We start from the raw sequence: 71,422 nt of genomic DNA on the forward strand, positions 1-71,422 counted from the left end.
GCTGGAACTGTGTGCCCTTCATGCCCTGCGGAGGGAAACGGCAGAAGAGCCGCAAAGAGGATCATCTGATGGAGGAGAAGGAAAGGGAGAGGCCCGAGAACCAGGTGAGAGCAGTGTTGGGACAACAAGGGGAGGTCTGTAGGGAGTGGGGGACATGGGTGTTGAGTGCAGGGGGCTAAAAATGTCTGCTGGGCTTAGGTGATCACCAGTGGTTGTGGGATGGATTTGGGCAGCAACAAGTCACAAGGGGAGAATAGAGAGTGTGGTCTGTCCTTTCAGCAAGTGTCAGCATGAAAAACAATGAGAGAGATGGGGAAGAATGAAGGCAAGGTTTTTCCCGAACGTACTAGTCATGGTTGAGCCTTTAGAGTGCGTGCTCTGTGCTGGTACTGTGCTGAGCACTTGACGTGCAGCAACTGATTTCATCCGCAGAGTTTTTCATGGTAGGTGTTATTATTATTATCCCCACTTTACAGATGAGGGTCCTGAGGCTAAAGGAAGTGGAACAACTTGCCTGAGGGTGCCAGCCAGGGGGAAATGGGATGTGGACCTGAGCAGTCTGGCTCCATCATTGGTGCCCATGAGCACAGGGTCACGCTCAGCGGCCAGAGCCTGGAGACACCCATCCTTCTACTCCTTCCCCCTTCATTCCAGAAACACTCCCCAAGAGAGTGGTAAAGACCCCGGGGAGAGGGGCTGGTTGACAGATCAGGAGGAGGTCGGGAGTGTGTGCTAGCATCTTTCCCTGGCTTTCTGGTCCTTGTAAGCTGTGAGTCGGTGTATTTGCTTCTCGCTCCAACTTTAGGGGCAGTGGTTTTCCTTTAACATCTGATGTATCTGAAAAGAGTTGTTGATTTTCAATTTGTTCATCTTTTTTCTTGTTATGAGGATGAGAGTCATGACTTCCAAGCTCCTTACTTGCTGGGCAGGAAACCTGGTTTTATTTTTATGTCGGAGAATGTTCTGGTTTTTAGGAGATACATGCTAAAAAAATTTAGGAATGAGGTGTCATGAGGTTAGAAAATGTCTTTGAAAAAGTTCAGCATGTTGGGGAGGAAGAGATTTTCCTTTACCCTTCTAGCTTTTTCTGGCTAGTCTAAGAATTAAACTTTTTAAAATTTTAATTTTATTGGAGTATAGTTGATTTACAATGTTGTGTTAGTTTCAGAAGTAATAAGACTTAAATTGACATGAGACTGATTAACAGGAGAAAATCACACAAAAGTTTAATAATATGTATACATGGGAGAGACCCCAGGAGAACTGAGTAACTCCCCCAAATGGACAAAACCTTCACCTTAAATACCAACTTCAGCTAAAGATAGAAAAGGATGTTGGGGGTAGGGGTTTGGAACGTAAAAGGGGAGGAAGGCATTTCACATGAAGATGGAAAAGCAAATGTTTGGCAAACAGATGTTTGCTGGGCCCTGCAGAGACAATGGGACACGGGGTGGAGCCTGATGTCTGAGAGTTGCCCCCCCCAAGACCCAGCCCATATTCTTACAGATGTCTCTGGTGATAGTTCTATTCTGAGAACAAGCCCTGTATCTAAATTCTTTAGGTGGTTAGGGGGAAAGTCAAAGTTTCTTCTTGAGTCTTTTGGGCCTAAGAGACATTTTGGAGGGGCAAATTTTGCTCTCCTATGTGCACAGTGTTCATGGCAAGAATGTTAATGATAGTTGAGTTTAGATGGTGAACATTTGGGTGTTCATGGTGCTATTCTTTCAATTTCTCTGTATATTTAAACTTTTACATATCATTTTGAATTTAAAAATCAAAAGGAAAATAGGAATCTAATCATGTGGAGGAGCATGGAAGTGACTATTTCCCTAAGGGAATTGTCAGCCTGGTGAGGTTTGACATCCTTAACTGACAAGGTGAAAGAAACCAGAGGCACACAACGTGGGAATTCTAACTCTGCCAGAAATGATCTGGGCCCCCAAGTTGCTATGATCTAACGGCTGGTAAGAACAGGAAGTGGACTTAATATTGGGTGGAATTATAGACTAGTTTCAAATAACCTGGTTTGTGTAGGGGCCTCAAGTTTTGCACTTGGTTTTCTTGGACCCCATCTAGAATGACCCCAGGCATGTGGCAGAAGCAAATGAAAATCCTCTCTGGAGTAAGCTGCTAGCATTCTAGGTCTCAAATTATTCTTACAGATATATTTTAAACACAATGGACAGCAGGAGTGCAAAAACACGTAGGCACAGATAGAAACAAGTCTCTGTGGATGCAAACCAGCAGAAACGGAGTCACTTTGCCCAGTTTGACAGGCACTTGCCAATAGGTTTTGTTTTAGTCTGTTCAGGCTGCTCTGACAGAATATCATAAACTGGGTGTCTTATAAACAACAGAAATTTATTTCTCATAGTTCTGGAGTTTGGGAAGTCCAAGATCAAGATGCTGACAGATTAGGTGTCTGGTGAATGCTCACTTCCTGATTCTTACACAGAGGTCTTCTTGCAGTGTCCTCACATGGCAGAAGAGAACTCTGGTCTCTTCAGCTCCTTATATGGGCACTAATCCCATTCATGAGGGCTCTATCCTCATGACCCAATCACATCCCAAAGGCCTCACCTCTAAATACCATCACACTGGGGGTTAGGATTTCAACATCTGAATTGGGAAGAGGAGGAACGCAAACATTCAGTCCATAATAAGTTTGTTTTGTTTACTCTGTGAAGGTCTTTTGGCCACTAATATTTTATTTTCTCATTATCATATTCTGCTTCACAGCAAATAGTTTGCATAGTCAAAGAAGGAATTACCTTGATGATTAAAGGCTGTTTAAAAATGCAGATTTGAAGTAGGTAAACATCAGGTACATCTGGGTGGGCCATATTCCAAGTCTGGCAAAATCCACTATTAGACAAATTGTAAAAAAGGCAGAGAAGAAAAAGACATTAGGTAATAAACTTCTAATTGCATATTAATTACATGTTGATCATATGTAATATTTACTATGCCTGGAAAGCACCTCCAAACGATTTATTCTGTAATGACTGAATAATAGTGATTTGGTTAGTGCTTTCATTTGCAAGAGCATATCTCCAATACTAAATAAGATAAGCCTGTTCGAAAATTTTAAGGTATAAGTAATATTTTTTAAATATTATACTTGATTATACTTACCAAAGGAACATTAATTTTTTTTAATAATTTTTTTTGAATTTTAGAATTTTATTTTTTTATACAGCAGGTTCTCATTAGTCATCCATTTTATACGTATTAGCGTATACATGTCAATCCCAATCTCCCAATTCATCCCACCACCGCCCCACCCCCCCCGCCGCTTTCCCCCCTCGGTGTCCATACGTTTGAGGAATGTTAATTTTTTCCCCTTTGTGTTAAATATGGATTTAGTCTTTTACCTAAAAAGGAATTAATGTGATCAAAATGATTAACTCCCGGGACTTCCTAGGAGGTCCAGTGGTTAAGACTCCGCGCTTCCACTGCAGGGGGACGCGGGTTCTATCCGCAGTCGGGGAACTACGATCCCTCATGCCACGCTGCAAAAAAAAAAAAAAAAAAAAAGAAAGAAAGATTAATTCCAGCCATCACTGTTGATTCATACCTAGTATCCAATCAGTCTCTGAAACTTTTGCTTCTGTCCTCCTTTTCATTGCACGGTTGCCGGAGTCAATGCGTTCAGGTGAATTTGGGGCGAGACCAGTAGGAGGCCTCACAAGAGCTACAGCAGGTCCTTTCCTCAGGCTGCCCGGGTGTTCCAGAACCTCTGGGTCTGCATAATGGCTCATGGCTGGTAATTGTGTGTGAGGATGATTCCAGGGCAAGGTACACTTACGTCCTTGTACAGTTGACTTATAATTTGCACCTGACTATACTCAGCTGGCAGAAAAACACGGACACAGTGGGTTAGTACTTCCACATATTTGGGGGGGGGGGGAATTCAGCCCATAATAATTCAACCCCTGTTTTAATTTATATTGGGCTGTATTAACTATTTTATGTGGGATTGAAGGTCCAAGGGCTTCCATTTTGTAAAACCAATTGTGCCAAAGACTTTATCTTTCATTGAATCAGAGCATATTTTTGGGTAATGGGCATTTGACTATGGGGGAATTTATGCAAGGCAACAGTTCTGATGGTTAGGGTGAGGCATATTTTTGTCCTTTCTTTTGTGTTTGATAACTCTCTCCTAAAAGTATAATTGGTACCTTTTTAAGATTTAGTGAAGATCTCCAGGTATAACTGTATTCGTTTCCTAAGTCTGATGCTGATTAAGGCTATGAAGCTTTGCCAATTGGTGCATATCAACAGATGCTAAAGTTAATTCAGAACCTCTCTTGTAGAAGTACAAAAGCCAATTAGCATAATTTAATCTTTTGTTGCATTAATTCTTTTAGTAAATTTTGGATTTCCAATTGGGTAAAACTATGAACCTCTATTTTAGTTTTTTGTCCCCCTCACCATCCAATGTTTTGCTTTTTGAATAGTTGCTGGATACTTCCAGGGTCCTCTCTGTTCTGCTTAACCCCAAATTTGGTTTAAATATCAAGACAGGTTATGCCTCACATGCATTAAAGCACTAGTAACAGGATTACTACTCACATATTGAGGCTTTCTTGGGAGACCAGAGCAGCCTCCCCAAGTAGGTCGGAAAATGGCTTGAGTGAACAGGGAAAGGAAATTGACTTTGGGGCTTTATTGTGCTTAGGAGATGGAGCTGGGGTGAGGGATTTTGCTTCCACTGGGTGGGGCTGGCATGGTTTGAACCTCTGGCTTGCATCAAAGGAGGGAATATATGTACCACATCTTCTTTAAAATGATGTGGTCCATATATACAATGGAATATTACTCAGCCATTAAAAAGAATGAAATAATGCCATTTGCAGCAACGTGGATGGACCTAGAGATTGTCATACTGAGTGAAGTAAGTCAGACAGAGAAAGACAAATACCGTATGATATCACTTACATGTGGAATCTAAAAAAAATGGTACAAATGAACTTACTTACAAAACAGAAACAGACTCATAGACTTAGAGAACTGAACTTATGGTTACCAGGGGGAAAGCGTGGGGGGAGGGATAGGCTGGGAGTTTGGGATGTACACACTGCTATATTTAAAATAGATAACCAACAAGGACCTGCTGTATAGCACAGGAAACTCTGCTCAATATTATGTAACAACCTAAGTGGGAAAAGAATTTGGAAAAGAATAGATACATGTAAAGAAAAAGTTGTAATAAGAGGGAGAAATTGGGAAATGTATTCCACAATGAATGCATAATCCATGTACACAAAATGCTAAATAAAAACTAAGAAAAAACAGAGACATATAAAAAAAGGAGGGGATACTCAGGCTCTCTTATCAGCTTGCCCACACGTAGGGGAGAAGGGGAAGGGGTAGTAGTAGGGCTTAAAATCTCTCAGCAAACATTAAAACCGAAGTAAAACACGTTACTACAGACGTTTCCTTGACAAACTCTGGGGTAGGAGCAATTATGACCTTCACTTTACAGATGAAGAAATGTGGCTTAGATAAATCATATTCTCACAGTGATGAGATTTGAACACACATTTATTTTACGTCAGTCAGTGCTTGTGTCTTTAACTGATATAAGGTAAAGTGGGGAACATTTGCACTAACAACAAGTTGATTTCCAAAGCAAGTGAGCAGAGTGTCCTTATTATGTCTGGATTCCTGTAACTTAATGACAAATGTTGCACCAATTATGTACAGTGTACAATTACCCTTTAAATTTCAGGATGTTACTGCTGGTATATGAATCCTTATTTCAGTTGGACATGAAGTTCACCTTTACATCAGTGCCTTGTACTGCATTAATGAAAATGTTCTGGCCTGAGGACACACATGTCCCTCTCTGCCACCAGCAATGCTGTAGACAGAGGCTGTAGGTTGGTGTGTCTGTAGGCTATGGAACTTCACAGTCTTGTGCCTGACTTGGGGCAACGACTCCCTGAGCACCATTAGTATCACCAGCAGCAGTGCTTCCGGCCTAGATGCCCAGACTGGCACCCATCTGGGTCACAGGCAGACCTCGGGATCCCCAGCCCCAGTGAGAACTGGAATTGAGCTCACGCATGGCTGCAAGAGTAGTTGTCCTAGCTCTCTGGGAATATGGCACATGCCGAGTTATTCCAGCAATGCTTCTCAACAGCAGATGCTAGCAGAACTTTCAGGGATACAAATGGAATGTTCTCTCTTGAGAGAATACAACTAATTGCATAGCCAAGGACCTGACCATCAGCGTGTTGTGGAGACCAGCTCAAGACTCAGGAGCCCCACCCCTTCTGATACTGTGAGGAGCATGAGCTTTGCCTCACCCCAAGACCTCTTCTTTGGAAATGGGATGGAGAGGAGGGGAACAGTGCCACTGGGGAAGTGAACTTTGAAGGGATTGAATATACAGTAGATCCAACCAAGACTGAGCCAAGTCAAAGAGGTTGGCTGAGATGACCACAATGATGAATGCTAAGGTCATCTGAGCGCTCCCTGCATGCTAGATGCTGTTCTGAGCACCTTAGTAGTATCATCTCATTCAATCCTCACAAACTCTTAAGGAAGGAAGTGTTGTTGTCCTCTCCCTTTTACAGAAGGGGAACTTGTGGATCAGAGAGTTTAAGGGACTTGCCCGAGATCCCACAGAACCGGGACTGGAGTTTAGCAAGCCAATTCATTTTGTGGTGGCAGATAAAGATGCTACGTTAGCTAGATGTATCTGAGTGTTTTATCCCAGGGGTTGTTCTGATAAGCCACATTTCTCACAGCAGTAACAATTGGTCTGGAAGAGAGAGCAAAAAAGGGGAGAAAAATTCTTTTTCCCCTTCTCCCACTACCTTTCTCTAAGTCCCAGGACCTGATTCGTTAGGCACCAAGAGGAGTCATGGTGACGCACAATGGCTCCGAACACTGTGGCCACATGCAATGGCAAGATCTGACAGTGGCTGCCACCACCTGAGTTACTCCATGTTCAGGGCTGAATACACTGAATTAGAGGTGCTGGAAGGGCAGGGCAGACATTACCTATGTTTGGGTACCACCTGTGTATCTGTTGCCTGGACACTCAGCTCTCTTCTCTCAGGCTTTTCCTTGACCTGAGCAAAATCTCTCCATTAAAACTTCTCCCATGGGAGGAATTACAAAAAGTGTCCTAACAGTGTTCATTGCATTTCACCAGGTCCACTGGGTAATGTCAGCGATTGTGGTCTCAAGATCCAATTACCCAGTGAAAGCTGCAAGGCAATTCAGTCCCAGGTAGGATTCTCTACACTTCCTTGATCTCTGGATCCAGCCTTGGCAATGACTCTCAAATGACTGCTTTTTGTTAAATACCGATTCACATAAATGGGGTGTTTAATTGTAGAAAATATGGTTGTGAGTGGTCAGACTTCTCACGCCATATTACCCTGTGAGTGTCTGATATAGAACAAGTATATAGTTAACATTAAAGTGCGTGACCCACGTGGATATTGTCTAGAAGTAGGACATGGATTTTTACAGGATGTTTTTTACTAACAGTGAGGACAGGGCTTTGTGTTTCTTACAGTGCTGCTGTTTAAGGCACTAAAATGACTATGATGACGAAATGCGCCTTGCCCCCATATTGGCTGTCCTACTCAGTCTCACATAACAACTGAGGAAATTGAGACGCATATGTGGAAGAGGGATCCAGGTCACACACCCCCTTCCTAGAGTGCAGGGAAGGCTTAGTCATCCAGGTTTCCTCTCACCCACGTAGAACCATGTAAAGGCACTAAGATACTGTTTTCAGTGTTCAAAACGAATAGAAGGATGGGAATCGTTTCCTTGTCTTCCACACGGATCAAGAGGAGGCACACTGAAGGGGTGGAAGGCTGGGGCTCTGAAGCCAAACAAATTGGGTTTACACCCTGGTTCTGCCACGCACTAGCTATATGACCTTGGGCCAATTACATGCCTTTCCCGTACCTCAGTGCCCTGTTCTGGGTAAATGGGCATGACAGTGGCACTCACCAAACCTGTTAAGACATGAAATGAGCCAGTGTATGTTAAGCCCTTTGGAGAAGTGCCTGGCAGGCAGACTTCCTGAGCAGATGTCTGCTGCTGCTGGTGTTGCTATTCTTATCATGAATGTATTCCTGGTAAAATGGGGGGGGGGACTAGGAAGCCTAAGAGGCTGGAGAATGGGTGTCATCACCTCCACTTTCCCTCCTGAATGAGAACCTCTTAAAGCCACAGACAGGTAGAGAGTCTTCCCTGGCTAAGTCTGTGCTCTTGCCTTCAACTCCAGTTACAGGTTGGTTCACTGTTTGTTTGGGGGTTTTGATGTCTTTCTTCTGAGCCCCAGTGCCCTTCCCATGGAGAAAACAGGCTGAATCTGGGTCAGTCTGCCTTGGTGTTTGCACCTGTCTGCGTCTCAAATGTATGCTTCTGAGGAATCTTGTTTTATTTAAATAATTTTACAGAATTGACTTATATTTTTACATTCCTATAGAAAATACAAGTAAGAATTACATTTATAGAGATCAACTAATAATCCATCTCCCCACTCCTTTCTTATATTCCCCCATCTTACACACCTACACCAGAAGAACTGCCATTAGCAGTTTGCTGTAAAATTTTCAGATCCTATTCTTTGCATTTACTTTTATTGATATAGACGACTCTGAAGAAAGACAAATGGGATGATAAGACACATTGTTTTTCGAGTTTCTTTCTTCAACTACCATTTCTTGGAGATCTTTCCAGGTTAGTACGTAGAGGACCCCTTTATCATTTTCAGTAGCTGTAATTTATATCATATTATTGATATACTATAATTTATTTACATAAGGAAATTGAAAAAATTGCCTTTGTCTTCTTAAGTGAGTGTCTCTTTAGAATAACAAGTCATTCAACCAGATATTTTACAAAAAAGTAAGACTGGATACAAGTTAAACACAGAAGATATTATATACTCGAAGAATAAAATATGAAATAACAGAAATGATATGTCCATTTCACACTGGCCACAAAACACATGTGAATATCATTTTTAAAACTAGAGGGAAATATGCTTGAAACATTTTTATGTTTCCTGTTTTGAGACTAAAAATACCATTTCTTGCAGGATAGGAAAACTAATTATTGTCATCCTATCAATTCTTCCTAAAATACATCTATGAATTCAGTGTAAACATAGTCATGAATCTCAACAGGATTTTGCCATGAAATGAGCCGACTGAAGAGACTCTATGTGGAAACAGCCACGATAGTGAGCTGTTTCAAGATATGAAAATCTACCTTATAGATTTAGCAATTAAAACAGGAATCAAAAATTTGTCAATGGAACAGAAAAGAGATTCTCGACACAGACCCATGTATATGACAGAATGAAGGAAATGATAAGGTTGACATTTCAAATCAGACTATGCCCCAAAGCAAGGTCTTATGACCACTGCTGGAAACAAGTGTGTGTGGTGGGGAGGTGGCCGGGGGGCGGGGCAAGAGGCCCCAGGGTCCACTGGATTAAGTGGGTTTCATCATCTCTTTCAGGCCACCTCGGTCGTGCTCTCTTCCTGAAGCGGCCTCTGGCGTCAACCAGTCATGGATGAAGGAGCCTCTGAAGTCAGTCCCAGGACACCCCACCCATCGTCAGAAGGATGGCAGATGAATACCTAAAACCCTCCCTGGCCTCCAAAAACATAATGAGTTTTTTACTCAGTAGGCAACTGGGGAGGCACAGAAATGATGTGGATTTGTCCAAATGGCTGTGGATGCTGACACGAGCGGCACCAGCGTGGAGCTGGCCATTGCCAAAAAGTCATATACCCTACCTGCTTATGCCTACCTGTAATTTTGGAAAATGAAAAAAATTGTAGAGGACTTCCCTGGTGGCGCAGTGGTTGAGAATCCGCCTGCCAATGCAGGGGACGCGGGTTCGAGCCCTGGTCCGGGAAGATCCCACATGCCGTGGAGCAACTAGGCCCGTGAGCCACAACTACTGAGCCTGAGCTTCTAGAGCCTGCAAGCCACAACTGCTGAGCCCACGTGCCACAACTACTGAAGCCCGTGCTCTGCAACAAGAGAAGCCACCGCAATGAGAAGCCCGCGCACCGCAATGAAGAGTAGCCCCTGCTCACTGCAACTAGAGAAAGCCGTGTGCAGCAACGAAGATCCAACACAGCCAATAAATAAATAAATAATTGTAGAATAACAAACTCCTCCCTTGTTTCACCTGTTAAAATAAAAGGTGCCTGTCACTCCTTTTCATTTGATATGTTTTTATGTCAATACAGTTTTTCCTGGGTTACACTGGAGAGGGGATTCTATTCATCCTAACAGTCTATGCAGGGGCTCTCAGACACAGCAGAGATGGTGAGATCACACTGCATGTCAGATTTCTTCCATCTTTAATCTGAAAAAAAAATGGAATAGTTATGTAGTTCTAGGTCACTCAAGGACCCAAGTCTCCTGTCCCCTAGGCGTTTTGGAAAGACATCCACTGCCAAGCAAGCACACTGCTTCTCTGCTGGCCCGGAAACTGCCCTCCCCGCCCCCAAGAGACACTCTACTGCTGGGAGGCACCGGCCACAAAGAGCCCAGGCCCAGGAAACATTCCCCGTTGCGCACTGGCAGGGGCTCCTGCCTCCAGAAGCCCCCCACGCAGCAAGCATCCCTTTCTCGGAGGCAGCAGGTGGAATCCCTTCCCCCGCCTAGAATCCCAAGGTGGCCCGGCCTGGGGCAGCGCCTTCCACTTCCCCAGGCAGCATCCCCCAGCAGCCCGCGGTAAACCAAGCAAACCAGAACAGCACCGCAGACGCTTGGAAAGTCACGCTGTCCTCCCAAGCACAGCCCACGGCAGGAGGCCAGGGCCTGCTCGCCAAACCTCAACACGGGGACTGCAAGCTAGAGCAGCGGTCCCCAACCTTCTTGGCACCAGGGTCCGGTTTCCATGGAAGACAGTTTTCCCACGGATGGGGGTGGAGGGGGTGGTCCAGGCGGTAACGGGAGCGATGGGTAGCAGCAGACAAAGCTTCGCTCACTCGCCCGCCCCTCACCTCCTGCTGCGCGGCCCGGTTCCCAACCGGCCTCCGACCAGCATCGGTCCTCGGCCCGGGGTTTGGGGACCCCTGTGCTACAGTACCCAGCTGCAACAGAAGCCAGTGTCTCCTAACACGACACCAAAATGTCCAGGACACAATGGAAAATCATCCTTCATACAAAGAACCAGGAAATTCACAACCTGAGTGAGAAAAGACAATCAAGTGACACTAACTCCAAAATGAATTAGGTGTCAGAATTATCTGACCATGATTGTAAAGCATCGATCATAAAAATAATTCAGCAAACAATTAAATGTTCACACGGGCTTACTTCTAATAGCCAAAAGCTGGAAACCACCCCCAGGTCCTTCAGCGCGTGACTGGTTCAACAAACTGTGCTACGTCCATACCATGGGATGCTGCCCAGCAATAAAAAGGAACAAATAATTGGTACACAGAAGGACGTGGATAAATCTCCAGTGAACTATGCTGAGTGGGGGAAGAACAAAAAAGCCAGTCTCCAAAGGTCACAGACTATATGATTCCATTTACAAAACATTCTTGAAATGACAAACTTCTAGCAAAGGAGAACAGATTCGTGGTTGCCAGGGCTGAGGGGTCTGGGAATGGGCAGGAGAGGGGTGGATGGGAAGGACAAGGTGTGGGTGAGTCTACAAAGGAGCAGCCGGAGGGCCCCTTGCAGTGATGAACTGTTCTGTACCCAGACTGGATTCATGTCAGTATCCTGGTTGTACCTTGTGCTATAGTTTTGCAAGATGTTACCTACCACTGGGGAAAGGAGGGAGAGGGGAAAGGAGACCTCTCTATTTCTTTCAACTGCCTGCCACTCTACAATCATGTCAAGATTAAAAGTTTAATTTAAAAGAGGGACTCTACTAAGAGATATTCCCCAGCCCCCTCCCAGAAAAACCCCAAACCACCCTTTCTGAGGTCTTTCACTCCACACTGAGGAACCTTGACTTCAGAAACTCTTTCTTGTTAGTATCCACGCTCCACCCTCTCGGTGTCAGCGAGGCCATTCCACAGCCCTGACTGCTCACCCTAATATACAGCTAACAGATTTGGCCGCGCGGCTTGTGGGATTTTGGTTCCCTGACCAGAGATCGAAGCCGGGCCCTCGGCAGTGAGAGCGCAGAGTCCTAACCACTGGACTGCCAGTGAATTCTACGCCTAAGAGTTTTGTTTGTTTGCCAGGGCGGGGGTCTTGCTCTGTTGCCCAGGCTGGAGGGCAGTGGCTGGTCACAGACGCCATGTGGTACTGATCAGCAGGGCAGTTTTGACCTGCTCCATTTCACACCTGGGCCTGTTCACCTCTCCGTAGGAAAGCTGGTGGTCCCCCACTTCCGGGAGGTTCCCAGATTGAAGCTGAACTTAGTGCAGACACGCGATCACAGAGCGCCCTACAGCCCGGAAGTCCAGGGCTCAAGCGGTTCTCCCGCCTCAACCACCGGAGTAGCTGGGACCGCTAGCGTGTGCCACCGCGCCCGGCCAGCTCACAGTTCTAAGCACTGACTACGTGCCAGCAGTGTGATCAAAATGTACGCGCTGCTCTCCCTTTAATCCTCAAAACAATACCAGAAGCCATTTTACCGAAGGGGAAACTGAGGCGCAAAGAGGAAAGTAACTTGTCCCAAGCCACGGAGCCAGTGGACAGAGGGCAGAGCCAAGGTTCGAACCCCTTCGATCCAAGCTGACACTGGCTATTGCAGCAGTGACCTGCCTCCCTGTGGAAACAGGCACTCTTCACTGTTCCCTCTGTGCGCTTGGGGGGAAATCTGGAGGATGGAAGTTCCAGACTAAACTACAAAGTCACTTGCCCGTGTAGGTCTACTCAGGGCAATCAAGAGACTCCGGGCGGGGAAGTACGACACCGTGATGTCCCAGTCGCGGCCACCAAACCGCACATAAAACATCTCTGTCTCACTCACTCACCTATTCCCTCAGTCTCGCAACCTCTGTCTGCATGTATTTTAAAAGACTCACAGCTTCTTGGCAAGCTGTGCGGGTGCAGCTTCTGCACGCTGTTGTGGATCTCCTGGGACGGGATGGTCGGCAGCTGCTCCAACACCAGCAGCGCCAGGACCTGCTCCATGGTGCGCATCTCAAGCCAAAGCCACCCAGCCGTGGCAAAGCTCCAGAAGCCGCCTGAGGGTTTCTGGGGGACCAGCGGCAGAACACATAGAAGCGCAGATGACATGCTTCCAAGCTGGGCCTCGCATGGCTCCAGGCGCAGAAACTACTCTGCTATCACAATGAGGACTACTTTTTGCTCCTGGGAGTTGGGGTCAAACGCAGACCACCTTGGCCCAGAAACCAGCTGCGACAGCTGGCGAAGGCGCCTGGCGCCTCCTCCAGCGATACACAGAATCCGCAGGAGTCGGCGTACCCCTGGGGCCACCCCGTCCATGAGCCCAACTCCAGCCCAGGCGGAGCAGATTCAAGTGCCTTGGCCTCTATAGGCTCGCGACAGTGGGGCGCCTGCCCCAGGTTTCGCTTCCACCAGAGCCTCTGGGAGGCACAATCGCAGGCAGCTCTTTCTTCTCTGTCTTGGACCAACACTAAACTTTGGCGTCCAAAGACACACACACTCACAAACTAGCTCGGGACGAATGTGAGGACTACATCTGCAGAATGACATCATCGCCTCTGGCCTGGACACAACTCACGGCTGACCACCCAGAAGGGAAAATTTGACTCCGGGGGCGGGACCTGCGGACAACCAATTGGAAGACAAGAGGCGGGGCCATTTGGGCTAACCTAAAGACCCAAGAGCCCTCTGGTGGCGGCCGAAAGCAGAGAGGAATGCACCGGGTAGTTTCGTCGAAGCTCGGTTCTTTACGAGAAGAAAATACAAAGGTAGCTAGGCCACTGTGACCCGGGAGCGGAAGATCAGAGTCATTATACCCAGAAAAGTTTATTGAAATGCAAATTCTCGAGTTCATGCGAGATCCAATGAGTACGGGTGTCGGGGTAGAGCGCAGAAATCTGAATTTTTAAGATTCTCGCAAAAACATTCTTCCTAAAAAGAGAGGTTTGAGAATCACTGATACAGTCATAACAGATTTAAGGATGTCCCCAGTCGCTCCGGTTACTCTAGGGCTGACGGGAGAGAAGCCCTCGCTAGGATCTAGAACTGGAGCACGCCCCACCCAGTCCCCGGGAATCTAGAGTCGCTTAAGACCGGAAATGGGATGGCTTCCAAAAGCGGCCTCAGGCCGAGGGGAGACCAAGGAAACTCCCAGCCTCTCCCGCGTCAGCATCCTTAGGGGCCGCGATCTTTAGGCGAGTGGCGTGTAGCCTGCCGGGGGTTGTAGTCCGCAGCGCGGCCGCGCGCCTGCGCCCTGGGCAGCTGCACCCGGTGAGCCTGGGAGAGCCGTGGGCGCTGAGGCGGTGAGTCCCGGAGCGGTCAGAGGGCGTGGCCGTCCCTGGGGCGCGGGCACGGGGAGCGGGGCTCCCTTCCCGCTCGGGCTGCGCTAACCGGCCGCTTCCAGCCCCGATGCGGGTGCGGGCACGGGAAGGAGCGACGGGCGGCGGGCCCCTGTCCGGCCCGGGTCCCCGCCGCCGCTCCCTGCGACCCGGCCGGGCCTTCCCGGGCTTCTCCGGGGCGGGGAGCGCCCCTCCGGGCGGCGGGACATCCTCCCCGGGGAGCACGCTCGGGCCGCACCGCGGCCACCCGATTTTGATCCGGCTTTTAGGCTTGTCCCCCTATCCTTTCCCCGAGTGCCCTCTCTTTACACCCTTCTTCATCCACGGGCCCTGTGGGCCGGCTTCATTCAGGAGGCTTTGAGGAGAAGCCATCAGCCCCGGGGTGGAGTGAAGTTTTCCTCCGGAAGGGCCGACGGGGAGAAAGCCAGAGGGTCAAGTCCCTGGTCGGCGTGGTGGAAGGTTGGGGACCGTCCGCGGAGGGCTGCCCAGCTGTGAGGCTGGAGCGCACTCAAGGCGGGTCCGTAGCCCAAACCAGCACGGTCCCTGGATGCCCTCCAGCGACGGTTAGGTGCCTTGGCGGGGTGGGGTGGGAGGAAATAGAAGCTTCCTAGGAAATGAGCTTTCTGAGCGCTTCCTCTGTGCCAGGCACACTGCTGTTCCTTTCCCTGCGCTGGGATCCGCCTCAGGAACTTCTGTGAAAGAGATGCTGTGATTATCTCGTGTTAGCGACAGAAGCCCTGGGCGTCAGGGCCTCAGAGCTAGCATGTTATCACGAGATGGGTCTGCCGCTGAAGCCCAGGCTGCCATCAAGATAACGGTGCTATGGGGGCAGTGTCCATCTGGGATGACTGGGTGGGATCATGAGCATATTTTTCCTTGTCCCACCACTCCAAGGAAGAGGACAGGTACGTGAGGCGTCCTGGCAAATGCAGACAGAGAGGAACCACAGCACACAGGGCGGTGGGGGGAGCGGGCACCGGTGTTGAGACCTGTGGGGACATGTACGTGACGGCCTCTGTGACCTCAGAAGCTGCACTCAGAGAACATGTGGATGTTTGGGACGTGAGCAGTGCAGGAGTCTGTAGATTCCAACCTCCTCCCCACTTCCCTCTGGCATTTACTGTGTCACTTGGGACAAAGTTATGCAGTCCTTCTCAGCCTCAGCTCAGTCCCCTCGTCTGTATTCAGGGCACAGTACCAGAGCCCACCTCCTAACGTTGGGTGAAGGCTAAATGAACCAATACATGTGGGAGGCTTAGAACAGTAGCTGGCACGAGGCGTGATGAATGTGACAGATGTTCTTGGTTATTAATGTAGACCCGATTTCTGCTGGCCTGCCCTGTTGCCATGTGTTTTGCTCATGAGAAAGTCACTTAGAATGCTGTTTCAGGATGAGGGTCACGGTGATGTTGCCTGAACTACGCAGAACCTCCAGTGGAGAGGAATGAGGGACTGATTGGTGGTTTGCTGTCTTTGCAAGGCATGGCCCTAGCTAAGATGCCCATGGTTGAAGGTGACTAAAGGTTACTCAAAGGTAGATGGACTTTCATGGTTCTTCACCATTGTAAGCATTGCTCCTCCATTTCTTCTGTGGCCCAGCTATATTCAGAAACACAAGACATTTGAAATTAGGCTGGGAGTGGGTTTAAAGGCCACTAAATCTGTAGGGGTTCATTGGGTCCATGGAATTCTAGAGCAGAGCTGTCCAATAGAACTTTCTGCAAAGATGTCCCTTTTTTAAAATTTTTATTGGGGTATAGTCGATTAACCATGTTGTGTTAGTTTCATGTGTACAGCAAAGTGAATCTGTTATACATATACATATATCCACTCTTTCTTTAGATTCTTTTCCCACATAGGTCATTACAGAGTACTGAGTAGAGTTCTCTGTGCTGTACTCAGTATTAGTTATCTATTTTATATATAGTAGTGTGTATGTGTCAATCCCAATCTTCCAGTTTATCCCTCCCCCACCCCTTACCCCCCGGTAGCCATAAGTTTATTTTCTACATCTGTAACTATATTTCTGTTTTGTCCATAAGTTCATTTGTAACCTTTTTTTAGATTCCACATATAAGCGATATCATATATTTGTGTTTGTCTGACTTACTTCACTAAGTATGACAACCTCTAGGTCCATCAGTGTTGCTGCAAATGGCATTATTTCATCCTTTTTTTAATAGCTGAGTAATATTCCATTGTATATATGTACCACACAAAGATGTCTCTTGAGCACTTGAAATGTGGCTAGTATGAATGAGAAATTGAATTTTTAGTTTTAATTAATTTAAACTTCCACATGGGACTATTTTGTTTTTACTGAGGTGTAGTTAATTTACAATGTTGTATCAGTTTCAAATATACAGCAAAGTGGTTCAGATATATATGTATTTGGTCGGCCAAAAAGTTTGTTCGGTTTTAAGTGAAAATAAAAGACATATTTTTCATTTTCACGAGAAACCTTATGGAACAACGTATTCACTAACCAAACGAACTTTTTGGCCAACCCAATATGTACATATATGTATGTGTGTATATATATATATATATATATATATATATATACACACACACACACATACACATATGTGTATATATATATATATATATATATATATATGTTCTTTTTCAGATTCTTTTTCCATTATAGGTTATTATAAGATATTGAGTATAGTTCCCTGTGCTGTACAGTAGGTCCTTGTTGTTTACTTATTTTATGTATAGTAGTGTATATCTGTTAATCCCAAACTCCTAATTTATCTCTCCCCCGACCCACATGGGACTATTGAATACCGTATTGGATAGCACAGTTCTAGAGAATCCGTGGATGGTCTTGAAGATTTTGTAAACTTTTTGAAATTGAATGCAGAATTTGCTGTGATATGTATCTTTCTAGAAATTGTCCATGACTTTCATCAGATTCTCAAAACCGCCCAAAAGATTATGATCTGCTTCTTTAGGGCTTTGGAGAAAAGTAAGCAAGTTAAGGGAGGTAAGTCTGCCCTATGGTAACCACTGCTGTTTCTCCTTTCTCATTTTGTCCCATCCTCAGCTTGTAGGTGGCTCTGCCCGGAGGATAACACAAAGAAAGAAATTGGAATCTGCCGCTTCGGGACCCAGATAAATTGTACAGTGCTGGAAGGTGGCGATGGCTGTGGCCCTGGGTTGTGCAATCCAGGCCTCCTTGAATCAGGGCTCGGTGTTTCAAGAGTATGATACCGACTGTGAGGTCTTCCGCCAGCGCTTCCGGCAGTTCCAGTACAAAGAAGCAGCTGGGCCTCATGAAGCTTTCAACAAACTCTGGGAGCTCTGCTGTCAATGGCTGAAGCCAAAGATGCGTTCTAAGGAGCAAATCTTGGAGCTGCTGGTGTTGGAGCAATTCCTAACGATTCTGCCCACAGAGATAGAGACCTGGGTGAGGGAACATTGCCCAGAGAACAGAGAAAGAGTTGTGTCACTGATAGAAGACTTACAGAGAGAACTTGAGATACCAGAGCAGCAGGTGAGAAAAGAGGTTGGGATCTTGGGAATTAGACCAAAAGAAGTAGCAGAGGCAGTTGGGACTGGATCAGACATTCTGTCTGGTGCCTCAGGATTTCCCTGCAGGACTTTCCATTTTTTCCTTCTGCTGGAATTGTCATATGTTTCAGTGATTCTCACCTATTAAACCCAGCTCCACTTCTATAACAGATATTTGGTAATGTCCCCTTTACTGTGCTAAAATGAAATTTATAGATAATGTAACCTCCTTACATACACCGAATTAGAAAAAAAATCAATATAATAAGTGCTCTATGGGCCAAATATTGGACAAAGCCTGTTTTTATACAACCCATGAGCTAGTAATGGTTATTACCTTTTTGAAGAGTGGTTTAAAAAAAAAGAAGAGACAACAGACCAATACTACCCACAAAGCCTAGAATATTTACTGTCTGTCTCTTTACAAGAAAATTTTGCCAACCCTGAGTCAAGTAGAGTCTAGAAGGAATATAAAGGAAAAGGAATGTGATTTCTTATGAACTAATAAGCATGTGAGCGTGCACATATTTGGGCCTGACTGCACCAAAACTTCAGGAGGTTGTCATTTGCTTGAATCTATGCACAGATACACTGGGAAGGCGACAGGCAGAACTTCTGACTGATGTGATACAGCTCAAACACTGTGAGCGGTGTTGCTGTTGGTCATATGATTTCTCAAAGTGGCAGACAACTCTTGGTCAGTCCAAACAATAAGTAGTATAGTCTTCATTTGATTTCCAAAGTAATGCTTTCCTAGAGCATTCAAGTCATGCTAAAATATGCAAAAATATTTTGTGTTTATACAACCAACAGGGTGAGGTCCTTGACAGGTTCTTTTTATCTACATGAATGTTTGAGGGAACATTCCTAAATTGTTTGGGGGGTGGAACAATTCTGCCCTGTGAATTATTGGGTTGGCCAAAAAGTTCATTCTGGATTTTCCATGTTACAGCAAAACCCGAACGAACATTTTGGCCAGCCGGATATATAGACTCCCACCTCTGGCTCGTTACATTCTGATAGCCACCACCTGCCATCATAGGCAAAATGCCCCATGTGGGCAGTGGTGCTGGTCTCTGTTCAGAACCATCGAGTGAAACCCATAGCTGAGCACGGGCAGAATCTTTGGGAGAAGAAAGTGTTTGTTGGTGGGCATTAGGGGCACTTCTGCCTGGTGTGTTGATGGGGTCAATTCTCCTTGGAGTCATCCAAGGTTCCCTGTCCCCCTAGGATAGAATGAATTTATGGTTTCCCTTGCTTTCTCCATCTTCTTGGTTTAGCTTACCAAATATATTTTATCTTTGTATGGTCTAGTCGTGCACCACCCAGAACGGTAGCCACTAGCCAGGTGTGGCTCTTAAGCACTTGCAACGTGGCTAGTCCAAATCGAGATGTGCTGTAAGTATAACATGCACAGCACGTTCCAAAAACTTAGTATGAAACAGAAGTCGGTGTAATATCTCGTAACAATTGTTTATATTGATTACATTCTGAAATTATGATATTTTAGATATATTGGGTTAAATACTGTGTGTTATTAAGATCAACTTTACCTATTTCATTTTTTGGTTCATATGGCTGCCGGTACATTTAAAAGGACATGGGTGGCTTGCATTATATTGCTACTGGGCAGGGCTGGTCTGGACTTCAGTGACGGTTCTGGCATTTCCCCCAGCTCGATAGGCAGGAAATGCTCTTGGAAGAACTGGCACCAGTGGGAATGGCACACATACCGCCAAACATCCACCTGGAGTCACCCCCACTCCAAGTAATGGGACCTGCCCCGGAGGTCCCAGTGGCAGAGGCGTGGATCCCACAGGCAGGGCCGCAGGAGCTGAGCTTCGGTGCTGCTGGGGAAGGCCAGCCCTTTCTGGACCCTGGTAAGGCAAGGGTTTTATTTCCTTTCTTTGGTTTCCATTTTGAGAGCCCAAGAGCTCTCCAGGGTTGAGGTTGCTTAGAATACCGATTACCTGATGGAAACAGGCCACTCTGATCAAGAGTAGAAGGAGGAGGGACTTCCCTGGCGGTCCAGTGGTTAAGACTTTGCCTTCCAAATGCAGGGAGTGTGGGTTCGATCCCTGGTCAAGGAGCTAAGATCCCACCGGCCCCGCGGACAAAAAACCAAAACATAAAACAGAAGCAACATTGTAACAAATTCAGTAAAGACTTTAAAAATGGTCCACATCAAAAAAATAAAAAAAGAGTTGAAGGAGGAAGTATCTCTCTGGGAATAGCTGGGCACAAAGCACCTTCGATCGAATGGGATTGAAAACCCCTTAAGCTAATGACCCTGCTCAGGAAGCCAATTTTTCTCTTTTCAATTTTTTTTTATTGTGGTAAAATACCCACGACCTAAGATTTGCCACCTTAACCATTTTTATGTGTACAGTTCAGTGGTATTGAATACATTTATAATTTTGTGGAGACATTACCAATATCCATCTCCATAACTATTTCCATCTTGTAAAACTGAAACTCTATACCCATTTAAACAATAACTCCCCATTTTTACATTCCACCACCGTCCCCCGCCCCCGGCAACCACCATTCACCTTTCTGTTTCAATGAATTTGACTACTCTGTGTACCTCATATAAATGAAATCATACAGTATTTATCGTTTTGTGACTGGCTTATTTCACTTAGCATAATGTCCTCAGGGTTCAGAATTTCCATCCTTTTAATAGCTGAATAATAATCCTTTGTATGTATATATCACATTTAGCTTATCCATTTTCCATAAACATATACTTGGGTTGCTTCTACATCTTAAGCTATTGTGAATAATGCTTCTGTGAACATGGGTGTAAAAATATCTGTTTGAGACCCTGCTTTTAGTTCTTTTGGGTATATAACCAGAAGTGAAATTGCTGGATCATACGGCATTTCTAGTTTTAATTTTTTGAGGCACTTCCATTCTGTTTTCCACAGAGACTGTACCGTTTTACGTTCCCACCAACTGTGCACGAGGTTTCCAATTTCTCCACATCTTCACCAACACCTGTTATTTTTTTTTTTGATAGTAGCATTCCTAATGCGTTTGAGGCGGTATCTCATTGTAGTTTTGATTTGCATTTCCCAAATGATTAGTGATGTTGAACATCTTTTCATGTGCTTATTTACCATTTGTAATTCTTCCTTGGAGAATGTCTAATCAGGTCCTTTGCACATTTTTGATTTTTTTTTTTTGGTGTTGTTGAATTTTAGAGTTCTCTCTATATGCTGGATATCCATCCTTTATCAGGTATATGATTTGCAAATATTTTCCCCATTCAGTGGGTTGCCATCCTGGGGTCTCTAGTACACAAGACAGAAAATCAGTCCCAGGCACCTTGGAGCTTCAGCTCCTGTGGATGATTCAGATATGAAAATAGGACTGTAAAATGATGTATTGGAGGGAGTAGGATGCTATGGGAGCTCGTAGGATTGCCACCTAACCAGCTTTGGCAGAGAGGGAAGGCATCCTTGAGGAAGGGGGATCTGGGTAGACACCTACAAGATGGATTGGAGTAAGCCTGCTGAGTGGTGGAAGTGGGGAGGGGAGAGGGCTTTGGACAGAATGGGCAGCTTATGCAAAGGCTCAGAGGGGTAGAGAGCATGGAATATTTGAAGACTTCCTGCTGCAGTGTGAGGGCGCAGAGGAGAAACAGAGGAGCCAGAGTTGCATTGAAGAGGCTGGAGAGAGAAGCAGGGTCCTGGATCTTGAAGAACTTTGTCAGCCTTGTTGAGAAGATATGCTTTATTACCAGGGCAGTGGGGAACCACTGGATGTTCTTAAGTAAGGCAGGGATATACACAGATTTGCATTTAGAAGGTCACTCTGGCTACAATAAGAGAGGGAAGACTAGAAACAGCTATCCTGCAATCATCCACCTTAGAGAGGATGATTTTCTGGACTAAGATTGTGTCGGTGGTGGTAGAGAGAAAAAGACCAATTTGAAAGATAGGTAGGAAATAGAAATTATGGGACTTGGTGATTGACTGGGTGTTGGATGAGGAAGAAAAAGAGGTTAAGGATGGTATCCAGGATTCTGGCCAGTGAACTGGGAAGATAGATAATATTATTCACTGACACAGAGAACAGAAGAAGAGGATCAGATTTGGTGGGTCAACGTGAGTTTAGATTTGACCATGTTGACCATGTGGAGTTTGAGGTGTTTGTGGGTCTCTAGAATATTTTAAAATAAAGGTGACAAAAAAGAAAAACCGACAACTACATATGTATGTATATTATGGTCAAAGCAGAACTATATAATATTGTCATTTACCTTCCAATCTTTACGTTACCTATAGTTTATAGTCTGTTTAAAAGTTCTAAAAAATCTGTAATTTTGTATTTATGCCAGCAACAAGTAGTAAAACTTAGCTAGAAATATTTAATGATAAATGTTTTTGCACATGCACTCTCATTCCCCATGTTAATTTGCTCCTCTTAGCAACAGTCCCAGGTACAAAGATCACAGATGATGCCAAACAGCAATGTTGCTCTTGATTGTAATACTTTACTCTTTAAAGCACGGAAATGTCCAGTGTATTCAACAAGGAAGAGATAGAATGAATTAAACAAGTAAAATATACCAGTTTGGAGGAGAGGAAACTACCCCTTTTTCATCACTGTTGAAGTGATATATTATGCTTTGCAAAATGATGCAAGACTTATTGTTCCATAATTTAAAGGTTGCTTATACTTTTACTGGTTTTTTTTTAAATGAAAACATCTTCGGTATATTACATGAAGCACATCATATTGTAGGCTGAGTGAAAAGCACAGGATGCTGGCAGAATAGAAGAACTTTCAAAGTAATGGAAGAGGTCAGTTGATTTTATATTAAAGTTTGGAATGTATTCCCTGTTAGCAAAACATTAAGTTGTTGGGTATATATAAAATGGAAAAAAATATATGTATATACATGCATATATTCACCTAATGATATTCATTCAATGTGAATACAGAGGGGCATGGGAAGAGAGAATAAGAGAGAAAGAGGGAAGAACTTAAGTAGAAAATATAAAGAGATCTAAGAAATACATAAGCTTTAAAAAATCCCTTATTTGAATTCAAGCCAGACACACCAGATGTTAGAGATAGGCAAAAATATTAGAATGTCTGCAATAAGAAAGAAAAGATGTGCTGGTCCTAAAAATATAAAGTATACCATGCTTATCTTTGAAAGTCTGGAGTTCAAAATTAGTACACCAAATTTGGAACAATTTTCATTTGCCAAAGCCTCGGGTTTTTGAAATTTAACTGCATGAGCTTACACTGGGGAATTGTATGCAAAATGTCAAAGGTCACATCTTTTTGGTGATGCAGGATATGAGAGATGAAAATTTAAAGTAAAATTAGGGCAAAAAATGCTGTCCGCAAAGCAACAAAAGAGTCTTGTAACTTAAATTTCTTCAGATTATTCTATTATACTAAATGATGTATCATTAGCTAATATCCAGCCCTAACAATAGTAATGATATTTCTTGGTACAGTGGAGACTTTGTGACACAATGTTTGATAATGGGGCTTAATGAAGTCATTCCCTGAGCCTGGGATGGGGGGAACATTCATCAATCAAGCACCTTCTTTGTTAACCTCAAGTTGCTTTTTCCCTCTTTGTATTAGATAGCTTTTGCTGAATAACAAATTACCCCCCCAAAATTTAGTAGCTTAAAAGAAAAAGCACTTATCACTTCACAGTTTCTGAGAGTCAGGAATTTGGGAGTGGTTGACAGGGTGTTTCTGGCTCAGAGCTGCTCATGTAGTTGCTGTCAAGATGTCAGCAGGGGCTGGCAGGAGACCTCAGTTCCCTGCTAAGCAGTCTTCTCCATAGGCTGCCTGAGTGTCCTCACAACAGGGCAGCAGATTTCCCCCAGAACAAACGAATCAAGAGAAAGCAAGGGGGATGCCACAATGTTTTTGATGAACTAGTCACACACCATCACTTCTACCATATTCTGTTCATTAGAAGAGAGTCACTAAATCCAACCCACACTTAAGGGGAAGAAAATTAAATTCCACCACTTGAAGGGAAAAATATCAAAGAATTTGGAGCTATATTTTAAAACAACTGTGCACCTATGCTTCCCTGTCCCTACTAACCTTTTACTTTATACTTCAGTTTTTTTAGGTCAGAAAGTAGTTTTTAAATTGAAGTATAGTTGACTTACAATATTGTATTAGTTTCAGGTGTACAACCTAGTGATTCAGTATTTTTATAGACTATACTCCATTTAAAGTTATTATAAAATATTGGCTATATTCCCTGTGCTGCTGTACATTATATCCTTGTATCTTTTTTTTTCTTTTTCTGCAGTCAATTTTTCTTGAGTAAATTTCTTCAGTTAATTAGGTCAAATAAAATATACCCATGATGAGTCTCTTGGCTATAACCATGAGGTGAGTTTAACATCCTGGACAACACATTATCATCACTTGGAAACTAAGGTTCTAGACTATAAAAGACGGAAGCAATGGTTGAATTTAAGGTAATAGGCTTTGGTTTCTATTTGTAGGACCCTCTTATTTTATACCAACTGACTAGCAATTGATGTTTCTTCTATTGCTGTAAAACCACTCATCCAATGGTAATAGTAGCTACACAGACTAGTCTGCATTGAGGGTGAAGAGAAGAGCCCCCTGACAGAAGTAGAAATTAGAGCCTGCTTTCTGACTGCCATTCAACATTGATTCAAAGCCCTGGAGCCAAGCTATAAAATATACAGTGAGCATCCTTGTGTATATGCAGGTGTCGATAGGATAAATTTCTAGAAGTGGGGTTGATTGGTTAATGGGTATTTAAAACTTTAATAGATATTGTCAAATTGTCCTCCAAAATTGTTGTACCAATTTATTCTCCCACCACAGCATATGAGAGTGCCAAATTCTCCTTGCCTTCACTTATTCTGTATCATCAAAGTGTTTGATCTTTGCTGTATAAAAGTCATAACTGTTATCACCATGTTAGCAGATAGAAGGAGGGCTGATATCTGTGAAAACCTTTTCAATAAGCGTCCAATTCATTCAGCATCTGTGATGGTATGCTATGGAGTGTGTAAGAGTAGAGGATAGGAACTAACGTCAGAAGGGTGGAAGATGGGTCAAGGAATGGTCAGTGGCCTCCGCTGACATGGGTCATGAGCATAGGTTGGGAAATGCAAACTGGTTATAGTGTCAGGAGCAGGGCTCTGAGAGTCCAGGAAGTGGAGGCTGAGTGCACCAGAGGCACAAGGATCTGCATGTTATGTAGGATGTAGGACGACAAGGTGAGTGGGGGGCGAAGTTGGTAGATAATTAAGAAGTTCATCCAAGAAGAAGCTCAAGTATGAGCACATGTTCTCTGTATCCAGAGATGGTGTAAGGTGCAAAGTTAGGTTATTGAGATTTTTCTTCCTTTCTAATATAGGCATTCATAGCTATAAATTTCCCTCTAAGCACTGGTTTTACAGTCCTAAGTTTTCATTTTCATTTCGTTTCCATTTACCTCAAAATACTTCTGATTTCCCTTTTGATTTCTTCTTTGACTGATTGGTTACTTAGGAGTATGTTGTTCAATTTTGAAATATTTGTGAAGTTCCCAGTTTTCTTTCTGTTATTTATTTATAATTTCATTCCATTTTGGTGGGAGAATATACTTTGTAATTGTGATCCTTTAACATTTTTTATAAATTTTTATTCATTTATTTATTTTTATTTTTGGGCTGCATTGGGTCTTTGCTGCGCGCGGGCTTTTTCTAGTTGCGGCAAGCGGGGGCAACTCTTCATTGCGGTGTGCGGACTTATTGCGGTGGCTTCTCTTGTTGGGGAGCACGGGCTCTAGGTGCATGGGCTTCAGTAGTTGTGGCACGTGGGCTTCAGTAGTTGTGGCATGCAGGCTCTAGAGCGCAGGCTCAGTAGTTGTGGTGCACAGGCTTAGTTGCTCCGCGGCATGTGCGGTCTTCCCAGACCAGGGCTCGAACCCATGTCCCCTGCATTGGCAGGCGGATTCTTAACCACTGCACCACCAGAGAAGTCCCCTTTAACATTTTTGAACATTTGTTTTATGGTATAGTATCTCAACTGTCCTGTAGAATTTTCTCTGTGCATTTGAGAAGCATGTATATTCTGCTGTTGTTGTTGGTTGGAGTGTTCTATAAATGTCTGTGATGTTTAGTTGGTTTATGGTAATTTTTAAGTCTTCTGTTGTTGATCTTCTGCCTAAATTTCCTATCCAATAGTGCAAGGAGATATTGAAGTCTCCAACTATTACTATTCAATTGCCTATTTCTTTTACTATTTCTGTCCATTTTTTCTTCATGTATTTTGGTATTCTGTTATTAAGTGCACGTATGATTATAATTGTTACATCTTCCTGATGGATTGATTCTTTTATCATTATAAAATGATTCTCTTTATCTCTAATAACTTTTTTGTTTTAATGTCTATTTTGTCTGATATTAATATAGTCATTCTAGCTGTCTTGTGGTTACTACTTGCATGATATATCTTTTTCCATTCTTTTACATTCAATCTATTTGTATCTTTGAATCTGAAGTGTGTCTCCTTAGACAGCATATAGTTGGACTTTTAAAAATCCAGTCTGACAATCTCTGCCTTTTGATCGAGTTGTTTAATTCATACCATTTAATCTTATTTTTGATATGGTTGGATTTATATCTGCTATTTTACTTTTTGTTTTTGTATGTGTCTCATATCTTTTTTGCTCCTCTATCCCTCACTTACTGCTTTCTTTGACACTAATATTTTGAATGTAACACTTATGTACTTTAATGAATTTTCACTATTTTTAAAGTTATTTCCTTAGTGGTTACTCTAGGATTTATTATGTATACCTTAACTTATCATAATCAGCTTCGGATTTATACTAACAATGTCAGTGAGCTATAGAAATATTTCTCCTATGTAACTCTATTCCCTTTTTCCCCTTTTGGGGTGTTACTATCATACATATTATATCAAAAATGTTACAAACTCAACAATATCTTGTTATAGTTATTACTTTATATAATTTTAAGACTTTTAAAGGAGCTGGGAGAAGAAAGGAAAACAACTATATGTTATAGCTTTTGTTATATTAACATTATTTATCATTTCTGATTTTCTTCATTCTTCCTGTGGATTCAAGTTACTAACTGGAGTCATTTCTTTAGCCCAGTACAGCTTTCTCCTACCCACTTCATTTGTGCTGTTATTGGCAAATATAATACATTTCTATATGTTATTTGCCCAACAATATACTACATACATACTGCTTTATATAATTGCTTTTAAAATCTTTTAAGACAAGAAACAGAAATTTGTATTTGTACTATCTTTTATAATTAAATAGTTACCCTTACTTGTGCCCTTTGTTTTTCCATGTGGATTCAGGTACTGTTTGGGATCACTTGCTTTCAGACTAAGGAACTTCCTTTAGTGTTTCATGTTAGGCAAGTCTGCCACCAATGAACTCTCATCAGTTTTTGTTTATCAGAAATATTATGTCATATTCATTTTCGAAAGATAGTATTTCTGGATATAAGATTCTTGGTTGACAGTTTTTATTTTTCTTTGAACACTTTGAATATATTATCCCACTGTCTTCTGGCCTTTGTTGTTTCTGATGAGAACTCAGCTTTTAATCTTGCTAGGGTTCCCTTGTAAGTGGCAAGTCATTTTTCATTTGCTGTCTTTCAAGGTTTTTTCTTCTTATTTGGCTTTTAGGATTTTTACTCTGATATGTCTGTTTGTAGATCTCTTTGTAGTTATTGTACATGGAATTTATTGAGCTTCCTAGATGTGTATATTGACATTTTTAAATACATTTGGGGAGTTCGGGGCCATTATTTCTTCGAATATTTTTTCTGCTCCTTTCTCTCACTCCTCTCCTTCTGGTTCTCTCATTATATATCTGTTGGTGCACTTAATGGTGCCCCACTTTTCTCTGAGACTCCATTCATGTTTCTTCATTCTTTTCTGCCTCTGTTCTTTTCATAGCATAACCTCTATTGATCTGTCTTCGAGTTCAGCAATTCTTCTGACAGTTCAGATGTACTCTTAAGCCACTGTAGTGAATTTTTCATTTCAGTCATTGTACTTTTCAACTCCAGAATTACCACTTGATTCTGTTGTCAAACCCAAGTTTTTGTGCCTGGCACACAGTGAGGCCAAACAAACAGAAATGTTAGAGTTTGGAGCAAAGAAAGGTTTATTGCAGGGCCAAGCAAGGAGAACAGGTGGCTCATACCTAAAAGACCTGAACTCCCTGATGGGTTTCAGGGAAGAGTTTTTAAAGGCAGCATTTGGAGTGAGGGCTGCAGGGTGCATGACTTTCTTCTGATTGGTTGGTAGTGAGGTAGCAGAGTGATGTTTCAGGAATCTCAGTCATCAACTTTCTGACCAGTCTGGGGTCTCAGAAGGTAGTTACCATCCTCCACCTGGGTGGGGAACCTTAGCTCCTGCAGAACAACTCAAAGATATGTATCAGATTATTTTATACACACACACACACACACACACACACATATGTATATCTCCCTTGAGGAGGAACTAGGACTCTGTTTACTGAACTATTGTTTCTTGACTGCTTTTCCTTTGTTTCTGCATTCCCTCACTTCCCTAATAAGTAACTGCTTGAATTTGCTCTTTGGAAGTCAGGGAAGGCCTAGGAGACTAAAGCCTTTTTCTACAAACAAGAAATGGAGGACACAGAGAGTCCTGCTTGGTTTCAATCCCCCCTTTGCATTGATACTCCTCAATCCTGAGGGGGAACAGGTGCCAGACAAGAAAGGGAATAAAATTTGGGATAGAGAGGTTAATCATAAACTCAGCAGAGGAACTCAGTTTTAGGGGGACTCTGTTTCAATTATTTTTTTAAATAATTTCTATCTATTTATCGATATTTTTTAAATTTAATTATTTATTTATTTTTGGGCTGCGTTGGGTCTTCATTGCTGCGCACAGGCTTTCTCTAGTTGTAGTGAGCAGGGCCTACTCTTTGTTGCGGTGTGCAGGCTTCTCATTGCACTGGCTTCTCTTGTTGTGGAGCACGGGCTCTAGGCGCGCGGGCTTCAGTAGTTGTGGCATGCGGGCTCAGTAGTTGTGGCTCACGGGCTCTAGAGCACAGGCTCAGTAGTTGTGGCGCACGGGCTTAGTTGCTCCACAGCATGTGGGATCTTCCTGGACCAGGGCTTGAACCCGTGTCCCCTGCATTGGCAGGCGGATTCTTAACTACTGCGCCACCAGGGAAGTCCCTATTTATCAATATTCTCTATTTGATGTGATGTAATGTCATCATAATTTACTGTACTTCTTTAATCATGGTTTCCTTTAGTCCTTGAAACATGTTCATAATGGCTACTTTGAAGTCTGTTAAATTAGATATCTAGTCACTTTCATAGGCAGATTCTGTTGCCTGCTCTTTTTTTTTTTCCAGTGTAGGGGTCATACTTTCCTGTCCACATACATGTCTTGTTTTTTGTTGGAAACTGGACATTTTAGATTACATACTGTAGCAACTGTGTGTCCTTCTTCTCACTCTCCAGAGTTTATTTATTTGTTTGGTGAGTGGCTGGATTATTTTAGTGAACTCTAGTTCACCCTGCAATATTAAGCATTTGATATTGCCCTCATGGAGCACAGCCTTGGGTGTGCACATAGTCACCCTGGAATGACAGTAGTTTTTGCAGGGCTTTCTTTGGCTGTCTCTTGCCCTGACCAGACCCAGCTACTAATTGCCAGCTAATTGCTCTATTGCATTCAACAATGCCCTGGAGCATAAATTGCTCTGTAGACTAATTCAATCAAATTCAGACACCTTAGATGGGCTAGTTCCTGAGGTCAGTTTTTGAGATTTGTTCTGATCCCAGGAGGGCTCCTCCCAGCTGTCTCTTTCCCCAGTTCTCTTCTGCAAATTAGTCAGCCTACAGTTTAGTGTGTATATGCAATAAATCTATCACTCTTTCCAATTGCCTTTCATTACAGCCTCCACTCTTTTTGAGCGTATCCTTAGGCTTGAACATCTCCTCTCTCTCTTGGAAATGAAGTCAGTTTCTTTGAGAAGACTTTAGGAGCTACCTCTTTTAAGGCCTGCTTGTCCTCCCAGGCCAAATCTCTGATGCATGGCTCTGGAGCTGGAGGTGGGGACAATAATGTGCTTATCTCTGAGTCACATTGCCACTTTAGGAGCTGAGTACTAAGTCTGAGCCTCAGGTCTTCTTGACTTGCCTCTCCAGGCAAGAAACCACTGCCTTACAATCACAGTTGCCTTACAAAACCACAACTGCCTTGCAAGGGCAATCAGGGCCCTAGTATTCTCAGCAATACTACACCCAAGGTAGATAGATCCTCTATCCCACCAGTGGAGACTGGGTAGATGAAAGGAGCCCTCACCTCTCAGCCACAGTGGCCTGGAATTTAGACTCAACAGTAGATAGCTAAGGGTAGGGTGACAAATGCTGGGGTCCTGCCCCTCCCAGGAAGATATCCCTCTGAATGGGAGCTGGGGGAAAGAGTGCCCCAGGCTCTTGGCTATGCCAATCTGGAGTGGAGCTGGGAGAGGGACTAAAGAGAACAGTTTTGGTTTAAATACGTAAGACTCTTGCTGTTCTCTATAAATTTTAGCAGAGTTTTTAAAATATTGGGCTGGCCAAGAAGTTCATTCAGGTTCTTCTGTAACAGCGTGTGGAAAACGCGAATGAACTTTTTGGCCAACCCAATAGATGTTTCCTAATTTTCTAGACTTTGAATGTTTCTTTGTTATTTTTAGTAATTTTCACCAGTTTCATTAGGAAATAGGTCTGCAAAGCTCCTCATGGTATCGTGTTGGAAGTCTGTCTCCCTCCCTGCATTTAGATTATAAATTAGTGTTTCACACCTAGGCCTTTGCTACTCTCTCTGCTTATTTCAAGTTTCAGTTTGCTCCCACTTTTATGTAATCGCAGCTTTCCTTTGATCTATGACCTCCATTTTTATTTGACCTCGGTCTCATTACCCTCTCATCCTATTCTTAGCTTTGAAACCCAAACAAAAACAATATAGTGAATTTAAACAGAATTTTATTTGCAACGCATTTTTGTTTCTTAATCTTAAAAGGTCCTTTTTTCCACGAAAATATAAAATAAGGTATTTTAGTCCACTTCCTATGTTTTGATATGTTTTAAATTTTAAAGTTTCATCAAATTAACTTGCTGATATTATTTTAATGATGCTAATATTTAAACATCATGCTGCATTTCGATCTCAGATGAGCCACTTCCAACCCAAACTTGATGGCAGACCGGTTAACTTGGCCAGAGCAGAGGAAGGCGAGGAAGGGGTGTGGAGAGAGGATGGGAGTCAGAGTGGCTCTCCTCAGTGAGGAGAGGGTGGTAGGACACAGCAGAGCACTGAGTGTAGAAACTTCTCTGGTTGTCCTTAGCTTGACAGTGAGAAACACTCTTTGATGGTTACTTGGGTTAATTTCAAGAGGATCCACTTCTAGTCTTCAGCTGAAACAAGCATAAAGACTGCTTTTCTGGTTGCTAACCCAGTCAGTTTCCATTATAATTTGAAAATCTCAACTGAAATTATTCCAGTAAGCAGTTGTATAACTTCTGGCTTTACCTCTCTCTCTTTACGTAGTACTCAATAACAGCATTTCTCAGTTTTAATGTGCCAAAACTTTATGAAGATTTACTTCATATTTTGGCTCTAACCTAAATAAATCTATTATCAAAATAGATACAGTAGCAATTTATTGTATTGATTTCTGCACAGAATTGATTTACTCCCTTTCCATAGGTTAGAAGAGAATAGGCTTGTTTTGTTCTTATCTTAAAGAAAAAAAAGACTCTTGCAAGAGATTCCAGATGACATAATAGTAGTTGAGGAGGAAGTAGATATTAAGGGCCATATGTCCAAGATATCAGCCTGAACTCTGGAAAAATCTTTGATGACCTAAACTATTATGCTTCTCATCTTTCTTCTGGCCAGGATATCCAATACCAAAACTCGACGTGAGCTTTCCATTGGAGCATAGAGAAGAGGCATGGGTGAAGGAACTACAAGATTCCAAAGAAATTAAGCAATTACTCGATTCCAAGTTAGGTAAGTAATCATTCGTTGGTAACACAGAAGAAAGAAAAGAAAAAAAATCAACTTTGAACAAGGTAAAGAGTTTTGGATTCTATTGTACTTAAGAATGTCTCTATTTCTACTGGTGGTTTAATATAACTCTTCATTTTCCCACATGTTCTTTTCAATGTGGGACACAGTGACATCTGCATTCTGTTTCTTCTCTCAGGTTTTGAGATCGGGATAGAAAATGAAGAAGCTACTTCAGAAAAACAGAAAAAAATGGAGAATATGTATCCATTTATTGTTACTTTAGAGGGGAATGCTCTTCATGGCCCCATCTTGCAAAAAGACTATGTACAGTTAGAAAATCAATGGGAAACCCCCCCAGAGGATTTACAGAGAGATTTAACAAAACTTGTAGAGCATCAGAACCCCTCAGCAGGAGAGAAACCTGAGAGCTCCAACTTGGAAGAACCCCTCAACCCTAGACCCCATAAGAAAAAGAGTCCAGGAGACAAACCTCACCGATGTTCTCAGTGTGGGAAATGTTTTGCTCGGAAGTCACAGCTTACAGGGCACCAGAGAATTCATTCAGGAGAGGAACCTCATAAGTGCCCTGAATGTGGAAAAAGATTCCTTCGTAGTTCAGACCTTTACAGACACCAACGACTTCATACGGGGGAGAGACCCTATGAATGCACGGTGTGTAAAAAGCGATTCACTCGGCGGTCACACCTTATAGGGCACCAGAGAACCCATTCTGAAGAAGAAACATATAAATGCCTTGAGTGTGGGAAAAGCTTTTGTCATGGATCAAGTCTTAAAAGACATCTGAAAACTCATTCAGGTGAGAAACCTCATAGATGTCATAATTGTGGGAAAAGTTTTAGTAGGCTGACAGCTCTTACTTTGCACCAGAGAACTCACACCGAAGAGAGACCATTTAAATGTAATTACTGTGGGAAAAGCTTTAGACAGAGACCAAGCCTTGTTATTCATTTAAGAATTCATACAGGGGAGAAGCCATACAAGTGTAGTCATTGTTCTAAAAGCTTCAGACAGAGAGCAGGCCTTATTATGCACCAAGTCACTCACTTTAGAGGTCTTCTTTAAGGATTGTGAAAGGAAACAAGTCCTACAGAGATTGACAGTAACTCAAAAAACAAAATCTTAAACCTGCAGCATCCTGTTTGTCTTGGAAGAATTTTTTTGTTTGAGCTTATAAGAACAGCTTTTTTTTTCTACTTTAAAAACCCATCTTCCAAGTCATATGAATTCTAGAGTATCCATCTACTCTTGCAGTTTTCCTAGATTTGATTTATTCTGTCTCTACAACTCTTATTTTTTTATTACATTGAAAAATTTTGTGAACCAAGCCAACCGTATCATAGATGTAAGCATAAAAATAATGGCAGTCCTTTTCAGGGTAGGGTCAACTAATGGATAATCATATTTATCTGACATATCTATTATAGCAGCACCATAATTATTCTGCTGTCATTATTAAAGGTGATTATATTAGTTTAAAGCTTTATATGTGTCCCAAGTGGCAAGAAAGGAGACAGTGTATTTTATGAAATAATGAAAATGTGTTAGGAACACATGGATGAAGACGATTTCATTTGCCTGGTATGAACTGGGTTCTTTCCATTGAAAATTTTATTTTTGAGGAAATTAGAATTTTAATCTTTACTTTTGAATTTTGCAAAGTTGGCTAGTCTGCTTAGTTGCAGCCTGGGGTGATGCCGCTTAGAGCTGAGTATTGATTTGATGATTTATTTTGTTCCCAGAATAAGTCAGCTCTTTGTGGAAGAACCCATTTGACAGTTGAAGTTATACAAGTGGAATCTAATTTAATTTAGATTGACTGAGGAACCAGTGTCCATTGCTTTTCACTCTCCTTTGCTATCCAACTATGTATCTCTCAGTGCTTTTGAATTTTACCCATCCTGTAATTCAGTGTCTCCCTAAGTGTGTGTCATAGAACACCTAGTTCTACAAGATAGTCTGCAAATAAGTTTGGGCATCACTTCCTGCTGTTTCTGCTTTGTAGATTCACAGCGCACGTCAGCATGTAAGAATTCTGAGAGGTCCTCTGGTAAAGGCAGAAAAAGCACCTCTTTTGGCTCAGTGTTTTACAGTCCTGTTTGAGCCCAGAACCCTTTTTCATGTATACCCAGTAATGACCCACAGAGCTAGTATTCTGCAAATATTCTTTGGAACACACTGCCTTTAACAGATATTTCTATAGCTATCTGTATAGTCTGATTGTTCCCAAGCCTCGTTATCTCCAGTTGTCTCAAGGGTGTTATGAAAAACTCTTTAAACTTATATGTTTTTTATGTAACACACACACACATTATTTAAGGAGGTGAAGGTCACTAATTCAGATATTTATACGTTGCTCAGTGATTCACAGCCTCTTTGAATTTTACTTATAATCTCACACACACACACATTGCTACTTATATAAATGTTCTCATATAATAGTGGTAATGACTCAAGTTCCTGTAGCATGGGAAGAACTCTCTTTGTCAGGTAAAGCTGTTAATACATGAAAATATTCATTCAGCCTAGTTCCTTGTTGTAAAATACAAGAAAGAGGACATTCACGTATTTCCCCTTCATGAGGCTACCAGTCATCCTTTCCTTAAACTAGAATTACGGAAAGAATATTTTTTTCTATTCCATTGAAGTTCTTGGAAGTGATATTTAATATAAGCATTTTGGGGGTATCTACTATGTGCCTAACTAGTCCTGTTCTAGGCTTAATGAAAACTAGTAAAGAAATTAATTCATAAAGAGTTTATAATATCTTTAGTTAAACAAGAGTTGGGAAACAAATGGAGAGCAATGCAAGAGAGTTTGTAGTTAAGTGCCAAATCATATCAAGTGCTAGAGCCAGGATGTGTCTTTCATTTTTGTCATCTAGGTCCCAGTATGATGCTGCTATAAGTTTGGGGTTAAAATTGAGATCCCAGTAGCAATAAACATGGAACATGGGAGGAGTCTGAATGTAGAGGTGAATAATACCGAATGTAATGGCTTCTCTTTTCTCTCTTGTGGAATTGCATTCAATCCAGGACAGTGCCTTAGAATGGATGTGCCCAACTGCTCTGTATCTATGCAATATTTTAATAAAGTGGAAATGTATGTGCCCTTCCTGCTTCAATCACATTAACTAATTGTTTGAACAACTTAGAGATGCTTCCCTGAGCAGTGGCAACAAGCCCCACGATGGACTCCTGCCCCCAACCTCAGTTGGAATCACTTTACTCCCTGCAACCATGGCGCTGGGTTTATGTATCAGTTTCAGCATTTAATACAATCAATTTAGCTAGTAGTGTTAGTTGCAATCATAATATGAGCTGTATCATCTATATCATAAACACACATGACTGGATTTTACAGGGTAGAGAACATCTATTATCCATTTCTTTGTCATAGTGTCTTGTATATAATAAGCACTAATAAATATTTGTGGCATTGAATCAAGAATTATGTGAAATAGTCCTTGGAAACATATCATAGTTAAAACATTGTGTGGATGTGCCTAATTATACTTCTGAGCATTTCAAAAAGATAAGGGCAAAATACAGTACGTACCTCCTAAGTATTACGAATGGCAAAACACAGTACCCACCTCATAAGTACTAAGAAGATTAAATGAAATATATTTTTTTCAGGCCCTACACAGTGTACACTTTCAATAAATATCCAGCATATCGTATCTTAAGTATTTGTTGTTTAGTGATAAAAGCATTTAAGGCTATGGATTTTCCTCTAAATATGTCTTTAGTCACATTCCATACTTTTTATATATAATGCTTCTATTAGCCAGGATCCTCAGAGAAACAGGTAGGATGGGTAGATGGATATATATATACACACACATACATATACATATGTGTATGTATTTATATATATACACATATACATATGTGTATGTATTTATATATATATAAAATTAGATTTATTATAGAACTTCACTCATACAGTTATGAAGATTGACACATCCCATAATCTGCCGTCTGCAAGCTGGAGGACCAGGAAAGCTGGTGGTGTAATTCAGTCCAGGTCCGAAGATGTAAGAACCAGGGGAGCCAATGGTTTAACTCCCAGTCCAAGGCCAAAAGCCTGAGAATGGGGGGTGGGGGGAGAGCTGCAGGTGTAGGTCCCTGAGTCTAAAAGCCAGAGAGAGATAACTAATGAGAACCTACTGTATAGCACAGGGAACTCTACTCAAGGCTCTGTGGTGACCTAAATGGGAAGAAAATCCAAAAAAGAGGGCATATATGTATATGTATAACTGATTCACTTTGCTGTACAGCAGAAACTAACAACATTGTAAAGCAACTCTACTCCAATAAAAATTAAAAAAATAAATAAAAGCCAGAGAACCAGGAGCTCCAATGTTCAAGGGCAGGAAAAGATGGACATCCCAGCTGAAGAAGAGAACGAGGGAATTCGCCCTTCCTCTGCCTTTTTCTTCTATTCAGGCTCTCAACAGATTGGGTGATGCCTACCCACATTGGTGAGGGCGGAACTCTTTACTCAGTCACTGAATGAATGCACATCTCTTCTGAAAACATTCTCACAGACACGCCCAGAAATAATGTTTTACCAGCTATCTGGGAAGCCTTTAGCCCAGTCAAGTTGGCACATAAAATTAACCGTCACAATGTTATTATTGATGACTTCAAAATTATTTATTATCACAGTTTTCATTATAATTCCTCTTTGACCCATGAACTGTACAATATTGCCATTTTCCTCTTAAGTTTTGGTTCTCCTGCGCTGTGATTAGAAAATGAGGTTCACTCTATTTCTACATTTAAAGTTCATTTAGGTTTTTGAAAAAGACACATATTTGACAAAATTTGCTAAGTGTCCTAAAAACCCTAGAGAATCAGGATTCTATTTGTAAGGCACAAATTTAGAATACAGTCTTGGACCTCTAAATTACTTTAATGTCTTTGGCAATGCCCTTGGTGTTTGTGAAGAGGCAGTAACTTAGAGGAGATTGCCTTCCTCCCCATTTGGCCCCCCTGCAATTTTGTACTCCCCATTCCCTTGGTAAGAGTTTTATTGGGTCCATTTTATGGATGTTATATGGCGATTGTTAACAGCTGTCCAGCTATCAAGGCTGGCCCTAAAAGCGGGAGGCTAAGAGACCTCGGAGAGACTTACTCTTTCCCAGCCAGACTGAGAAAACTCTCCCTCGGGATTCCACAGTGGTCTGTCCTGAAAGCAGCGAGGACCTGCAATGGGCACTTTGAGGTTTCTGTGACAGTGGCCCTCCTGAGTCAGCAGGGATTGCTTCCCAGTGTGCTGGCGAGGTTGTCTAGGGAACAGACAGGTGAATCAGTGCCCAACTGGCTCACCATCAGGTGGGGGAACAGAGACATGAAGCTTTGCCCTCTTGCACCTGCATCACCGTAACATTCTGAAAAGAAACAGTCTTAGGCACTCCAGGAAACTGCATGCTCTTTCTTTCTGCAACCCTCTTTCATTTCTAGCCCAGTGTATAAACTGAACATTCTTAGAAAGAACCAAAGCTTACACTTCAGCCTTGGGCAGCTCCTGCTTCTTTTCGAGTCCTCTGTAACAGATATGGAACAGACGGGAAGAGAGCTCATCTCTTAGTCTTTCTTCAGCATTAATAATCAGCTTAGTCCCCCATTTCTGGAAATTTAACTCCTGGGATTGGGGGCGGGGGGGTTAAGTCCTTTCCTCACCAGAGTGATGCATAAGTTAGTCACTATCTAGTCTTTTTCAGCTTGCATTGTCAAACAGGACTTCTCAGAGGTCTAGCATGGCCTAAGTTCACATTTTTTAAGGATCAGAAGGTATTAAAATGTCATATCTTTCCTCTGAGCGAGTGAAGCCCATCACAATCCCCAACATGATACACTGATTTTCAAAAACAAAATTTTATCTCCAAGGATTACCTGGAAACCTGATTCATATATTAGAGAACCAGTTTACATTCAAAATATATATAACTCCGGAGTCACTGAAGAATTCCTCTAGATGTTTATTAGAAATAAGCAATGTTAGTAGTCCAGGTTGATTGCAACCACTTACTGCTGCCCTCAGAGTTTCCTTTCAACACAACAATGATGAGTTCGTCTGTGGTCTTCCCTCTCCTGGATACTCCTAGTGTCTTAACCTTTCATTGTGGCCTGCATTTTGAAGTGCTTAGTGCTAAAGGGAATGTTACCAAACTCAGGTTGGGCTGTTCACCACTTGAAAAGTCAATAGTAAAGAGACAAGAGTTGGTTGGAAAGGAAAAGTTGCTTTAATCATGAAACCGGCTACCCAGGGAGAAGGTGGAATCCCAAACCCAACTCCAAAGGTTCTGCTCAGTCATGAAAGTTTTTAAAGGGAAAAAGGGGAAATAATCTCAGTTAATCATTAAGGTAGAGGGTCAGATTCTTCGTCATTTTTCTGTTGCGTGCAGATCTGCTGACTCGTGATCTTCCTTTGGATGCTATCTTGTCCACATGGTTCGCCTGCAAATTTGCTAACGGGGAAACTAGGGGTAGGGGGTCGGTCATTCTTCAACTATTTAATTCTTCATTCTTACTCCTTAGAATCTGGGAAATGACTCAACACGTTAGGGAAGGCATTGTGTACATTCAGAAGAGCATAAGTCAGGAGTTAGTTAGATTAAATGTTACCTAGTGATCTCATTTTTATAACTAAGGGAAACAGAGATGGACAAACAGAAAAAGGGCAAAAGAGCTGCTTACAGGAAGATTGTGCAGGATGAATAATATTCTGTACTTCACACCACACTTTATATCCCTTAAACCACTTGCTTCTTCATACTCTCTTTCAAAACACAATACCTTTCGGCTCAGTCTTACCAAAGCCCCTGCTCTGACTCCTACATACACTGACCCAGATTGGACGCCCCTAGAGAAGTCAAAAGCATGAAATAGAGAAGCCGGACCACCCTTCTTCACGCTTATCCTTCAACTACTCCAGCTGCTGAAAAGCTATAGAAGTTAAAGAAATCTCCCTGTGTTGTGTGTGCAGCACCTTCCTTGAGAGCGATGAAATCAAGCCAAGCTGCTCCCATGTCCAGCTCAGCAAGCTTCGGGTTCCATTCAGACCTCCTTCTTCACACACTGAGCTTTGAACAATAGACTCTCCAAGCTTCTGGAATTCCTTGGCAATCCGGTGGTTAGGACTCAGCGCTTCCACTGTAGGGGTCACAGGTTCTATCCCTGGTTGGGGGACTAAGATCCCGCAAGCTGCGGGGCGTGGCCGGAAAATAAAAGAAAAAGAAAAGAATTTCCAAGCTTTGGAGTCTGGTTTTCCACTTAGAGAGCATTATCTTAACTTTCCCACACCACTACATTCCGATTCACCTCTCTAAAGGCCACCAAGATTAAGAGCATCAACTAGCCCTTGGATTAATATATGCAGCTGTACCAAGACCCATATACAAGGGGAGAGGTCACCCATATTGGTAAAGGTGGGACTGAAAGTTCAATTCTTCTATGCGACGCCAGGAAGCCTCTTCTTTTTTTTTTAATTAATTAATTAATTAATTTGTTTTTGGCTGTGTTGGGTTTTCGTTTCTGTGCGAGAGCTGTCTCTAGTTGGTGGCGAGCGGGGGCCACTCTTCATCGCGGTGCGCGGGCCTCTCACTGTCGTGGCCTCTCTTGTTGCGGAGCACAGGCTCCAGACGCGCAGGCTCAGTAGTTGTGGCGCACGGGCTTAGTTGCTCCGTGGCATGTGGGATCTTCCCAGACCAGGGCTCGAACCCGTGTCCCCTGCATTGGCAGGCAGATTCTCAACCACTGCACCACCACGGAAGCCCCCCAGGAAGCCCCCCAGGAAGCCCCCCAGGAAGCCTCTTAGTAGAAGTCATTTGTTCATAGTAGAGGTGCACGTCGCTACTAGATTTAGCTGCCTAACAGCTTTAATATGGAGAAGTTGATTTACCCTCAAGAAAATGGCTCACTCTCCTTTCTTCTCTGCTAAAAGCCATTGGCTGTTGGTCGTCTGAACACAGTTGTCAGTTTGACCTTCTTGGAGGGGCACCAGCATTGCCTCAGAGGGGCCTTGTTTACCACTCTGCATTCCACTCTACAAAATGAATTGCAGGGTTTCCCCTTCTCCGCACCTTATAGTGTGATGACGTTGCTCCCCTAAGGAGTAAACAATATGTGCTTTAAAGTGGACTTGTAGGATTTGAGTGTCTTTCTTTTGATTTGAAACTACATCAAATAAACTTGTACAGAGGTGGTCTGCTTCTGAGTCATAGCTTATGGTTCCTGGGATAATTATATTTGATGGGAGCTCCACGTGATTCAGGGGTTTAGTACTTGTCCTGATCCCAAGCCTGTGCCATCTTTGTTTTGTTTTGTTTTTCTTTAATTGGAGTATAGTTGCCTGTGCCATCTTTGTAACCTAACCTTTTCCTGCCTTTGAGGCAGCCCAGGGGTATGTGCCCTCTTAGGCACTGAGGAATAGTAGGGATTTAGCAGCCAGTCTGGAGACCTGATCTGGGAGAGAGCCAGGCATCCAGTTTCATCTACAAATGCCCATTAGGACTCAAAGTCGACCGTCCTGAAAAAGGGTAAGGTTCACAGTAAGACAGCATGAAGCTGGCCTTGGGATAAGTTCAAGTTAAAAATGAGATACGTATAAGGATGTTCAGTGGAGTAACTTTAAAGTTTATTGGGAGACAACGAGAATGATGATAATACCTGGAACTGTTACTGGTCAGGAGACAAAAAACATTAAGACAAAGATTCGAATAATGTTGATGTCGTGTGTGACAACAGCATAAAAATGACTGCTCCGGGTCCTGGCTCAGCGGGGAAGCGCGGTTGCACATGAGAGCTGAGTGCGGCCGACAAAGGGCCGCCTTCACCGGGTTGCTGGGAAGAGGTCTAGCATGGCCTAAGTTCACATTTGCGCCTCCCAAGGGGCAGTGGGCTCCTCATCTCCACACCCTCCGGTCCGTAATCAGTGACCAGGGCCACTGCAGAAATCACATCGCGGCAGGATAAATGAAGAAGGAAACGGGGAAGGGGCAAAGCATTGATTGCAAATGGCATATGTCTTAATAATGAGCAAATGTGGCAGGAAAAAAAAATAGAAGACAACTGACCATGGAAACAGTTGAATCCCAGCCGGATGGAACAGATTCTGTGTGACAGATTCTGTAACAGGTGTAACAGATTCTGTGGCAGAGAGTGAATCTGCTCATATGCAGACTCAGACTGGTCAAAATTCAATCCCTTGTTTAGCTCAGGTTTCTGTGGCTGCATCAGGCACCAGAAGAGGCTCCCCAGCTGTCACTCTAGTGCTATCACCTTCTGGCCAAACTGTACATGCCCAGGGAATAATAATTGAGACACCACAGCCATTGGTTATTCAGTCACCACGAATACAAACCGTTCAGACAGCAGCGATTGCAGAGACAGATGAGTCTGCAGAATCAGAAGGTGTGACTGAATCTCGTAGAGAAATCCTTTCACGAAGACCCTGGATAGAAAAATACTGAATGAACTTTTCTCTGATGTGCCTAGTATTCCCAAGATTGAGGAATAAAATGCAGAGGACCAAGGAATGTCCCCTAACCTGACTACCATGGCAGTACCAACTAGCATATATCAGACTAGCCAGCGCAATACAGTGTGTAAGATACAGTGTTAGGTTAGGTATCATTAGTACCTAACCTGTGTATATAAAGCTAAAAGTGAATGTTAAAGTGAGACATTTGCACTGGTAGCTGTCATATACTTTTGAAAAGTAAAAAAAAAAAAATTATTACTGAATATAGAAGAAAACTGGGGGTAAAAATAAACAAGGGACAGTTTTTCCTATTTATATGTTATATCCACCTCTCATGAAAGTTTTAAACATGTTTTATGTTGTCTTTATGATGCATGCAAACATGATAAGATGTAAATGTCTGTATTTCATTCTTGGTTTTGTTACCAACAAATACATATCATACATACTAACCTAAAATAAGCACATTTGATTTCAAAATTATGTTTTAAATGTAATTCTGTTTACACTACTTTCTACCGAGTTACTTTGTGCTGCAGTTTTTTCCTAAAAGAGAATGGAAAAATGATCTACTTTCTAAAACTATAGCAATTGGACAGATCATTTTATTTTAAATGTTAAGCACCAAACAGATACAGTCACATTTACTTTTCAAATGACTTACATGAATTATATTAAGGTTCAGAGTGAGACAACAAGCATAAGTGACACCTGGAGTAAAGTTAGGGTTCAGTATTTGATAACAGGAATATAGATCTTCTATGGTTCAGCATGAAACAACACACATAAAGGGGACCGCTGGAATAAAGTTTAAGATTCAGGCTGAAACCACAAGCACAGAGACAGCTATTTGTTCAGTGTGAGACAAAAACAGGAAATTTTCACTGGGAAAAGGTTATGGTTCAGTGTGAAAAACAATCCTGAAGATTGGATTGGAATCTTCAATCTTCATTCTGCTGGAATGAGGTCAAGGTTCACTGGGCAACGCAAGCTATTAGATGGCTGCTCAAATAAGATCACGTTTCAGTTTAGTGCAGGAAGCACAACAATGAATGGCAGAATTTATTCTTCAGTGTGAGACCAAAAGCACCCAGCTGACTGCTGAATGAGGTAAGTTTGGTGTGCGACAAGAAAGAAGATCACCAGGGAAATAAGTATAAAGCTCAGTGTGCCACAGCGTTCCTGAACATGTTGCTGGAATTAGGTAAAGGCTTAGAGGATGACAACAAGCTGGAAGGTCACCGCAGCAATAGGATAACATTCAGTGTGACACAACCACCACGAAAATGATGGATTATGGTTAAGGATCAGAGTGAGACAAGAGCGTGAAGATGACTTCTGGGAGAAGGTTAAGGCCCAGTGTGAGATGCAATCAGAAAGATAACCACTGGACGAAGGTTATTCTTCAGTGTGGGACAAAAAGCTAGAAGATGAGTGCTGGAATAAACTTAGAGTCAATGGGAGAAAACAGGCCTGTTGCTGACTGCTAGAATAAAGGTACATACGGTTCAGTGTGACCTGACAAACATGTTGGTGACTGCTACAATAAAGGTTCAGGATGAGACTACCAACCTGAAAATGACTGTGGAAATATGGTTAAGACTCAAAGGGTGACAGTGTGTATGAAGATGGCTGCTGGAATAAGGTTAAGGTTCCGTGTGCAACAATAAGCAAGTGGATGGATTATAAAAATAATTAGGCTTCAGTGTGAGGCAACAAGCAAGAAGATGGCCTCTGGAATAAAGGTCAGTTCAGTGTGAGACTATAATTATGAGGAAGACCACTGGAATACAGATAAGGTTTATTGAGAAACATCAAGCATGAAGCTGACCACTGCTATTCCGTTATTGTTCAGTATGAGTCAACCAACTTGAAGATGACCACTGATATAAGGTTAAGGTTAAGTATCATAAGGTTAAGTGTCAAACATTGTCAGAAACATGATTGCTTGAACGAGGTTAAGGTTGAGTGTGGGATGGCAAGCATGATATGACTGCTGGAACCAACTTAAGATTCAGTATGAGACAAAACGCGTGAAGATGGCTGGTAGACCCATGTCTTGCTATGATGTGTGATCAAGCGTTCAGTTGACTGCTGGGAGAAAGTTAAGGTTCACCAAGCCAACACAAACAAGATGAGTGGTGGAAAAGTTAAAGTTCAATGTGACACCAACAAACATTAGCATAGCCACTGGAATAAGATTAAGATTTAAAGAGTGTCAACAATCTAGAATATTACTGATGGAACAAGTTAAGGTTCAGTGTGACACAACTACCAAGAGGATGCCTGTTGGAATAAGGGCAACATTCAGGTGTGATAAGAAGCATAAAAACAACAAGGTCCTACTGTATAGCTCAGGGAACTATATTCCATATCTTGTGATAAACCATAATGGAAAAGAATATGAAAAAAAATGTATATATGTATAACTTAATCACTTTGATATACAGTAGAAATTAACACAAAACATTGTAAATTAACTATACTTCAATAAAAAAAAAGACGCATGAAGATGACTACTGGAATAAGTTTAAGTTTCATCATATGTCTGACCACAAGCATGATGATGAATGCTGATAGAAGGCAATTATTCAGGACTTCCCTGGTGGCGCAGTGGTTAAGAATCCTCCTGCCAATGCAGGGGACATGGGTTCGAGCCCTGGTCCACATGCCGCAGAGCAACCAAGCCCGTGAGCCTACAGCTACTGAGCCTGCGCTCTAGAGCCCGCGAGCCACAACTACTGAGCCCGCGTGCCACAACTACTGAGCCCACTAGCCACAACTACTGAAGCCCACGCGCCTAGAGCCCATGCCCTGCAACAAGAGAAGCCATGGCAATGAGAAGCCCGAGCACGGCAACGAAGAGTAGCCCCCACTCCCCGCAACTAGAGAAACGCCCACGCGCAGCAACGAAGACCCAACGCAGCCAAAAATAAATAAATAAATAAATTTATATTAAAAAAACCAAAAACCAAAAAACAAATGGTTCAATTAGAACATGACAAAAGACATTTCACTAAAGAAGACATACAGATAGAAAATAAGCACATAAAATGATTTTCACCATTATTAGCCATTAGAGAAATATAAATTAAAACCACAGTGAGATATCACTATACACCTATCGGAATGTCAAGAATAAAAAATAGTGATAATACCAAATGTTGATGAGTAAGAAGAGAAACTGGATCTATTCATAAATTGTTGATGGGAATGTAAAATGTTACAGCCACGATGGAAAAGTTTGGCTGAGTTTTATGAAACTAAACACACACTTACGATACAACCCAGCAATTGCACTCTTGGGCATTTATCCCAGACAAATAGAAATTTTTGTTCACACAGTAACCCGTGAACAAATATTCACAGCAGCTTTATTCCTAATAGCCAAAAACTGGAAACCCTGGTGTGCTTCCTGGGTAAGTGGTATACAAACTATGGTACAACCATACCAAGGAATACTAACTCAGCAATAAAAGCAGTGAACTATTGACACTTGACATTCCCAGCAAATTGGATGACTCTCCAAAGAATGGTGTTGAGTGAAAAAGCCAATCCCAAAAGGTTACATACTGTATGATTCCATTTGTATAACATTCTCAAAAAGACAAAATTATAGAAATAGATAACAGATTAGTGATTGCCAGGCATTAAGGAGGAAGAGCAGGAAGGAAGTGGGTGTGGCCAAAAATTGGCAACACAAGGGATCCTGACAGTTATGAAACTGTTCTATATCTTGAGTATGATGGTGGATGCATGAATCCACACGTGATAAAATTGCAGAGAACTAAACACACACACACACACACACACACACAAAGTAAATTGGGGAAATCTGAACAAGATAGATAGATTTGTGTCAATATCCTGATTTTGATATTGTACAGTACTGCAGTTTTGAAAGATGCTACCACTGTGGAAAACTGGGTAAAATGTACATGGGATCTCTCTATTTTTTCTTGCAACTGTATGTAAATCTACAATTAACTCAAAAGAAAGGGTTTAATTTAAAAATCAATTGCAATTCTATATACTAACAATGAACATGTGGAAACCAAAATTAAACACACAGTACCACTTACAGCCACTCTAAAGGAAATGAGATAGATGTAACTCTAACAAAATATCTACAGGGTTGCTGAGTAAGTACAAGGAGGTAGCCCAAAGCAGTTCTTTTGTGGTGATGGAATATTTTTGTATCGTGATTATAGTAGTGGTTACATGAATCCTGACATGGGATAAAACTGCTAGAGCTATACATGCACACACACACACACACACACACAAATTAATGCAGGTTAGAAAAATAGTGAAAACTGAATTAGGCCTGTAGTCTAGTCAAGAGTAATATATCAGTGTCAATTTCCTGGTTTTGATATTATACTGTGTCTATAGAAAATGCCACCATTGGGGAAGCTGGATGAAAGGCACAATGTCTTTTTTGTTCTATTTGTGCAACTTCCTGTGAGTCTATAATTATTTCAAAATAAAATGTTAAAAATGAATGAGATGAGGCCAAGGAGAGGTTTCAGAAATGATTGGAGGGAACAGGTTCTGCAAATGAATGACGCTGGATCCAGTCTGGAACAAAGGGTTTCTATAAAGCTTAAGTCTATATTCCTGTGCCCCTTCTTTTTCAAATACTTTTTATTGCATTATACAAGTAATACTTAAAGATATACATATGGATATATGTACATATACATGGAGAATAAAAAGTATGTCCTCCTTCCTACTGCCTTAACCAGAGTAAACAATGTTCTGTAATTTGATATATATCTGCCCTGGTGTTTTTTATGCATTCATATCCATGCATGGTTATATTGTTGATAAAATCATGACGCAATCCAATAACCTAGTGCCTCTCAAACTTACTTTTCTTCCTTGATCATGCAAGCAGGACAATTGCTCAGTGTATATGAATCTGCTGGGTTCCTTCAACACTTATACAGAGGCTACAGAGATATTCAGTGTGATGGTGAACAGGCATTTTGAGAGGGACTATTAAGGTATTAACTTAGGCCAGCCCTCCTTGTGAAAACTGGGATGAGGTCTTCGTGAATCAGCTTCTTGCAGACAGCTTCTTAAAAGTCCTGACTATAATGAAGCATGCGCATTTCAATAGTCTTGAAAACGTGACGGAGTTTGGAATGGATGTGGTTTAGAAAAAGATTAGATGAAACCACGAAAAGGCTTTAAAGCCCAACAGCAAGAAAAAGGCAATGAGTGAGAGCAGATGAATACCCGAGAGGACCTTGTGCGGTATCCAGGGCAAAGATAGACTAAGAGGAGTGCTTAGAAATCACTACGGAGTGAAAGGTAAGGAAAATGAGGCAATGGAGCAATTCACGAAAAAAGAAATACACACGACCAGCCAATATACCCGAAAGGAAAAAAATGCGCGTGTGGGTTTGTTGAAACTCCATAGTGCAGAGTTACCATAAAAATGTGAATTAAAGAAAAGTACAGTGGGTTGGCTGGCCCGGTTTTCTGTGGAGACAGTGAGGGAAAGGAGATGGTGTAAACGGGGCAGAGGGTTCAGGGTGGGCCTTCTGTGCAGAATCAGCCCAGCGGTCCAGACCCTCACGGCCTCTACCCCCCTGCTCTAGCGCATTCTGCAAAAGGATCCCAGGGCAGCAGCGCCTTACAACGCGCTCAGGCCCTCGGGCTCTCTTCTTGGGAGTCGGGGAGGAGGCGGGGCTTGCCGGCGGGGCGGGTCCCGTGGGTGGGGCTGAGTCCGCGGCGGCCAGTCTGTAGCCCCCGAAAGGGGCGTGGCCACGCTAGGGGCGGGGTTAGGCTGGCGGCCGCCACTCAGGGAGCAGGCGAGGGGGTGGAGCTGTATGTGGCTGTGGCTGTGGCTGTGGCTGCGGCTGCCTCGGGAGACGGCGGAGCGGGCGGGGTGGGCTGTCGGCTTCAGGCCTCGCGTCCACCTGCCCACCCGCTCCCACTGCGGTCGGTCGGCGGGGTGTGCGCCGGGCCGGGCCCATGGCGGCGTCGGCGGCCCTGTCTGCGGCGGCGGCAGCTGCTCTGTCGGGCCTGGCGGTGCGGCTGTCTCGCTCGGCCGCGGCCCGCGGCTCCTACGGCGCCTTCTGCAAGGGGCTCACACGCACGCTGATCACCTTCTTCGACCTGGCCTGGCGGCTGCGCGTGAACTTCCCCTACTTCTACATCGTGGCCTCGGTGATGCTCAACGTCCGCCTGCAGGTGCGGATCGAGTGAGCGCCCGCGACCACCGCCGCCCGGCCGCGACGGCAGGGGAGCCGGCATGAGGCGCCGCGGGGCCCGGGGCCGCCAGGACGCGGCGGGAGAAAGAGGAGGGGCGGCCCGGGCCCCCGGACCCTAGACCTCGGCGGAGGTCACTGCCACCGAGCCCCAAGTCCCGGCTCTGGCCACCCACGTCGCGGCCGGTGACGAACTGCACAGAAACTCGCGAAACGGGCCCTTTCCATCGAACTCGAGAAAATCACTTGAGTGCGGCCGACCTGTTGCCTCACCTTGGCCGAAGGGGGGAGCGGAAGGAAGAAATTCTGCAGCAGGAACGTGAATGACTGGCCCTGACCAAAGAGGTAGGCGGCCAGAGGTTGGACTTCGGGCTGGAGGGAGGCGGTTGCCATGACATCTAGATGTCCAGGCCCCTCGGTGGTTTGGGGGAGCCGTGGAAGGGGCCCGAGGAAGCCAGCCTGGAAAGCTGCCGAGCCGCGAGCAGGCAAGGCAGGGCGGGCGCAGGCCCTCCGGACTCCCTTGTCATATTTCCAAGATGGGGGTGAGGGGCGGCGGCCTCGGCATCTTGGAGGGTCAGCCCATCACCTCCCGCCCACGGCCCCAGTGGTGTCACCTGAACACGGGGGAGTGGAGGGAAATGGGCTCGGGGAGGCCCAGGGGAGGCCCAGGGGAGGCCCTAGAGGAGAAAAGATGCTGCTACCCTTGTCCTCTACCCGCTGGGAGGCAGCCTGGAAGGGTGGTTGTGTTCTTGGCCAAACCCCAGGTCTGTCTCTTTCTCAGCCCTTTGCAGACCGGCCTCCTGCCTGGTCTCTGGGGCCAGGGGACTGCTCTCTGCCTACTTCTGCTGTCCCTGTTGCTCCCCTCTCCGCTCTTCTAGGGCATCCTCCAAAGCTCCGCATCTGGGGACGGGGAAGAGCAGGAAAGGTGCATTCCTCCCCGGCCCTCCCTCCATCTCAGCCACGCTCCCTCCAGCTCGTCCCAGTGCCCTCCCGGCGCCACAGCCCTGGACGGCCTCCGGCAGCCCCCGTGTCCCAAAGGATTTGGGAAAGTGGGGATCTCCTTGAGCGGAGGGCAGCTCTCAGGCTGGGGTGGAGAGCACATGGAGAAGGGGTTTGTAGAGGAGGTGACGCCTGGGGAGACAGGGACCTCTCTGGGTGGGGAGGCAGCTCGCAAGTCCCCATCTCTTTCTTTGTCTCAGGAACTGGTGTTATAGGAAGTGACCTGCCCCTTCTCTGGTCTTGTCAAGAGCGTCCCTAACCCTAACCCTAACCCTAACCTGACCCTAGAGCTGCCTGGGGAGCAGCCTAGAGAAGGGCCTGACCCACGAGGAGAGGAAGGGACCAGGCAGAGACCCCGAGGGGTGGGGAAGGAAGGACAGACCTAGCGACACTCTGGGGGAGCTCTGTCCTCCCCACGTACTGGGGCTCTGAGAGGGGAGAGATTTGCCCTTATCACACAGGTAGGAAGTGGTGGAGACAAATCTGCCTCTCGGCCTGCACTCTCCCACCTTCTTCTGGAAGACCTAGCACAGTGGGGTGGGGGAAGGGAGCAGAGGCTCCCAGGGGACCTAGAGACAGAGGGGCCCATGGTAGGGAAAGTGGAGTGTATGGGAAGTCACAGGGAAGACCGGGGGACAGTCTGAGCTGAGATGGGCACGGGAGAGATGAGTCCCAGCACCCCCGGGCAGCAAGGTCCTCACCCACAGAGCCGGACCTCCCCACCCTGGCGCAAATCCCACCCAAGGCTGGACCAAGGGCTCCTCGGTGTTGAGTGGCGCAACCCTCTCAGTTTGGGTGGTGGGGTCGGGAGGGTGGGTGGCTCCTGGGGAGCGTGTCACCAGGAGGGGAAGGGACAGTGGTGGGTGGGATGGGGCTGAGCCCCACGCCTGACCCCATGTCTCTGTCCCCAGGCTGGCCCCTGGGCCCAGCATCGCACGGGAGAGTCTCCTCTGGATGGGCCTGCATTGGTCCTGGAGGCCTTGGCTGCGCTGCTGACTGACGCACCAGGAGCGGTGCAGAGGGGAGGCGGGAGAGGCCCTGGCCCTTGCCCCGCACCGGTCCCACGTCTGCTCGGGCGGTGGTTGCTCATGGTCGATGCACTCAGAGTTCCTGGGGCTGAGGACCCCAGCAGCCTGCTTGCCCCCAGGACAGAGCGGCCGAGCCTCACACCATGTGCCCTCCTCAGCTGCCCAGCTGGAGCCGGGTCCCAGGTGAGGATCTCTGCCTGCCTCACCCCGGGGCCGGAGGCTGCGCCAAGGCCACCACGTGCCGCCCACAGATGCCCACCGACGGGGCCTGATGGCTTCCTTCCTTGTGCCAAGTCACCCGGGAGCCCTGGTCCTGGTGGCCCCTCCTCCACCCCAACTGTGTCCACTTCTGGGAGCCTGCCAGCCTGCGGACTGCATCCACGGAGCTCTGGGGACAGCCTCTGAGAGACTGTGACACGGGGCTGCACGGGAGGAGAGGAGAGACTGTGACACGGGGCTGCACGGGAGGAGAGGAGAGACTGTGACACGGGGCTGCACGGGAGGAGAGGAGAGACTGTGACACGGGGCTGCACGGGAGGAGAGGAGCAGAGGGCGAGGGGCCTCCTTGGGGCTGATTCGCAGATGTGCCCCTTTCAAGCCCAGCTCTCACGCCCCGGGTGGCTCGATCCCCAGCTGCAGCCTCTTGCTGGGCCAGCCTGAGAGTGGCACAGGGGAGGCTCTTCGCTGACCGCGTGGGTGCCCGTGTGTGAGTGCGCGTGTATGAGTGTGGGCGGGTGTGAGCGTGTGTGTGGGTGCTCGTGCACACACACGAGTGGCTGTGCGTTGCGGCGGGCGCGGAGCTGTTGCGCAGAGTGAGGTGCGCAGGGTGTCCCGTCCTCGCTGGGCTCGGGGCTCAGCCAGAGCTGCCTGGGGCTGCTTCCCAACAGGGAGAAAGCGTGCTGGAGGCCCAGGGGCCCGGGCTCACAGGCCCCCTCCCACCCGCAGAGAACCCCGCCATCGTGGGAGGGGCACGGCGGTGGCCTTGGCTGGGGCTGTCTGCGCTCTGAGGGACTGGCCGTGGGAGGGGCTGGGGACGCGTCCTTAGCATGCGCTCCTGCCGCCGCTGTTCTGGCCTTGAGTACTTAGCTGCCTCTGCTTTCCCACCTCTTCCTCGTCTCCCCCACTGGGCCCTTGCTGCTTGACGGGCTCTCAGAGCACTTTATTTATTTGCCGTCTGTTTCTCAGGCAGTGGAGCTTCTACAAAATCAGACACCGACTTGAATAAGACAACTTCCACTTTTCTGTGTGTGATGTACTCTGCACCGGGCAGCAGCGTCTGGTCAGAGAAATGTTCTTGTTTCGGGTGTTGTCAAATCTTGTTGTCTGTCTCAGTTAAGAAGAAAGTCCTTTGAGTTCAATCACATAAAAACTGGAGGCCTCCTGTTTCTGCCGCCTCGGAGGAGAGAGGGGCCGGCGGCGAGCTCACCCCACTCTGGTGGCCGGGAGCTGGGGGAGGGGAGCACCCCGAGGGCCCTAAGGGGGCGGGGCTGAGGGCGGGGCTGGTGCCGGGTCAGAAGATGCAGCGAGACCCGACCTGACCCGGACCACTGCTCCCGTGAGGGGAAGGCAGCAGCACAGGCCTGGCCCAAGAGGCGGCACTTTGTCCCATTCACAAACTTCATTTGAGTAAACTAACACATAAGCCTTTTCTTCATCTTAGAGGCTGGTGTTAGAAGGCGCGTAATTCAGCTGAACCCCGGGGGTGGGCTGGGGTAGGTGAGGAGGAATGGACCGTCTGCAGATCATTTTGTGTCCCCGAAGGCCCTTCCGCAGCAGCAGGTGGCAGGGTCTCCATCACCTCCCAGCTGGCCAGGTGGTGCCTGAGTTTTGGAGAAGATCAACCCCCGGGACTGGAAACCTGCCTCCCTTACTCCCACCTTAGACGCAAGCTGTCCCGTCAGAGAAGCCAGGGCGGGGGCTCTGAGGCTGCTGCAGGGGGAGAGTGGGCCGAGGACAGAGGGCTGGGGGAGGGACGCCTGCAGGGGAGGGCAGCACCCGCCTCGGAGGAAGGAAGGCCCATAGGACCCAGGAGAGGGGTGTCGTGAGGACTCGGGGTGTGGTCACGCGAGGAGCGCAGCCTGGGGTAAGACACCTGTCGCCAAGAGCTCCGCAGGGGTCAAGGCACCTTGACAAGAGGGCCCCATCCAACATCCGCCACCCTCGGAGGGAGGGGTAGACCCCAGTCCCAGCCGGAGGCCCGGGCTTCCCGCCCCTTGATCCAGATGGTCCTGTTCAGTCCCTGATGGCTCTGCACCCACTTCGGGGACCAGGTAGCCTGGCACAGCCCGAGGATCCAGCACCCAGGGGCCAAGGGACCGTGATGAGGGAGGACCGTGTTCCCCCGCGAGGGAGGAAGGCAGGCTGGCACATCACGCTCTGGTTAAGAGGGGCACCTAGGAGACCAGAGACCTGCGCGCTGAGCCCAGCTCTTCCCCTGACCACGGCGGAGCCCCAGGCCAGCCCCGGGCACTCGTGCATTTTCAGGAAGGAGGCTTCAGGGTGCTGTGGGCCTTCAGTGTGAGGATGTCTCTTCAACAAGTGTCCTCAGGTCTCAGCCAGAGCAGCCCTGTCAGCATGACGATAGGAAACGAACCGACAGGTGACGAGAGCCTGCCGAGCTCCAGGCACCGTGCCTTAGCCTCATTATCCCCGTGGCCACCTTCTGGAGGGGTCACCACGAGGATGTCACTGAGGTTGAACCTCGAGCTGGTCCCCGGCAGTTGGAGGCTCCTCACCCTTCCCCGTCCTTGGGATGCACGTTCTGCCCACTGTTCCCACAGCCAGAGCCCTTTTGAGGACACGGCCTTGAGAGAATAAGGCGTCTCTGGGACCATCCGGACTGAATATGTGACTGAATTCCATTAAGACCTCTGTACAAACTTTTAAGATTCTGGCAGGTGGGTGGGGAGATCTGCTCGTCTCGTGCAGACAAGACAAGCCTCATCTGTAAGTTCATTTGCTTATTAACCTTGCCCCCTTCCCCATCTGGAGTGGTCTGCTTCTTTCTAGGTCTCTCCTTGCCTTCTGTGTACAGGACCAGTTTGCAAACCAGACCACGGTTATCCCCATTTTTCAGAGAACCTGAGTCTTGGAGCCCAGTCTGAACTAGAAACCCAAGCAGAAGCTCCTTTCCTGAGGCCCCAGGGCCTCTCGGAGGGGCAGGGAATTAGGCTGGAGGGGTGGTGCAAGGACACAGCCTGAAGGCGACCCTGGTCTTTCTGGGTAGGGGCCAGGGGACAGATAAGAAACCCAGGGCTTGGGGGCGGAGCCGGGAGCCTTATCAGCGTGGAGCTCCGCATGGGAGCAGCTGGGGCCACGCTGAGGTGGGCCCACCTGTCTTCTCGCGGACCTCCCACCTCTGGAGACTGACTGGGATCCAAGCAGCTGAGTCAGGGGAGGGCGAAAGAGCAGCCGAGAGGGCAGTTCCAGGAGCGCTGGTCAGAACACAGCACAGTCAGAACCCGAGAGATAGACACGGCGTACAGAGTCCCAGCCCATCCCACCCCGAGGGAAACTGCCGAGTTTCAGATGAATTTTCACTTTGTGTGCATGTCCTTTATATATGTGAAATTAGGAACACATGACTTTTTTCACTTTATGACAGAAATACTTCCTGCTCATCTTCCTGTGTGATTAAGTATGCTTCTGCTTCCAAAGCCACAGAGTATCTCTGGTATGAAGGTTTCATCATGTATTTCGCACTGCCTCTTGGTTGTTTTCCTTTGTTGTTGTTTGTTTGGGGGGTTGAGTTTGAGGTTGTTGTTGGGTTTGGTTTGCTTTTGTGGTTTTTGTTGGTTTTTACTGATGACGCGGTGACAGATGTCCTTGTGGATAAATGCTGTGGTGCAGTCATGGTCAATCTCTTACCATACACTCGTGCAAGTGGGCCGGAGGGTACGCACGCCTCAGGGGTTTGACACCCTCCAGAGCAGCGGTGCCAAGTCACTCTGCTCATGCCACTCAGGAGTGAGACTGTTTTGAGACAAGCGTGGCAATTGTGGGTCACAACACGTTCCAAAATTGGTTACTGCCTTTCCTGCCTCAAGCTGGGTGCACTTCTCTCTCCTCAAGATCAGTGTGATCTTTCATTTAACTCATCATTTCCCTAAAACTCTTCCTTTCCCATCATCCCCAATTCGCGGCTAGAATTAAATCCACTCTCCAATTGTCCTGGGATAAAGTCATGGATCCTTTCTTTCTGTTCCTCAGCTTTACCCGTACCAAAGTCTCAAGACAGGTTTTAAATCTCTCAATTGGATAAGCCAAATTGTTTATTTTGATATTTTATTTTGCATGCCTTTCAATACATATCAGGATTAAATTTTTTTCATATGTCCATTGGCCATTTGTAGTTTTCTTTTAAATTGTAGGGAGTAATTTTTTTATTGAGACATAATTGACATATAAATTGTTTACCTTTAAGGTGTACACGTGTTGGTTTGGTACATTTATATATTGCAATTTGATTACCACTGTCGTGTTAGCTAACACCTCCATCACATCACATAATTATCATTTCTTTTTTGTAGTATGAATAATTAAGATCTAGTCTCTTAGCAACTTTGAAGTTTATAATACAATATTGTTGACTATAATCACTATGCTGTGCATTAGATCTCCAGAACTTATTCATCTACTTGTTGCAAGTTTGTATCCTTAAATAACTGATCCCTGATTTTCCCGCCTCCCAGCCCCTGCTAACCATCGTTCTACTCTCTGTTTGGCTTTTTTGGATTCTACATAATGTAATATCATATAGTATTTGTATTTCTCTGTTGTTCTTGTCTCACTTAGCCTAATGCCCTCAAGGTCCATCCATGTTGTCACAAATGGAAGGATTTCCTTCTTTTTCCACTACTGAATAATATTCCTTTGTGTGTGTGTGTGTGTATCTCAAATCTTCTTTATCCATTCATCCATTGATGGATAATTAACCTTTTTTTTTAATGGCCACACCACGTGGCTTGTGGGATCTCACTTCCCCAACCAGGGATTGAACCCGGGCCATGGTAGTGAAAGCCCAGAATGCTAACCACTAGGCCACCAGCGAACTCCCCACTGATGGACACTTAGATTGTTTCCATAGCTTGGCTATTGTGTATAATGCTGCAATAAACATGGGAGTGCAGATATCTTTTTGATATCCTGTTTTCATTTCCTTTAAATAGATACCCAGAAGTGGAATTGCTGGACCATATGGCAGTTCTGTTTTTAAAACCTAGAACCTAGGGACATGGGAGTTGTCCTGGTGCTGAGGCCAGCCTGCCTGTGGTTCAGGGTGAAGTCGGGTGCTCACTTCCCTCTCCTGCCAGGGCACAGGCAAGTACTCAACAAACAATAGAATTAATGCAATCAGCACGGATGCCACCTTCCCCAGCAAACTTTCTCAGTTTAATGGATTCCCACCAACAAAATGACGCTTTCTCAGTGTCCTCCAAGTCATCCCTTCAGTGCCAGACTCTGGGGCAGGTTTTTAGGGCACAAAGGTGAGCAAGTTCAATGTGGCCTCTGCCCTCCGACCAGGGACAGATCCATGGTTCTTCCACTTGGCTTCAAATACACGGGCGTTTGTGGAAAAAAATCAACTTCACCCTTAGCTCAGGGTGATGCACCGTAGGGGAAATCTGGAAAGGCATCTGCTGCAGGAGCAGCTGGGGAAATGCAGGGCCGGGAAGCGCCCCCATGGGCCTTCTCTGCGAGGGTGCTGTGGGGGCACAAGGGGACTGAGAGGGTACCTGGTGGGAGCCCTGGCTGCTCGGGGCAGTCCCCCTCCGCGGGGTCCCCCTCCTCCGGGAGACGGGCACCGCCCTGGTCAGAGGCCTGAGCGTGGTCACCGCAGCCTGGGCACGCGCCACACGAGATGATGCACGAGGTCTGCTTCTGTCGAAGCCGCTGCCTCACAGATGCCCTCTGGTCAAAGTGACTTCTCAGGGCCTGAGCCTCCTGCTGTCGGTTCTCAGCCTCGGTGCCCCCAGGGAACCCTGCTGCCACCCTAGGAGGTGACACGGGCCCCATGCTCGAATCCCTGGATGTGCGATGCACAGGGCCCACCTCCGTGGCCGTCCAGCCGATGAGGGTGCAGCGGGTGGGCTCCTGTGGCCGCTAAGAGGAGGTGGGCGGGGACATCCTGGCTCCTCCCGTCATTGGTGAGGGTGCCAATTTGGTGGCCATAGGGAAATGGGCTGGGGTCTATGCCCTGTGTGTGCTTCAGGGGGATGAGGGGCTCCTCTGTGGGGTCCTTGGGAGGATGGGAGCCTGGCATGGAAGGTGTGGCTTTTTGATCAGAGATACAGCCCTAGAAGAAGCTGGGGGATCTGCACCCTCCTCACTATGATTCTCTTTTTTCTGCTTCATGGATCACATCCTCTGTGAATGGGAAGTAGGGAGACCAGGAAAGGCCTGGTCTAAACCCCCTAGACTTATATACCATGACCAAGTGGCATTTATCCCAGGAATGCAAAGTTGGTTTAACATCAGAAAACTAATTAATGTTATGCTCCATATTAATAGAACAAAGGGGTAACACATGATCATTGAAATAAGTTTAAAAAATGGATTTGATGAAATCCAACACCCATTCATGATTTTTTTAAAAATATTTATTTATTCAGGCTGCGCCGGGTCTTAGTTGCGGCCTGCGAGATCTTCGTTGCGGCATGCAGACTTCTTTGTTGCAGCAGTCATGCAGGATCTAGTTCCGCAGCCAGGGCTCGAACCCAGGCCCCCTGCATTGGGGGCGCAGAGTCTTACCCACTGGACCACCAGGGAAGTCCCCCCATTCATGATTTTAAAAACTTTTTTTTTGATAAATTTTTAACGTTTTTTATTGATTGCTGGGAAGATGTTTTACTTATTTATTTGGTTGTGCCAGGTCTTAGTTGCGGCTCGCTGGCTCCTTAGTTGTGGCAGGCAGGCTCCTTAGGTGTGGCATGTGAACTCTTAGTTGCGGCATGCATGTGGGATCTAGTTCCCTGGCCAGGGATCGAACGCAGGCCCCTTGCATTGGGAGCGTGGAGTCTTAACCGCTGTCCACCAGGGAAGTCCCTGATTTTAAAAACCTTTAACAAATTTTGAATAATAGGAACTCATTCATCCTGGCAAATAGTGTCTACAAAAACCTCAGTGTGCATAATACTTAATGGTGAAAGAATGAATATTTTCCCTAATATTGGGAACAATGCAGGGTGTTCACTTTTGCCATTTCTATTCAACATTGTACTGGAGGTTCTAGCCAGTGGAATAAGCCCCCTACCTCACTGAAATAAAGCCATCCTGATTGGAAAGGAAGAAATAAAACTGTATTTATTCACAGGTGATCCTATATGGAGAAAATCCCAAGAAATGCACACACACAAAAAAGCTAGTAGACCCACAGGCAAATTTAGCAAGGCCATGGGACACAATATCAACATCAAAATATCAATTGTATTTGTATATACTAGCAACAAAAACTCCAAAAACGAAATTAAGAAAACAATTTGATTCACAATAGCCTTAAAAAAAGAATAAAACACTTAAGGATAAATCTGATAAAATATGTACAAAACCTGCATACTAAAATTTACTACAAATTATAAAACATTGCTGAGAAAATTTAAAGAAGCTCTTAATAAATAGAGATAGTTCATAGATTGGGAGACTCAATATTGTCAATATGTCAACCTTCCCTAGATTTATCTGTAGATTGAACACAATATCTATCAAAATCTCAGCTGGCTTTCCTGTAGAAATTGACAAGCAGATCTTAAAATGTATGTGGAATATACATTTATATTACCTTAAACAGCCAAAACATTTTGAAAAAGGAAAACAGTTGAAGGACTTACCATACCTATTTCAAAACTTATAAAGCCACAGTAATTAAGACAGTGTGGTACTGGTAGAAAGATAAGTGTGTAGATCAGTGGAACAGATTGGAACATAAATCCTTAAATTTATGATCAATTGGGTCTTTTATTGTGGCAAAATACATATAACAAATGTTGCCATTTTAACCATTTTAAAGTATAGAATTCAGTGGCATGAAGTACCTTCACAATGTTGTGTAACCATCACCATTATCTAGTTCTAGAACATTTTCGTCACCCCAAATGAGAACACCATGCCCATTAAGTGGTCAGTCTCCATTCCCTCCCTACCCCAGCCCTCGGCAAACACAAATATGCTTTCTGTCTCTATGTATATGCTTTTCATGGATATTTCAAAAAAATGGAATCATACGATATGTGACCTTTTATATCTGGCTTCTTTAACTTAGGATAATATTTTGGCAGTTCATTCACATTATTGTATTATCAGTACCTTTTTCCTTTTTATGGCTGAATAATATTCCATTTTATGGATATATGACATTTTATTTATCCATTCATATGTTGATGGACATTTGTGTTGCTTCCACCTTTTGGCCATTGTGAATAGTCCTACTATGGACATTCAAGTACAAGTTTGTTTGAACACCTGATTTCAATTTTTGGGGTCCACATCTAGGAGTGGAATTGCTGGATCACTTGGTAGTTCTATGTTTAACTTATTGAGAAACCACCAAACTGTTTTGCATAGAGGCTGCACCATTTACAGTCTCACTCAGTAATGTATGATGGTTCCATATGCTCTCTAACAGTTGTTATTTTTCTTTTTTTAATTTATGGCTATCCTAACATATGTGAAGTAGTATCTCATAGTAATTCTCATTTGCATTTCCCTAGGGCTAATGATGTGGAGCATCTGTTCATTTGCTTGGTGGCCATTTATATGTCTTCTCTGCAGAAATATTAAGTACATAGGGATAAATTTGACAAAACGTCTGCAAGACCTGTACACTGAAAACTACAGAAGAAATTAAATAATACATACATAAATAAATGGAGTGATATACCATGCTCACAGATTTGAAAACTCAGTGTTGCTGGATGTCAGCTCTACCAAAGTGATCTATAGATTCAATGCATTCCCAATAAAATCACAGTAGGACTTTTAAAAGAAATTGACAAAGTGATTCCAACATTTCTATAGAAATGCAAAAGGCTAAGGACAGCCAAAAATTTTTGAAAAAGAACAAAGATGCAGGATTTACACTACATTTCAGGACTTAGTATAGAACAACAATAATCCAGGCAGTGTGGTATTGGCATTAAGATAGATTGAGAGATCAATGGAACAGAACAGAGAGTTCAGAATATACTCACAACTATATGGACAACTGACTTTTGACTGAGATGCCAAGGCAATACAATGGAGAAAAGATAATATTTTCAACAAAGTACTGGAAACATTGGAAAAACACATCTTTAAAACCAAACTTGACTTAAAAAATTTTTTTTAAATTTATTTATGTATTTATTTATTTATTTGGCTGTGCTGGGTCTTAGTTGCAGCACGTGGGATCTTCACTGCCACGTGCAAAACTTGACTCTTAACTCACATCATATACAAAAACTAACTCGATATCATGACATACATATGAGATAAAACCATAATACATGCCACCTGCGAATTACTGCAGTTCAATATTGCACTGCTGGGTGCCCTTTCCCCGATGCCAATTTTAATAAAAAGTCAGATTCTATCACCCTGGGGATCACAGCGGAATGGCTAAAGCAGAGGCTCTACAACCTCACATTGACACCCACTCCCCCCACTCCCTTCCTGTGCCCCAAAACCTCTCTTCTCTTTCTTCTCTTCCCCTTATCAAAACTGGCTGTGCACGGGTGCTGTCCCTGTGTCTGAAGGCCTTGGCAACACAACACCCTCCAGCGGTTTCTGATGTAGTTCACGGAATGCACCAGGAGATGGCGCTGTTCCACTAGCGCGGGCCAGCCTCGGGCTGGAGCGTGGAGCTTTCACCCAGCTTTGGCAGAATTCGCTTTCTGTAAATGAACAAACCATGAGGACGAGATATATAGGTTTTCGAGTTCTACGAGGTGCAAGATCTTGGGCAAATAAGAACCTATGAACTGATTACGTGCTTCCGATTTCCATGCACGCTACAACAAGACTTGCAGATGCATCCGGCGGGCAGGGCATCGCAGTAAGTCACCAGGGACTTTTCAGAACACCATCAGTACTGGAGATGGGCCGTCCCATCTTTAAACCAGGCGCACGGCGGTTGGAGCAGGCTTGGGAGGGGGAAACCAGCTGGGCTCGAACCCGGCGTCTTCAGGTTACGAGCGGAGTCACTTTGGCCAGGTCCTTCAGGCTCTCTGCGCTTCGCTTCCTTCATCTGCGAGATGATTAGTAATTCCCAGGTTCTCTGAGGAATCGGTGAACTAACGCACATCAGTCAGTGAACACTGAGCGCGGTGGCAGACACGTGGGAGCGGTTCGTACACGAGGACTCGCCTTTATTAGTGATCAGCCTGATTCGGAGCTGGTCGGACGAGCTGCTCAGTCTCAGGACGTCAAAAGGCAGCAGTGCGTCAGGGTCAAGGGCGCACACTGTCGTTGGACACAGCAGCTCTACCACTTAATCAGGGCGGCGGGATGGCCCTGGCCTCTCTGAGCCGCAGCGCCGTGACCGGTCCAATTGGCGTGGGCAGCACGCAGCTGGCGGGCTGTCGCGGGGTCCTAGGCGGCCGCGAGCGTGGGGAGGGCCTGGCTCGTGGGAAGGGCTGGGTGGGTGGCGGCTGCCGTGGGAACCCGGCCGCAGGGGCGCCGTCGCCGCGCACCGCCCGGAACCAAAGGTCTCCTTCTGCCCGGTCCGCGCCTCGTTCCCCCAGTTCTCGTCTGCTCGCCCTCAGCTGCACAGAGGGGGCAGCCGAGCTCCAAAGGGAGAAAGAGAAAACAGGAAACACAGGCGATTCTATCCATCAACATTTCCCCGGATTTGGAAAAGACAAAGGCACCCTGTGACTTTGATGGCGGTACTACCGCTGAAATCCGCGGTGAGCCTCCCTCAAGCTCACAGCCTGCCTCTGCTGGCTCCCAGCTTTGCTGGAAACGTCCAGAGGCCTAGTTCGCCGGAACCTTTAACCTCCCGCCGCCCCTTAGGGCTGTCTCTCCTCGCCAGTGCCCCTGGGAGGACAACTGAAGGACAAGAGCCCGGCCACATTCCTGTCCCCACTCCGTCCTTCCTGTGACTTCACCGTGTCAGGGAGAAGCCGGCCTTGTAATGCTTTGTGCAGTTCCGTGTCCCTGCTTCCCGAGGTCGCTGCAAACCCGGCCCGCTTATTCCCCACTTTTCCATTCAGTCCAGCCAGTGAGGCTGCGGAGCTTGTTGGTAGTGCGAAGAATTTTGAACCCCAGCATTTCAGAAACCAAAGATAGTCTTCAGGTTCCCTTGTTGTTGCTTTCAACAGAAGGCAACAAACAAATCAACCAAACAGGTTTAACAAAAAGTCTGGTTTGGTTTCATCGTCATCGCTAATAGTATTGTGACCACCTGGAGGGGTGGGATAGGGAGGGTGGGAGGGAGGGAGACGCAAGAGGGAGGGGATATGGGGATATATGTATATGTATAGCTGATTCACTTTGTTATACAGCAGAGACTAACACACCATTGTAAAGCAATTATACTCCAATAAAGATGTTAAAAAAATAATAAGAATATTTATTGGACCCTGAAGAGGAACAAGGTTCTGGCCTAGACACCTCATAGTACTGGATTCTACAATGCTCTTTATAGACAACATAGATGAAACAGAGCAGCTTGTGTCAGATAAACATAAGGCATTCAAGGAACAACCAAGTTTTTTTTTAATCTTGAAAGCTTTCCCCCCCCAATCTTTTAAATCTGGCTTCAAGCAGAACAATAGAATAAATGCATTAAAATTATGCCAGAAAGATGGTAGTTGGAGGGGAGGAAGTAGGTTAGACAAGGAGAGGCATCTTATAGCCACCTCCTCAACCATTTTCCGGGTCCAGGCTGTCCTCATGTCTTGCCTGGATGATGGCGAGAGCCTCCTCCTACCTGAAAGCCTTTTGCCCCTCTACACAGCAGCAAGGTTGAGTTTTTTAAAACATGAATCACGTTTCTTCCCTGCCTAAAGCCCTAGGATTCCACACTTAAACTACACAGCAAACACCATCCTTGTGTTCTCTCGTGCTCCCCCAATGCTCCTGCTGCATGTGCCTTGGGAAGAGCTGTCCCTTTTGAACCCCGATCATCTCATGGGACCTCCTTCTTGTCATTCAGACCTCAGCTTAACGTGACCTCTCAAAGAGGCCCTTCCTGACTACCCTCTGCTTCGTTTGGTCAGTTCTTTGTCACACAGGACTTACTTGAGATGAGTTATTGATCATCTGGCTCTCACTACAGAGCATGAATCCCAGGAGGGCAGCGTCCTTGTCTGTCCTGCCCCCCAGCTGTCCCCAACACTTAAATGGTGCCTGAGAAGCACTGGTTTAATGATGATCAAGATAATCCCACCACCTTTTCCCCTTTCCCTAAACATATAGTGATTTTCCACCTGGTTTTGTGACACTTCACGGTGACTTTACGCTTGCAAGTGGAAAAGGGAGCCGGATGTGAACTCTTGTACTTGAGAAACCTTAGATAAGCTCTTTGACTTTTTGAAACTTCAACTTGACTTACACTCTACTTACCCTGTGGGCTGTGAGGATTAGATAATAAATGTGAAAGCTCTTATGAACTGCAAAGCACTGCACTAGGCCACCATAGTCGAACTGCTCCCTCTTTTTTTTTTTATTGAAGTAGAGTTGATTTCCAATATTGTGTTAGTTTCAAGTGTACAACATAGTGATTCAGGGTGTTTTTTTTTTTTGCAGATTCTTTTCCATTATAGGTTATTACCAGGTATTGAATATTGTTCCCTGTGTTATACAGTAAATCCTTGTGGCTTATCTATTTTATGTATAGTAGTTTGTTAATCCCAAAGTCCTAATTCATTCCGCCCCCAGCTCCTTTCCCCTTTGGTAGCCATAAGTTTGTTTTCTATGTCTGTGGGGAAAGAAAGCCAAGAAAAAAAATTCTTTTAAGTGATAGCAAGTCAACAGAGATCTGCCTACTGCACCCAGCTATAAAGCACAAATATTAAACAATATGTAAATGCATTGATTTTAAGGAGACAAAATTCCAATATGCTTTTTTTTTTTCAATATGCTTTTAGGAGAGGGAATAGGTGTTGAACAGTGTTGAAAAACTTCTTTCAATGGATATTTTCCTTTTTAAAATTGTTCTCTCCTGTTTGTCAAATTGCTGGGCCTTGAGAATTTAAAATGAACTTGTAGCGGCCTTCTTGCCGTGTTTTTCAGTCCTTCCCCTTCCCTAGAGTCTACACTACATGAACTGCCTTCAAACAGACAATAGTATTGCTTATCATCTTTGTCTTCTGTAGTTTTTTTAAACCCGGGATAGAATTTCCTGAAATTCTATTCACATAATCAATGACCCCAATTATTTTAAATTTCGATAGTGACTGCAGAATTATGTTATAATGTAATGGAAATGTCTTGATTCTTTTAGGCATTTGCGGGTTTTCATAGAGACAACCTAGTGGTTCCAGCACTGTGAGCTCTGGGGTGAGGTGCCCTAGGTTGGAATTCCAACTCTCATGTTGGGAGGATTCAGTGAAAATCGTATATGTGCAATGCCTCAGACACAGTAAATGCTCAGTCATAACTATTCTATGGAATTTTGCCTCATCTTAGAATCTTAGATCAATAAAATGTTTAATGTTCTCCCAGATACATTCTACATGTGTCATTCAGTAGTTTAAACAACTTATTAGAAGCATAAAAAAAACAAACACATAACTAGTTTTTACTGCATAATAATGTTAAAGTGTACTTAAGAGTTTTGAAGGACACTGTCCTGCATATGAGAAAAATCAAGTTTACCATGAAACCTGAATTATATGACATTGCAAACTGAAAAAAGAACTATCCCCAAACCGCCACTCACTCATCTGTTTAACTTGCCATTATATTCCATTTCAGTGAGAATAATCTTTATTTCAAAATATCATTTTAATTATACAAAACTATAAAAATCTAGCAAAACCAGAGATATGGATATATTTTCCTGGAGGTTCACATGTCAATTTTTATTCACAATCTCTTTTTCAATACAATTTACAAACTCATCCCCATTTCCAGTCTGATTATACAAATGCTAAGTGGCAGAAAGGTCTGGAATAAATCTATCAAAAAAAAGTGGGGTGGGAGGGAACTGTGAAACCAAGTTGCATTCAACAGGTTCTATGAGGGTGGGGTTAAGTGTCTGGGAAATAAAAAAGAGCAAGACACATAAAATAAGCTACAAGGATATATGTAACAATACAGGGAATATAGCAAATATTTTATAACAGTAAATGGAGTATAACCTTTAAAACTTGTAAATCACTATATTGTACACCTGTAACATATAATATTGTATATCAACTATACTTCAATTTAAAAAAAGAGTAAGACAAACTACTATATATAAAATAGATAAACAACAAGATCCTACTGTATAGCACAGGGAACTATATTCAATATCTTGTAATAAAGTGTAATGGAAAAGAATATGAAAAAGAATAAATATATGTATATTTATACATATATACATATATGTATAACTGAATCACTTTGCTGTACACCAGAAACTAACACAACATTGTAAATTAACTATACTCTAATAAAAACATTTTTTTAAAAAGTAAGATATAGTAAGTAGAAGTTGTTTTTTTGTCTTTTAAAGATTTTTTTGATGTGGACCATTTTTAAAGTCTTTTATGGAATTTGTTACAACATTGCTTCTGTTTTATGTTTTTTTTTGGTTTTGTGGTCCCAAGACATGTAGGATCTTAGCTCCCTAACCAGGGATCAAACATGTACCCCCTGCATCGGAAGGCGAAGTCTGAACCCCTGGACTGCAAGGGAAGTCCCTGGAAGTTTTTTGGTTTTTTGTTTTTTAATTTTTTAAAACCATTTATTTATTTAGGCTGCTCTGGGTCTTCGTTGTGGCATGCAGGATCTTAGTTGCGGCATGAGGGCTTCTTAGTTGCGACATGCGGGATCTAGTTCCCTGACCAGGGATCGAACCCGGGCTCCCTGCTTTGGGAGCACGGAGTCTTACCCACTGGACTACCAGGGAAGTCCCAGTAGTTGGAAGTTTTTAGCTAAAGTTCTTTCAATGTCTTCTTTGCCTTTTGCTCCAAGTTTAAGAATGCACGTGAACTCAGTTAAATGAAAGTTTCCCTTTTTGTCAATTGTCTCTGTACAGCTCATCCACTTCCTCATCTACAAACTGATCTCCCATTGTCGTCAGATCTCTCTTGGATAATCCTTCTGAATGGTGCCTACTGCTTCTTTATCAAAGCAAGCAAGAGCATTTCTGATGACATCTTCTGGATCTGCACCATTTAACTTCTCACCAAACACCGGGAGGAGCGAGGTGAAGTTTATGGGCCCTGGGACCTCGTTCATCACGGCACTGAGGTATGCGTCAGCCGGATTCTTCCCTGGAGAAACAAGCACATCACGCAAATTTTCCGTGATGAAACCATCTCTGTTCTGATCAATTACATTGGAGTCCTCTTTGAACTCTTGAATCTGTCGTTGGTCAAATATGGCAAACACATTGGAGGTGGTGAATTGAGGACATTTCTTGGTGGTCTTAGTCTTTGCCATTTTGCTCTATGTGGTGGCTGTTTAATTCTGGGAATCGGTCCTTCAGAAGTTGCAGTTAATCTTGTCCAAATTCAGTCCCATTAAAGCATGAATGAATATCCCAGTCAGCCGCTGTAGAAGTCTCTTCAACAGAGCCCAAGGCCAGACACAAGAGCTGCCCTGTGCCCTGGTTTCTTAAGTTCCTCTCAGTTGGATATGAAACGAGATTGACAAATTGTGGTACTTGTTGAATCTTAGTAATGGGTACTTGCGAGCTTGTTAGACTTTTCTTTTGAATTTGTTGTATGTTTGAAATCTTCCATAATAAAAATAGGTTAAATTATCCTATCCCGCCAAAGGGCTGCAATTCAATGGTTGTCAAGCTCTTAAAAAAATAAACAAAATGACTCCTTTTATTTTTCAAATAAAATCTTAGGTGGAACCCTAATATGTAAAACAAATCAAAGGCGAGGTGCTCTGGCTGAAGCTGGGGTGGGGGGTGACTAGAGTCCTGCGTCTGGCCTTCCATCCACACCAGCAGTGAGAGCCCTTGAGCCACTTCTGTAGTCTATGCTTACTTGCTACTCAAAGTGTGGGTCACGGACCAGCAGCATCAGCACCACCTGGAGGCTTGTGACTCTGAGGCCTCCACCCCAGACCAGCTGAATGAGGACTTGCACTTTCATAATGTGCCCAGTGATTCCAGTGCACATTAGAGTTTGAGAAGCACAACTCCGTGGTAGCTTGAGGCTGGAGAGGCTGACATAAGTGAACTGTATTTCACAAATGAACTAAGGAAGGCTCACAACGATGTGCACAAAGCCACACAGCTAGTGGGTGGGAGAGCCAAGGTTAGCAGCCAGGTGGCCTGACTTTCAGCTCAGCCATTTCTGCACTATTCTTGTCAATTGCACCCTATGGCAGATTCCCCTCTGGTCCCAGGGGACAAATTCACGCTTTGTTTCTGGGACCAAGCCCCTGTCTCATGTCCTTGCATCTAAATCCATGACTTGTTTCCTTACCTAACATCAAGGTGCTCCAGAACTGGGGTCAAGGGGCTTCCCTGGTGGCGCAGTGGATAAGAACCTGCCTGCCAATGCAGGGGACACGGGTTCGAGCCCAGGCCCAGGAAGATCCCACATGCTGCGGAGCAACTAAGCCCACGAGCCACAACTACTGAGCCCACACGCCACAACTATTGAAGCCCACGTGCCTAGAGCCCATGCTCCGCAACAAAAGAAGCCACCGCAATGAGAAGCCCACGCACCGCAACGAAGAGTAGCCCCCGCTTGCCTCAACTAGAGAAAAGCCCATGCGCAGCAACAAAGACCCAACGCAACCAAAAATAAATAAATAAATAAGTAAATAAATAAATAAACAAATAAATAGATTAAAGAACTGGGGTCAAACCTGGTCTCCACTATTCCCCTCTCCTGACACATTCCTCACCCTCGTCCCTGCTAGAAACTGTCTTTGGAGTCTGACAGCCTGATAGGAAAAGTTCTAGGAGGGTAGGCATTTGGCACTGTGATGTCCCTAAGCTGGTGGGAATTCAAGGCTAGGATTCCAGTTTCTGGCAAGGACTGGGATGAACAATATGGGGACCACTGTCCACTTCTTTGGACATGTGATCACCAATTGCTTCTGCTTCTGCTGTCAGGCTGGGCAGCTGCCACATTCAATAAACATTTCAGCCTTGTTCCTTCTAAAGACCATTTTAAAATATAACGGATGCACCGAAATACTCTTTTTAAAAATTACACCTAATAAAATAATTTTATTTTTAATTTTTTAAATTTAAGTATTGTTGATTTACAGTATTAGTTTCAGATATACAACATAGTGATTCAATATTTTTATAGATTATACTCCATCTAGCATTATTATAAAATATTGGCTATATTCCTTGTGCTGTATAATATATCCTTGTTGCTTATTTACTTTATACATAGTAGTTTGGACCTCTTAATCCCCTACCCCTATCTTGCCTCTTCCCTGCCCCTCCCCACTGGTAATTCCCCGCCCCTCCCCACTGGTAACCACTAGTTTGTTCTCTATATCTGGATACACCAGAACATTCTTAAATAGAAAGCCTTAGTTTCTTTTTTTTTTTTTTTTCACGGCTTGCGCGATCTTAGTTCCCTGACCAGGGATTGAACCCGGGACCATGGTAGTGAGAACACGGAGTCCTAACCACTGGACCACCAGGGAAGTCCCAAGCCTTAGTTTCTTGATTCCTGATCCCAAAACCACTCTCACTGAGGCTGGGAATGCTTGATGTAGCCCTTGTCCTCGGCCACCCTGGCCTGGGTAAAACAAGGAGTAGGGTTTCATGGTGCTTGTGGTGTGTCCTGGCCCAGGACTGCAGGAATGGATTCCTCTGCAGAGCCTTGGCACCTTGTGGCCAGCAGTAGGTAGGCTGGCACTATTTATTTATTTGGACTCTGCATACACATCTGAAATGCAACAATCTACCAGCAGATGGCGATGAGGAGGGAAGAAAACAAATCCCAGGACTTCTTCCTTCCTCCTGGGCTTTATTCAATGAAAACTAAACATCTGAGTAATGATGGCTTTGCCCACCGAGTAGAAGGAAAGGCTGGGAGGGCAGGGGAGCCTTCTGCCTAGTACTAAGGTATATTTTTCTCAGCATGACTAGGATGTGGGTATGGATCAGGGGAGAAGCACCCTACATTCTGAAATGACTTAGAGGTTTTCTGGATATGACTTGCTGAAAATGAAAGATTTACTGATATGTTAAAGAACTGCTGTGAACATTTCCAAAGCTCAAGTCCATGCATGTGTCCAGTTGTGGGAGTAAGAAAAAAGGCTGGAAAACTGGAATGTTCATGGGTTCTTTTCCTATACCTTTCCTGGCCAGCCTGATGCTGTCTCGTGTACAGTACCCATGAATGTAAAATGCATGGCTTGGGCTTCCCCGGTGGCGCAGCGGTTAAAAATCCACCTGCCAATGCACGGTACACGGGTTCGAACCCTGGTCTGGGAAGATCCCACATCCTGTGGAGCAACTAAGTCCATGCGCCACAACTACTGAGCCTGTGCTCTAGAGCCCGTGAGCCACAACTACTGAGCCCACGAGCCACAACTACTGAAGCCTGCGTGCCTAGAACCCGTGCTCCACAACAAGAGAAGCCACCGCAATGAGAAGCCCGCGCACAGCAACGAAGACCCAATGCAGCCAAAAACAATAAATGAAAATAAGATAAGTAAATTTAAAAAAATAAAACATTAAAAATAAATTATTTCCTCACCACCTGGCCACTTTCCAACAACTACCAGGAATGAAAGACTTCTGGTTTCTGTGGATCCTAGAAGATATTTGTGAAAACTAACTCCATTAGTGCAAGCCCCTTAATTGTCCTAGAGGAAGGGTGTCCACTCTGAACTGGGGCCTTGGCAGGGGAAGGGGCAGGCCAAGGAGAAGTAGGGCAAGAGTCAGGAGTCTGGGAACAGGTTAGCTGCGTCCTCTGCTCTGGGTTGAAACCATGTTGCAATTTTCATCTGAGGCTCAGAGTCCTCTTCCAGGATCCCTGGTTATTAATAGAATTCCTTTCTTTGTGGTTTTATGACTTTTTTGTTGGCTGTCAGCTGGGGGTCGCTCTCAGGTTCTAGAGGCTGCCCACAGTTCCTTGCCAAGTGGTCTCCATATTTTTTTAAAAAGAGAGAAATTAAAAAGGCTTGGATAGTGATGGGAAGTCCGGAATGGCAGGGTGAGGACGTCCATAAACCTGCTCCCCCATAAAAGCAAAGAAACGCCGGCAGAAATTGTCAGTATCCGCCTGTTCAGAACTCTGGAAATTAACCAAAGGCTTGCAACACTCTGAGATGCTTTTATCCAAGCAAAACTGCTGAATCTCATAAGAACAGTGAGAACAGCAGGCTTTATGGCTTTTTAACTTGGACTATTCCCATCCCCTTCTCCCCAGCTTCACGGGACCCTTAAAATCCAGCAGCCTCAACCATCAACCTGAAAAATGAACCCAAAAAAGCCCAAATGGAAACAGCCCAAATGTCCTTCCATTAATAGTGATTATCTATGACTAGGGAGTGAGATTTGAGAGACTTTTGCTTTTTTACTTTATAGCACTTCTATACAATTAAATTGTTATAAGTGTGCTACTTTAAAAATAAACAACAGTAATAAAGATAAAACAGAGGAAGAGAGGGCTCCTAAAAATGCTGTAATGATTAAGGAATGGTAGATGGAAATGGTACAGAACTCTTCATGGCTCTTTCTAAATTAAAACCTATATAAAACATTGACGTTCTTTTTATTTGATGTGCCATCTTTAACATTTCATTTTAGTGAAAGCCAAAAAAATGTTTCTAAGAGCTTTTATAGACACAGATTTGACTTTCGGTTCCTGATTCTACTTTCCCTGTAAGGTTCTAAGTTCATCAACTGTAAATTCTCTTACCATGATGGTTTTCAGGGACATAACCATAGCAAGTGGGGAGAGACTATGGTCAAGGACTTTATCTGGCAAGCTTACTTTACTACTCTGCAAAAATAACTGTGCGTTACCTCGGCTATAATCTTAAAAGCTAACCAAAAGCAGTTATAAGCAGCTTTTTGTTCCCAATGTTAAAGTCCCTCCTGGAGACTGAAACTATTTTTGACAGTCAGTGCAGGATAATGTATCCCGCGCCCAAGAGGTACATTAATTAGCAGGAAGACTTCGGGTAGCCACCTACTGTGATGACATCCCTACGGTTCTCTAGGCGGCCATCCGTGTGAATGAGCCTAGGAAGAAAACCTGCCACGGAAAAAATCCCCCACCTTCCACTCCAGACACAACAATTATCCATGTTCTGTTTGACACAAGGAAGTAACCTGCAGGGTTCAAATTCTCCCCATGATTATTAGAAAGTATCTCTGCTGAAGACTAGGATGTAACCACTGTGATCGAATCTCTTACCATTACCCGTTGACCTTGGATGGGATTCAGATGGTCTTTGATGGCCCTGAAATTGTAGGTATAATTTTGTGCTAATGTGAATTTGAGAGAGTGTCTGTTGCTTTCATCAGTTTCCTAAGGTGGCCTGTGGCCAAAAGAAATATAAGATCCACTGATCTAAGGGTTTCCTGGATTGAGACTAGAAGTAACAGACTGATGAAAGGCATTCCTTCACCCCCACTTCCCCCCACCCCTCTGATTCTTCAAAGACAGCTCTGAGTCTGGGGTTATCCCTGTACCTGCAGTTTCCTTGACACTATATCCGGGCAGAGGATGGAAGCCCTGAGGGGAGGGCTGGAGGCGGGAAAACATGACAATGCCAGAATGGTATTTGCAAGCTCCTGAACTGAAAGGGTCTTCAGGGAGAAAGATCTGTCCCAGCTTTGAGAGTAGCCCCAGTCTTAGCCAGGCTGTGGAGCCTAGAGGAGAGGGAAGCTGGATGTTTCCGGATGTGAGGACCAGGCAATGAGTAATGACTGCCATGTTAAGAACCACCATAGTCCCAGTTTCTAGTGGCATCACAAGTCCAGAAATCTCAGTCCTGGGCTAACTGTGTGCCCTTGGGCAAGACCCTTAAACTTTGGAGATCGTATTTTCTTCTCTGCAGACTGTGAATTTTGGACTGACACTCACAAGCACGTATCATTTTGAGTTTCGGGTTTAAAATTTTGTTTATGTTTCCAAAACTTGGAAAAGCCTGACTTAGAAGCTAATTTGAACCAAATAAGATGTGACTAAGGTGATCACCTATATAGAGTACCTACCTGGGACCCTGAGATGCCTCACACCACACTAGAGTAGATTTTGATGTCTCAATTGCTATCTTAGAGTGTTCGGATTTGAATGAGATGCCAGGAGGAAAAGGCAGGAAGTGGAATGATGCTCTGAGCTGCAGCCAGAAAATCGCTGTCCGAAGAGGAGAACTACGTGCATTAATCCCTCTGGTGGCAGCAGAATTGATCAGAGGGAAACTAGGAGAAGATTCTCTTTGGGGGTGCAGCTTTATCACATGGATCACAAATAAACTTGGAGGGATGATTCTTAGTCAATCTATGTAGAGGATAACCATAGAGGCTTGCCTGTTCCCTCAAAGCTGAAGGCTATATCTGTGGAGCATTAAACTT

At 44.5% G+C, this 71,422-nt stretch overlaps 1 protein-coding gene and 2 pseudogenes across 10 annotated transcripts; 2 read left to right on the forward strand and 1 right to left on the reverse strand.

The window, feature by feature from the left end:
- Positions 1–13,802: 13,802 nt before the first annotated feature.
- On the forward strand, positions 13,803–39,807 carry ZNF449 (zinc finger protein 449). Of its 6 annotated transcripts, XM_082377917.1 has the most exons (6): positions 13,803–13,871; positions 17,494–17,943; positions 19,636–19,840; positions 31,899–32,012; positions 32,209–32,829; positions 35,066–39,807. In XM_082377917.1, the coding sequence occupies exons 2-6, from the start codon at positions 17,590–17,592 to the stop codon at positions 35,161–35,163; spliced, it is 1,392 nt and encodes a 463-aa protein (XP_082234043.1). In that variant the 5' UTR covers positions 13,803–13,871; positions 17,494–17,589; the 3' UTR covers positions 35,164–39,807. The 6 variants fall into 6 exon arrangements, with proteins under 6 accessions (XP_082234043.1, XP_082234038.1, XP_082234039.1 ...); XM_082377912.1 differs by having other exon boundaries at positions 32,209–35,135; XM_082377913.1 differs by lacking the exon at positions 13,803–13,871 and adding an exon at positions 13,883–14,405 and having other exon boundaries at positions 32,209–35,135.
- A 7,508-nt stretch (positions 39,808–47,315) lies between these two features.
- Positions 47,316–65,088, forward strand: LOC309620316 (small integral membrane protein 10-like protein 2A pseudogene; annotated as a pseudogene). 3 transcript variants are annotated; one of them, XR_014249908.1, is made up of 2 exons: positions 47,316–48,088; positions 64,934–65,088. The product of XR_014249908.1 is annotated as a small integral membrane protein 10-like protein 2A pseudogene (transcript). The 3 variants fall into 3 exon arrangements; XR_014249909.1 differs by lacking the exon at positions 64,934–65,088 and adding an exon at positions 49,654–50,834; XR_014249910.1 differs by lacking the exon at positions 64,934–65,088 and adding an exon at positions 48,525–48,626.
- LOC309620315 (myosin regulatory light chain 12B pseudogene) lies at positions 50,842–66,692 on the reverse strand (annotated as a pseudogene). The gene has a single exon. The product of its transcript is annotated as a myosin regulatory light chain 12B pseudogene (transcript).
- Positions 66,693–71,422: the final 4,730 nt, after the last annotated feature.

Source organism: Balaenoptera borealis (genome assembly GCF_965194805.1).
Source record: "Balaenoptera borealis genome assembly, chromosome: X".
Classification (NCBI taxonomy): domain Eukaryota; kingdom Metazoa; phylum Chordata; class Mammalia; order Artiodactyla; family Balaenopteridae; genus Balaenoptera; species Balaenoptera borealis.

What these genes read in the sequence shown, in the direction of transcription:
- ZNF449 (XM_082377912.1), top strand. Translation starts at nt 17,590, where the DNA reads ATGGCTGTGGCCCTGGGTTGTGCAATCCAGGCCTCCTTGAATCAGGGC. An exon ending in CCAGCCCTTTCTGGACCCTG is followed by an intron (nt 19,841 to 31,898) that starts GTAAGGCAAGGG and finishes TCTTCTGGCCAG; the next exon opens with GATATCCAATACCAAAACTC. An exon ending in ATTACTCGATTCCAAGTTAG is followed by an intron (nt 32,013 to 32,208) that starts GTAAGTAATCAT and finishes TTCTTCTCTCAG; the next exon opens with GTTTTGAGATCGGGATAGAA.